At 42.2% G+C, this 72,089-nt stretch overlaps 6 long non-coding RNA genes across 8 annotated transcripts; 4 read left to right on the top strand and 2 right to left on the bottom strand.

The window, feature by feature from the left end:
* Positions 1-31: 31 nt before the first annotated feature.
* LOC140578639 (uncharacterized) lies at positions 32-7,330 on the bottom strand. The gene is made up of 3 exons (XR_011982910.1): positions 7,011-7,330; positions 5,012-5,157; positions 32-1,022 (listed from the first exon to the last, which is right to left on the bottom strand). It is a non-coding gene; the product is annotated as an uncharacterized lncRNA (long non-coding RNA).
* Positions 7,331-8,014: 684 nt separating this feature from the next.
* LOC111835852 (uncharacterized) lies at positions 8,015-10,735 on the top strand. Its single transcript, XR_011982908.1, has 5 exons — positions 8,015-8,822; positions 9,169-9,246; positions 9,478-9,545; positions 9,814-9,848; positions 9,973-10,735. It is a non-coding gene; the product is annotated as an uncharacterized lncRNA (long non-coding RNA).
* Positions 10,736-16,587: 5,852 nt separating this feature from the next.
* Positions 16,588-19,660, top strand: LOC140588225 (uncharacterized). 2 transcript variants are annotated; one of them, XR_011989570.1, is made up of 3 exons: positions 16,635-18,172; positions 18,297-18,367; positions 18,602-19,660. It is a non-coding gene; the product is annotated as an uncharacterized lncRNA (long non-coding RNA). The 2 variants fall into 2 exon arrangements; XR_011989568.1 differs by having other exon boundaries at positions 16,588-18,367.
* A 14,850-nt stretch (positions 19,661-34,510) lies between these two features.
* LOC140588224 (uncharacterized) lies at positions 34,511-37,583 on the top strand. 2 transcript variants are annotated; one of them, XR_011989566.1, is made up of 3 exons: positions 34,558-36,095; positions 36,220-36,290; positions 36,525-37,583. It is a non-coding gene; the product is annotated as an uncharacterized lncRNA (long non-coding RNA). The 2 variants fall into 2 exon arrangements; XR_011989565.1 differs by having other exon boundaries at positions 34,511-36,290.
* Positions 37,584-49,779: 12,196 nt separating this feature from the next.
* On the bottom strand, positions 49,780-57,076 carry LOC140578636 (uncharacterized). The gene is made up of 3 exons (XR_011982906.1): positions 56,758-57,076; positions 54,760-54,905; positions 49,780-50,770 (listed from the first exon to the last, which is right to left on the bottom strand). It is a non-coding gene; the product is annotated as an uncharacterized lncRNA (long non-coding RNA).
* A 685-nt stretch (positions 57,077-57,761) lies between these two features.
* Positions 57,762-60,727, top strand: LOC140578635 (uncharacterized). The gene is made up of 5 exons (XR_011982905.1): positions 57,762-58,569; positions 58,916-58,993; positions 59,225-59,292; positions 59,561-59,595; positions 59,720-60,727. It is a non-coding gene; the product is annotated as an uncharacterized lncRNA (long non-coding RNA).
* Positions 60,728-72,089: the final 11,362 nt, after the last annotated feature.

Here is a 72,089-nt window from a genome sequence, read left to right as displayed (position 1 = left end):
TTATGTCACCTATAGGATTGATGACCCACCCTGAATATCCTGGCCCTGGGCTCATGTTTATAACTGTTTATAAAGGCTGTCAATAGAGTCAATGGGCCAATATCACTTTGGGAATCCAGTCCTTTGCTCAGTGTACCACTTGATGATGAGCATTTTTAACATGCTTGGCTGGGTGTTCATACTGCAGTGATGTGATGGACTGACACACTAGTGGTGCTGTCCTTGGATGGAATTGCCTCCACCCATCTGCTGAACCCGTCCACAATCACTAGCATGTATCGCTTTCCGTATCCTGCTTTTCCCATGTCCACAAAGCCCATCACTAAGTATGTTAACGGTCCTTCAGGGACTGGGATATGTCCTACTGGGACGCACATTGTATTTAATGCTAGCCTCACATTCTGACAGGCTTGCGTCCACCAAGGCTTGCAACTGCGCTGCCCAGAAACCTTGCCTTTTAATTTTCCTTAACAATAAGATATGCACAATGTTGTTGCTGTGCAATGCCTGGAAGTCCTCTATTAAACATTGGATAGTGGTGGCTGGTAACAGCCTTTTAGCTTGCATCCTCAAATAGAACAGTGCCAAATTTGTCAAAAATATGTTTTCAACATTATTGCCAAACTCGCTGTTTTAAGATTTCGCCCTGTCTCTGGCCCTGCGTGGGTGGGGTGGCCCGCCGGGTGGAAGATCCATCATGGAGGGGTTCGGACGGCCCTGGCCGGTGTGGGCAACCTCCTCTCTTGGGCCTCAGACCGGGTGGTCCTTGGCTCTGCTGCGCCGTGGTGGGGCCCTCGTGGGCAGTCCGGGGAACCTTGGGACACTCTGGGCCCTGCTAGGTGAATTGGGGGGTTCGGTTTGGGCTGGGTGGGGGGTCTGCCGCTCCCCGGTCGCCGCGGGTCCGCTCCAGGGTGAGGGAGGGGCTCTTTGTCTATATGGCCCCCCTTAGATCATCCTGCAGTGTCAGGGGGGGCGTGCCGGGTCGCTGCGGTGGGCAGCAGTCCGTCCTGCCGGGGGATGGGCTGGGGGAACATTATTAATTATTATTATTATTATTATTGGTGTTGTTGTTATAATTTTTGTTGTTTGATGTCCTTAAAGTAATGAGTGTTATGTTTCTTATGGTTGTTTGTATTCTGTATTCCCCCACAATTCATTTTCTCCATCCCAACTACATTATTAGTGTTATTTCTGTATACCTTTGTTTTCTTTTTTTTTTTCTCTCCCCCTGTCACCATGGTGATTAATGTCTGTTTTCGTTACGATTGTTGTTTTTGTATCCCCCCCCTTATTTATTTTTTTCCATGGTACTAGAACGGGTGACTTCGGAGCAGCCACACTTTTATAACAATCTATAACAAACTTTTTATAACAAACTTTTATAGCAATCTATAGAGAAATCAGATCAGAGTGTACATTTAAACTTTTTCCTGTATAACTGTTTATAAAGGCTGTCAATAAAGTCAATGGGCTGATACCACTTTGGGAATCCAGCCCTTTGCTCAGTGTACCGCAGACAGTGGTAAGACTTGGAGAAAGCTAAGTACAAAAATTCCTTCAGTTAACCAGTATAAGCCCACACGGGGGGGGGGGGGGGGGTTTAAACTGGTATGTTCACCGGGACTCTGGCCCCAGTGGGTGGCCAGAATTAAGTCCTAGGTTATTAAAAATATTATTGGAAAATGTAGTACCTCTTTAATCCTGTTACATTTCCTTGTGTTTCCTTTTCCATTTAGTCATGTGAAATTGGTGAAATAGAAAAGTAATTACAGTTGTTGATGCCAATTAATATACCCAAAAACAAAATTTTTTACTTTATTTTACATAATGACAGACTTTGCTCCCCAGATTGCAAATGGACATTGCTCCATGCACGTTTCAGGGGTACCCATACCTTCGGTCCGGATTTTCAGAATGAACACGGTTCTGAAATCCATTTGCACATCACTTCAAACCCAGATCCTATACGGATTACGGATCCACAGTGGATCTGAGCCTGAATCTACTCGTATCCAATTAAAATCAATGTAATGTGTTTCAAATCGTAAGCGCTTGGAAGTAGCTCATCTAGCCAAAATGTGGGACAGATACATCTGTAGTGATCCAAAACAAATATTCTGCCTTGTTTTTTTTTTCTTTTTGCTAAACTATAAAGATTATCTTCTATATATTTCGTAAAACTTAAGTATACTAAATGCTTTAGTTGTCCAGTATTTTGACCATGGATTAAACACCATAAATTATTTATTTTATACTATGTCTATTGTTAATTAATGTACATACTGTAGTAATGAATCAACTATCAATACAAAACAAAAATAAGATGTTCTAAACTATCAAAATAAAATAATTACTAAAGAAAGTGAAAACAAAACAAGAACATTTACATAAACATCCGTTTAGGCCTATGGGAATGGAATGGCATGTACACATTGCTTCCTCCAGTTCTGTCACATGCCAGTTGATTGACAATTTGGCCCTGCTAGGAAAAGCAAAGCAATGAAGAAAAGCATTCTTTTTCTTTTACTTGCATATTCAACATTTATTTTCTTATACTTTTACAGATTAATTCTTTTTTATGGCACTCCTATGATTCCATATCCAGGTAGACCCAAAGGTGCAGCGTGCTTAAGATTTAATCACAAAAGGCAAAAATCAAAACCTAAAATTTAGTGGAAAAAAATAGAAGCACTAGAACAATACACTAGAGCGCAAAAACTGGGCATCAACAAGACAACCAGATAACAGGGGGACAAAGCTATGAACAATACAGTCACTCCTCACCGATTTCCGACGAAAAGGTCGCTAAGCGAATTGGTCCATAAGCGAGATAAGCCGCCCCTTACCATTATTTCAGACATACTGAACGAGTAGTGGGTTTGTGTAAACCATATTTAGATATTGTTTTAATGTCTCCATTGCACCATTTCTAACATTTTTAGTATATTTAGAAATGTTTAAGCAATAGTATACTGTATACTGTAATAAATAATGAACTGGTCCCCCTACGTGTTTTCTAAGTTTGAAACACGTGAAAATCTATGAATGAAACTTCAATAAACAAAACACAGAAAAGACAGCAAAGTTACAACAAGCTGGCCGATAAGTGCTAAGGTTAATCATCAGTGGAATTACAAGTAAATGATACACTAACATATACAGTACAGGTATGTATCGTAAATTAGCATCCCTGCAATCCAGTGAATCATCGTTAGCCTCGTTTTGCACATTACAGAAATAAAACAGTGCATAGAAAATAAATATGTCACTGGTAAATATTAACTAAGATATGAAAAAGTAAAAAAAAAGAAAAAAAAACTTGCAGCCATTGTTTTCAAAGATGTTAGAAAAGTAATAGACACAGGAAAACTTTAACCTTGCGCATATCCGTGCTTTTCGCGCCCCTGGAGGTTCCCTATCCCACAATGCGAGCATATAAGCATCAAACTAAAGGTATCGGAATAAAAATTGATCGCATGGGTGCCGTTAGGTCCGATTGCTCGGGTATTGTACTCAGGTATTGCCAATTAATGTTTCTTCCTTCAAAAAAAAAAAAAAAAACTGAAGCCCCAGGTCCAGGTAAACCTGACTTTCCCCTGATCTCTCTCTGACCAGAAGTGGGGAAACGAAGAGTTTGGCTAAATTTTACCTGTGAAAGGGGTTAGAACTGGTGCCAATTGGAATTATAAGCCTTAATTAGCATGGATCTGCACAGGGACACTGGACCTTGCACCGTGTACCTTGTCCAGAGACTTTGGAAAATGGCTGAGTTTTAAGGTATAGGAGTCAACTTTAAGGTATAGGAGTTAACCTTCCTATGGTCTTATGGTCAGCAGTTAAAAATGCTGTTTACCCAGCAAACATGCCCCTTTGGGGCCCGTGTGGGGCCACTGTGGGCTGCCCACATTAAGCAGAGTGGGCCACATTGGGGGCCCACAGTTTGCCCACACTTTGGGCTGGCCTACATATACGTGCCCTGCATTTTTTTTCCTGTTGCGAAAGGTACCTCAGGAGGTATTCAGGAGGAAGATGATGGTGCCACATCCTGCCAAATGACAGAACCATCATCTGCAGACCCTGGGGTACTGTAAGTGTTTGATGCTGGTGCAGTGTAATAATTTATGTTTCTGAGAAAGAGGAGTAAAGTGTTAGTAAAGATCCTTATCTTTTCACATTAATTGTGGCCGGCAATAAAAAGAAGCGCTGTGAAGTGTGTGGACCCAAGATGGACAGAAAAACACAATATACATGCACCCAGTGCAAGAAGTACATTTGCAATACACACACGTTGAAACTCTGCCCCTCATATGTGGTTTAGTCTGGCATGAAAATAGCCATGTTCGATGGGACTAATGTGTTGTTTAGACAGATGTGTAAACTAACCAGAATAGGTTACATTTCTAATGAAATTCAAATAAATAATACATTATAGTTTTGGAAAAACTTGCTTCATTTCTAAATGTGTTCATTATTTTCCAGTTATGCCTGTTTTATGGTGCATTTCCTTATTTTGTTATATTTTAATAATAAAAAAAAGAGTTGCATTTCTATTCATAAATGTGATTTAACAAAGGTAAAGGGAACAAAAGTAACATGTTTTGTTTATATTACTTGCAAACGGGATGAAGTAAACATCTGCTGAGAATTTTAACAAAAAAGTTTTGAATATGTTGAATTAAAAGCCCCAAAATGCAATGGGTCCACCAGACCCAGCAGGACTCCCTGTGTAACCAAAAAACGAGGGCCCTAACAGAGTTAAACTATAGCTTTGGAACAGAACTTAAGATCAAGTTAGAAGTTAAATTAAGTTAAGTCAACTTGCCAGGCTGATCTGTCTTTATGAAATACCATCATGCCTTTAATTTCTAATGAAATCTGAAACACAAAACTTGTATACTGTATTTCCTATTCACAAAATATTCTGTAATTTGGTCTTTATGATTAAATTCAACATTTGATTTTGTACTCCTTCTTATAGGGTCTAATTGCATATGAACATTACATACTGTACCTATGACTGCTCTGCAGACCAGCATCTCCCCAAAGACCATCTTCTGGCCACAACTGCTGGGCCAGTGGGGTGGTTATCATACACACAAGGATGCGTCTTGTGTTGGCAGATGGGTTGGGACCCCCAGTTGTTGCCAGATACTTTACCTAAATTGAGGTAATAATATATTAGTGTATTCACAAGACAGCAGCAATCTATAATGGAAAATGTAATAAACTTGTGATAGAACATGGCATAGAATATATATAGGTGTACTGTACAATAAAGGTATCTAGAGACAAGAAAATGCTAAGAAAAACATAAAAGTACTGTACATATACCGTTTATATTGTCTATTTACAAGATGAATCGTGTCTGAGCACCTACATCAATATTGTTTTATATGATACGAAACACTGTATGTAGATCAGTGTTTTCCCCTACCATTATATTAGGGGGGTCTAAACCCCTCCTCACTTCTGCATACTGTTAGGGCCGCGATATACTTCATGTGAGGCAACAGAGAAACTAGATTAGTGGCAGAGCAGAGTACGATGTGGAGCCTTATGTTAAGTTATTAAGTTATTTACACAACAGCTTGTCATTTTTGTCTCTACACGGTCGCGCACTTAGAATTCTCTTCTGCTCTCTGTATCGCGCATGGCGGAGTTCCGCCCTGATGCGCGCGCACACACAGGTGAATACACTCCCACCAACGGACAGAGGGCACGCGTCGGAAAATATGTCGCGTCAAACACCTGAAAAGCAGACAAAATATACTGCAGTGACAAAAGCTGCACACTTTGTGGATAATTGTCATAAAAAGATGTTCTGGTGTTTAGTTCAGTTGTTATATTGACAGCTGTCATTAAAAGAAACACATGAACACCATGAATCCTGTCGGTGTCTGTCTGCGCCCCCCCCCCCCCCCCCACTGTATGTAGATGTTATACGTATGACCAACACTACACATCAAAAATAAAAAGATAATGTGAAAGAAATTCATAACGATTTACTTGTGAGACTAACTGCTTATGCGGAGATTGATTAGCTTCGTTTAATTTTAGAAAGTGTCTTTCCAATAAATGTACAGGAACATATATACTTAAGATAGCGTAAATCATTACCTCTGCGCATCAATATAGATGTGCATATATAAAGGAACGTTTAATATTACATCTTATACTACGGGACCGTTGAATGCTTGAATCTGATTGGCTGACGAACGTTCTGAGGTGTGCAATTATTTTCAGGGAAACGCACGGCGAACGTAGTTCCAGGCAGCTCTCTTGACCGTATTACAGTTCCATATCACTTCGCATAGTTAACTTTAATAACGGAAATTAGCATACAGTACCTATACAGCACACAGGACTAACAAAAACAACAACATGACAGACGATTTTCCGAAAGTAAATTTTAATATTTACGGTGAATATGAAACTTTCAACAACTGGGCTGCAGCAGTATTAGACAGTCCAGATGAAAAACAACATAAACGGAAGCGGACATCAAAGGCAGCCAGCAACAACAAAAGACATAAAACGGTCAGCGAAGAACAGCTAGACATACTCGAGGGAGAAAAACACGAAGAAAACACCAAAAAAACAACAGCTAATGACGTTTTGGAACTAGCAAAAGAGTCGTTGGATTAGATGCGGAAGAAATAATCCTACTCACAACAGCGATTTAAGTAGAAAAACCGGACGAATCCCTTGAAATATATAATCTGATCGATGTCTTGAGGTGTGGCAACCGTAGTATAAGCGGCTCCGCTTCGCGTCGTGGCCGCATTACCACCTCGGGTGTGCATTATTTTTCTAATAATTCAACGGCCCGTCGTCAATTATTCCTTACTTACCTTATATTTAAGTATAACCTATATTTAGCCGATCAAGCGGATACGTATTGAACTGACAAGAACGGAGCAATTTAACATTCATTGTGGTTTTCAACAACTCAAAATGTGGTTAAACTGAATGCGGTTAAACATGTAAATTAACGTAACATTTATACTCACAGGGAGTGCCTTTAAATGTTGCTATCAAGGGATGAACAATAATTGCTTTAATTAGCTTTCACTGTCGTTGTCGCTTTCTCTCATAACGGTCGAAACACCTGTCTCGAGATCGCGAGCTTCCCGCTGCACTCAAACGCCCGGCGCGTGTCCCCCATCCATCCATAGCACACTTGAAGAATGACTCAGGCGCGCTTTGGGGTTTTGTTCTGTTCTTCTTTACTCTGCAAATATACAGGTATAGCGGCACATTGCCGTGAGCACGTCTCCGTCCCGCTTCTCGCTTCTCAACAATATAAGTCTGCTGCGTTGAAACGGCTGACAGACACTCACTGACAGGACAGACTCCAACTAGCGGCAAAACTGAATAACAACGCCTGCTTGCTGTCTATCTAAACTCACACTGCTGTCGCCTGTATACACAACACTGGAGCACAGATATATGAAAATAAACCAAACATAAAAGTATTTTGTGCCAAAACATCACTATACAAAGAATAACATGAACTTTATCCATGAACATAGGACAATAAAATAAAATATGTAAGGGGGGTGCCTCTTTCCAGGTCCTGTGACAGTCACTATCCTTACACATCCATCCAGCTTCTGTACCCTCGTGTCCTATTCAGGGACGCTGGGGGTTCAGAGCCTATTGCAGAAGCTAAGGCACAGGGCAGGGAATGTGTCTCCAGTGACCACACAAAATAAATGGCAGGGCCAGAACACTCTCTATGACGGGATTGTTGTCTAACCCACAGCCAAAGTGAGGCACACAGCTTTAGATATAATAATAATAACTGTTATTATTATTGATAATAATTAATTAATCATCATCATCAACAACAATAATTATTATTATTGATGTTGCTGTTGATAATAATAAATTATTAATAATAATTTTCATTAATCAGTAATAATAATTAATAATAATTACTTGCCTTGGTGACTGTGTGCAGTTCTAAAAGGGGCTGTCAAACAAAACTGCAGCAGGCCTTGCATGGGCTTACTCACAGGGGGGCCAGGGGCTGGCCCACAGAAAACCCACATGGGGGCCCCAAAGGGCAAAACTGCTGCGGGCCCCACGTGGGCTAACCCGCATGGGCCCCATGTGGGATTAGTGTGGGTTTGCCCTGCCCACACTGACCCACAGTAAACCCACACCTGCCCATGCGGGACCCAAATGGGCATGTTTTCTGGGTAAATGCATAAAAGTGCCACATAGATTTGTGTACTGCATCAAGGCTTTTTAACTTTGTCAGGAACCTCTATTTAAATAAAATTTAAAAAACAATAATAATAAATTAACTAAATTATAAATGCTGTGGTCAAGATATTATCCACTCTGGTGTTAGGGTCGGCACCGACCCGTTTGTAAGTTTAAAATGCATAAAAGCACCACACAAATTTGTGTACTGCATCAAGGCTTTTTACATTTCTAAGGAACCTCTATTTAAACAAAACAAACAAAAAAAAAATCACTAAATTATAAATGCTCTGATCAAGATTACAACAGCTCTGGTACGTGTTTTTAAGTTTAAAATGCATAAAAGCACCACATAAATTTGTGCATTGCACCAGGAACCTCTATTTAAACAAAATAAATAAATAAAAACTTTCACTAGGCAAGGCATGCCCAGACATGAAAGGCAAGATAAGACTAATTCAGTTTATTTAATATACTTGAGGCTTATTTTATCATTATTTTTTTATTGAAAACGAGAGGTATACTGTCAAAAGATAGGTCCAGAAATCCACACCAAAAATATTAAAACCAATCTTTTTATGGATAAGGAAGCCTAACAAAGGAACCAAGAGGTAAGAAACAAATTCATCAGATGATAAATAATTGTTTTGAGGGTATTTTATGGCTGATTTAAGACATGGGTCGGCACACAAGAGATGCGTACAGAAAGCTAACACAGGACAAAAGTACTGTATGTCTAGCCAGTCTCCTGCTATCTGCCAGCAAACTGCTTTTTATGCAAAATGTCTGGTTATGATGCGATGCAGCCATGAATGCAGGAGTGGAGCAGAGACGAGCGCCCCATTTGAAAAGTAACGAAGGAAAACAAAACTTTTGCCAGTAATTTACTATAAATTCTACAGTATAATTTACAGTGCAGGAGACAACTGACACTTTAAATCAAATTTTGTATTTCAGATTCACAGAACCTAGAACTGCCAGATACTGGCACCGTGCACTTTGTCCAGAGACTTCAGGGAAAAGCCGCGTTGGATGGTATAGGAGTCAAATTGCTAGCAACGGAGTTGCTTAACAAAAACATATTTTATTTATAATGTACGAAGCATTAATCAGAATACTAATTCGTATTTCTAATATGTGTCGACAAGACTTTAAAGTAATTTTTAAGTCTCCAAGTAAAAAAGCACAGATGTGACATAAATATAAATTTGAGTGAAAGGAAAGCCAGGAGGCAACTGAAAGCTGATAGAAAATTTTGTATTTCAGATTCAGAGAACATAGAATTGCCAGATGACCAGAGTCATCCTACATATGCAATGGTCATCTTGAAGCAGGTATAATTATACACATTTATATCTGTCTATAAAGAAATCAGATCATTTACATTTAAACATGTACATTTAAACTTTTTCTGTATAACTGTTTATAAAGGCTGTCAATAAAGTCAATGGGCCGATACCACTTTGGGAATCCATCCCTTTGCTCAGTGTACCACTTGATGATGAGCATTGTTAATATGGTTGGCTGGGTGTTAATACTGCAGTGATGTGATGGACTGACACACTAGTGGTGCTGTAGTGATAATCCACTCCTATGTTGCAGGATGCTGAGGAGGCCAGGGTGGTGGTGTGTCAGCAGTGAGTACCAGTATCTGATTTAATAAAACTGATGCTTAGGCAGGAAACTCAAAGAGAGCTGATGCATTATCTGTGTAGTTTCTGAGCATTTAAACCTGTATTTTGTGCATGCTTTGTATTGTAGGATGCATACTTATACCTGGTGGCAGTTGGTTGCACATGGCTGGATCATCGGTGCCTCTGCCATCATCCTCATTGCAGTCGTCCGGCTGGGGTACATGAAGTGCTTCATTGCGTCTATACACTTCCCCTCAGCGCTTGGTCTGACGGGTCCCCACCAGAACTTCACGGTTAAGAGCTGCAGAAGGGTGGAGCTTGATGACCAGTTCAGATATATATTCCCAGTAGCCTTTAGAGATTTCCACTTGTTAACCAGTTGACAACTGCCAGGGGCACTTTTAGAATAATTGCCCTGAACATTGCGAGGATCACTGGCAGTACAATACTGGTTAACTTAGTTCCTTGATCCAATTATTAGTTTCACCTGTTCACTGGTTTCTTGCACCAATTCTTGTGCGTTCTACCTGATTGGTTAATTGTTTCATCTCACTCCTCCTGCTTCGTTACCCGGCTCGGTTTGTGTATTTATGTTCCTGAGTTGGTCATTATGTAACAAGGTTAGAAGCTACTGTGTTGTATTATGAGTTTGCTATGTTCCCTTGCCTCTTCCTACTCTCCATGTTGCCTTAACAATACGCTAGAACAGAGAGAGAACTTGGCAAAAACAAGACAACCAGATAACAGGGGGACAAAGCTACAGAATGAACAATACAGTCACTGCTCATCGATTTCCGTTCCTACAAAAAGGTCGCTAAGCGAATTGGTTCATAAGCGAGGAGCCGCCCCTTACCGTTGTTTCAGGCATACTGAACGAGTAGTGGGTTTGTGTAAACCATCTTTAGATATTATTTTAATGTCATGTTTGCACCATTCATAACATTAGTATATTTATAAATGTTTATACAGTAGTGTACTATTCCTCCTACGTGTTTTCTCTGTATGTGACAGGTGAAAATCTATGAGTGAAATTGCAATAAACAAAACAGAAAAGACTCAGGAGATCTCTAATCTGGTATAGCAAAGTTACAACAAGCTGGTCGATAAGTGCTAAGGTTAATCATCAGCGGAAATACAAGTAAACGATACACTAACATATGCAGGTATGTATCGTAATTTAGCATCCCTGCAATCCAGTGAATCATTGGTAGTCTTGTTTTGCACATTACCAAAATAAAACAGCGCATAGAAAATAAGTCACTTGTAAATATTAACTAAGATATGGAAAAGTAAAAAAAAAACAAAAACTTGCAGCCATTGCTTTTGAAAATGTTACAAAAGTAAAAGACACAGGAAAACTTTAACCTTGCGCATGTCTGTGGTTTACAGTATGTGCCCCTGGAGGTTCCCTGTCCCACAATGTGAGCATAAGCATCAAACTAAAGGTATCGGAATAAAAATTGATTGCATGGGCACCGTTAGTTCTGTTTCGCTTTCCAAAAGTATATCCTATGTCATAATTACAACCATCGGTTTCTGGTATTTGGTGCCCTTGTAAGTAACAGCCGGTTAGATGCCTGCCAATCTAACAGCTTCCGGGTTCCAAGGCTGTACAAGTAGATATCAAACTCACCAGCTTGCTGCATTTGAAGATTTGGTGTGAAGAGACTGCCGGCCTGAAGATACGCTTGCAGAAGCTGATGCCTCTCAGCCAAAGTATTATTCAGGTTTTTGAAGTTATGCAGCTTCTTTGTACACTGCTTGAAAAATGTGTGCTTGCTTGCGAAACGCAAAATCCACAACCAAATGAGTGGACCAAAATGCAGTATGAGCTCTGGATAGTGCAGTAAGAAATGATGCTTCGGTTTCAGTGCTGTATCTGGAAACAGTGAGGCTCTTGACTCAATATACTGTTCAATGAAAACTCTCAGACATGCTACCTGATTAGCATGTGCTTTTGGGGCTGTCACCATATCAACTATCTCTCATCGCTGGAGGCAAAACTGCCAAATCTCATCCTCCAGTGGATTTTTAATATGATCACCAATCATATAAGCAGTGGGAGTAATCAGAGCAAACACCAATTCTGAGCTACATTACATTACCCCCCAATGTTTCACTATCTGCCCGCACTTCACATTATTGTTAACTTATTCGCTTATTGTTGGTAATTTGTTTCCAGTTAAGTCTCGGATTGACTACAAAATGCTGCTATTAACTTATAAAACACTGAACTTGTTGCATATTGTCTGACTAGAGGGTTGATAATATATTTGTCCTTCAACGTAGTGATAAACTACAACACTAATAAAGGTGGATATTCATACATAGCTAGCATTAAATACTGTAGCTAACAGAAACTTTGAGGCTATCATAAGGTGCAAATACATACTCAATTGATTACATTGTGTTGATTACATTGTAATGATTTCATCATGAATATTTGGCATACTTTTTAATAACATCATAATGATTATGTTCTACATTGTATAGTCCTAAATAGTATTCCATATATTTCCTCTCTTTGGGACTCCAGAGTCCCACACACAATCCTGTCCATCTAGCCTAGGAAGGAGGGCGAAAACCCTAAGATCTAGGGAAATTCCACCCCCAGCCCGCCAAGGGCACGGCCCCCCTTCAGGGTTCATGACTGGCATGGCTCACAAACTACCAGCACTCAGAGTCAAACATCTGCAGCACAGGGAGTACATCAGCAAATAGAGGGGAGGATCGCCATGTAATAAACTCCCCAGGATACATTGCATACAGTATCTTGTCTACATAATCCACCAGAACTACATCACCTACACAATCTCAATACATAAACATATATGTCTAATACAAGGATAACTGAAAGGTTAACTGATAGCACTGTAGACCACTATAATAGACACTCTGTTGTGAGCAGGAAAGTCTCAGATGTCATGGGAGGCAAGCATGCTTCAGCATTTCCAGCATCGAGCAATCACGACTGGTACGGCTGAATTTCAGCTGTGGGCAGGAGCATGTCTAAGCCGTCTATGTCGCCATCCATTTCCGTGTTGGTCCAGGAGGTTGCCGCTCCAAACAGTCTTGCCACCACTTTAGACATTGCAGCTATTGTTGCCAGCCGAGACAGTGCTCTCTCCACTAGGGAGTGAACTAGAGGAACTACACCACAAAGGATTAGTAACAGAGCAAGAATGAGCACAGCACCCACACAGAGTGTTTTCATAAGGGCTTGTTTCCAACTACCCCACATAGTATACCACCAGTCAAACATCCCTTCATGTTGCCATCTCATCCTGTATACCCTGCAGCTTCCTCATAGCCTCGGTAAACCACCTATCCGGCATAAACGTGCAGCACTGATCCCCAAACAGCATGCACACTCCCCCTTTTTCCGCCAGAAGCCAATCCAGGGCTATCCTGTTCTGCCATGCCATCAGACTGGTGGCCTGAAGCTGTTCCCCCAGAGATGCCACTGCTTCCCGGGTATAGTTGGTAAACCTCTGCTGATTACAGTACAGATAATTTATCCACTCCACATTTTTATTAACAGTAGGCCAAATGAATATTGATTCGAACCCTACAGCTATCTCATTTCTTGCCTTATATTTGTCTGGAATGCCTCTTGGCTGGCCTATAGCATCTAGGTATACATTGGGATCGTCTTCGTATTTCGCAACAGACCTGTGGGACCTAGAGGGCTGTTTTTCAGAGTATATATCCACCTGGCTAGCTAGCATCACCCTAGTGCAGAGGGCTCCCCAATCATTGGGGAGAGTAGGCCTCAATCCTCCTGCCTGACCACACAGCCACCACGTATCTGCCAGAGGCACACTCTGGTTCTCTAGTGCATCCAGCGGAATACTCGATACTTCTCCATTCTGCACTTGGTTGCCTTTCACATCCCAAACAGTTCCACAGTTTCCCCAGAAGATGGCTACCTCCTCTGTCCCATTATTCTTAAAATACTCATGAGTATAAGACTTTTGAAAAAATTCAATTTCTGCCCTACGATATCTCGCTATCCCCCTTCCCTTGGCCTAAACTGCCCACAATGCTTTTCCATCCTGTATGCATTAATAGCTTAGTGACTCTCCCCACAAAGGCAGGTCCATTATCAGAACTTATTTCAGTTGGTATCCCAAACCTCAGTATCACCTCTCAGAACAGGAATTTCACCACTGTCATCACCCCCTTGTCCTTGGATGGAATTGCCTCCACCCATCTGCTGAACCCGTCCACAATCACTAGCATGTATCGCTTTCCGTATCCTGCTTTTCCCATGTCCACAAAGTCCATCACTAAGTATGTGAACGGTCCTTCAGGGACTGGGATATGTCCTACTGGGACGCACATTGTATTTAATGCTCACCTCACATTCTGACAGGCTTGCGTCCACCAAGGCTTGCAACTGCGCTGCCCAGAAACCTTGCCTTTTAATTTTCCTTAACAATAAGATATGCTCAATGTTGTTGCTGTGCAATGCCTGGAAGTCCTCTATTAAACATTGGACAGTGGTGGCTGGTAACAGCCTTTTAGCTTGCATCCTCAAATAGAACAGTGCCAAATTTGTCAAAAATATGTTTTCAACATTACTGCCAAACGTCGCTGTTTTAAGATTTCGCCTTTCCCGCCAGAGTTAACTGTGCACACGCAGTACGGATCATGCGCTTTCTCCTACAAACCCATAAATATACGCCGCCACGAGTTAATCACTCTAATTAATTTAATTATTTGACAGTATAATGAAGCAAGTATATATAAGAAGGCTACCTAATGGGAAACTTACGTACAGGAACGGTTATAAATCGGATGAACCTTTTATCACTGTGTTTCAAGAGATCACTGTGTTTTGTGTGCAGCTCCAATGGCGATTCTAAATTTTATCCCGTCCGGTAATTTTCGGCTGGTCATGTGCAGCACAGGCTTGGCCATTGCGGCCGCTGGTACCGTGCACCTTGTCCGGAGACTTTGGAGAAGGGCCGAGTTTGAAGGTATAGGAGTCAAATTGTTAGCAACGAAGTTGCTTAAGAAAAACGTATATTTTATTTATAATGTACGAAACATTAATAAGAATACTAATTGTGTGTTGACAAGACTTTAAAGTAATTTTTAAGTCTCCAAGTAAAAAAGCACAGATGTGACATAAATATAAATCTGAGTGAAAGGAAAGCCAGGAGGCAACTGAAACTTTTGTATTTCAGATTCAGAGAACATAGAATTGCCAGATGACCAGAGTCATCCTACATATGCAATGGTCATCTTGGAGCAGGTATAATTATACTCATTTATAGCAATCTATAGAGAAATCAGATCAGAGTGTACATTTAAACTTTTTCTGTATAACTGTTTATAAAGGCTGTCAATAAAGTCAATGGGCCGATACCACTTTGGGAATCCAGCCCTTTGCTCAGTGTACCACATGGTGGTGAGCATTTTTAATATGGTTGGCTGGGTGTTAATACTGCAGTGATGTGATGGACTGAAACACTAATGGTGCTGTAGTGATAATCGACTCCTATGTTGCAGGATGCTGAGGAGGCCAGGGTGGTGGCGTGTCAGCAGTGAGTACCAGTATCTGATCTAATAAAAATGATCTTTAGGCAGGAAACTCAGCAGGACGTCTCAGCAGGCGGAAGTCACTGTACTCACACCCACTGAGTAGCAAAAAAGACTGATGGGCAGCGTTAGCGTTTGATTTGAATGCCACAAAGAACACATGTAAAATGGGAAAGAGCTGTCGTGCGATTGATTGTACAAATAGATTTAACACGAAATAGGAGCTGTCTTTTTAGAGATTGGAAAAAACTAAATAAGTTAGTATAGCACGTGGATCGGTCACGCATGGCCGATACCCGATCCGTCAAATAGATCTGGATCGGCGCCGATACCGATCCGAATATCGGATCGGTGCACCTCTACCAACTACAGAGCAGCAGGTTGCGTAAGAAACTGTGTAAAGTAGTATTGTTACATGGATACTACATACTAGACACCGCCTCCATCTGTCTTCCCACTCCCACCCTACAGGAAAGACACAGCTTCTGGACTGACACCTGTATATGCAGTATTAGTTCATTGTCTGTAGATCTTTTTCCAAAGTTATAGAAGCAGGCTGTTGGTGGGTTACAGCGACCCCCACCCCACAGGAAAGACACAGCTTCTGTACTGACACTTGTATATATTGCAGTTCATTCTCTATAGTTCTTGACATATCTATACAAGTTGCCTGTGTGTATACGGACCTGCCCTGTCTATAGTTCTTTTTCCAAATAAGCAGGTAAATGGATGTTCATCTTTCATATTAAGTGTAAAAAAAAAAAAAGTATCTTCCTTGTCTGGAAAATGTATTGTGTATAGTTCGTTGTCTATAGTTCTCTACAAATCTATACAAATGCCCGTTGCTTTGGATAAAAGCGTCTGCTAAATGCATAAATGTAAATGTATGAGTGGTAACGCTACGTACGGGGCTTATCATGGAGATTGCCAGGGTTTTTTAATTAACGTTGCTGGCCTTTTTTTGTGGTGTTTGTATTTGCATTGTTCTGCATGTAGTAGGAGTGTAATTTTTTATTTCGAATGGAAAAAATACATATATGCGCATTACATTTTGAACATAAAATTAGGCTATGTTAACAAAAATCGCTTCGCTATCATTTTACTCGCGGCTCGGTCGTAAATACATGTCTGACATTTATAAGGAACCAAGAAAATAAAAATCGCTTCTCAAATTTGCGAATTTATACTTCTTTGATTCTCTAAGCCACCTCGGCCCTGATAGACGTTCATTCATTTAAAAGGAGCTCTACCCCGTCTCAAGATGGCGGCTCTGTTGACGCATACGCTCCCATAGACGGCTGTTTTCAACGCGACATCTAGTGTTTATATCTATGCTGGCGACGACAAGACTGTGGGCGGAGCTGAAGACGCAGCCGGCGAATGGCGACGAGGGCGGGAAGTCCGAAGAATCTGCCAGGACCTCCTGCAAACACTTACGGCACGTAACAATTGCAGTCATCCGGCTGGGGTACATGCAGCGCTTCATTGCGTCGCTAGGCTTCCCCTCAGCGCTTGCTCTGACGGGTCCCTACCGGAACCTCTTGGTGAAGAGCTGTAGAAGGGTGGAGCCTGATGAGCAGTTCAGAGGCAAACTGCCAGTAGCCATTGATCGCTTAAGATTTCCACTTAACCAGTTGACAGCTGCCAGGGGCAATTTTAGAATTATAGCACTGAGCATTGCAAGGATCACTGGCAGTTCAATACAGGAAATGGTGGCTAAGAAGATCCTCTCCAGAAGACGCTGACTGGGATGGAGCGGTCACAATTCGGAGACTTCGGAGAATGGCCGAGTTTTAAGGTATAGGAGTCAACTTGTTAGCAACGAAGTTACTGGACATAAACGTACATTTAATTTAAAATGCATGAAACATTAACCAGATAACTAATTCGTAAATTACTGTTTTATCATTTTACAATTCGTAACTGTAGTTTGCAATGCATCATGGGTAAATAAATAAATAAATAAACCTTACGGTATTTTAAAGTATATTTCACAATGACTGATTGCAAATTGACATTGAGTGTAATTCCAAACGGGGATACGTTTTAACTGTAATTATATATACATTTTACAGTAAAATTGTGCTCCGCTTCACGTTTTGAATTTGCGCGGGTTAACCTTCCTATGGTCGGCAGTTAAAAATGCCGTTTAAATGCATGAAAGCGCCATTTCTCACGAACCTCTATTTAAACAAAACAAACAAACAAAAAAATCACTAAATAATAAATGCTCTGATCAAGATTACAACAGCTCTGGTACGTGTTTTTAAGTTTAAAATGCATAAAAGCACCACATAAATTTGTGCATTGCACCAGGAACCTCTATTTAAAGAAAATAAATAAATAAAAACTTTCACTAGGCAAGGCATGCCCAGACATGAAAGGCAAGATAAGACTAATTCAGTTTATTTAATATACTTGAGGCTTATTTTATCATTATTTTTTATTGAAAAGGATAGGTATGCTTTCAAAAGAAAGGTCCAGAAAGCCACACCAAAAATATTAAAACCAATCTTTTCATGGATAAGGAAGCCTAACAAGGGAACCAAGAGGTAAGAAACAAATTTATCGGATGATTAATAATTGTTTTGAGGGTATTTTATGGCTGATTTAAGACACGGGTCGGCAGTACATAAAGCTAACACAGGACGAAAGTACTGTATGTCTAACTAGTCTCCTGCTACCTGCCAGCAAACTGCTTTTTATGCAAAATGTCTGGTTATGACGCGATGCAGCCATGAACGCAGGAGCGGAGCAGAGACGAGCGCCCCATTTGAAAAGTAAGGAAGGAAAACAAAACCTTTTTGTCAGTAATTTACTGTAAATGGTACAGTATATATATTGTTTTTTTACAGTGCAGGAGACAACTGACACTAAATCAAATTTTGTATTTCTGATTCACAGGACCTAGAACTGCCAGATACTGGTAACGATGCACTTTGTCCAGAGACTTCAAAGAAGGGCCAAGTTGGAAGGTATAGGAGTCAAATTGCTAGCAACGAAGTTGCTTAACAAAAACATATGTTTTGTCTATACTGTACGAAACATTAATCAGAATACTAATTCGTATTTCTAATATGTGTCAACAAGACCTTAAAGTAATTTTTAAGTCTCCAAGTAAAAAAAGCACAGATGTGACATAAATATAAATCTGAGTGAAAGGAAAGCCAGGAGGCAACTGAAACTTCACAGCAAATTTTGTATTTCAGATTCGTAGAACGTAGGAGCAATACTTTTCCCTGGTGGGAGTTGGCTATAGGCGGCTGCATCAGTGGCATTGCCATCGTTGTCATTGTTGCAGTCACCCGGCGGGAGTACTTAAATGCGTGTTTACGCTTCCACTCAGCGTGTCTTCTGATGGGTCCCCATCACTGAAGATTTCCACCTCAGAACCAGTCGACAGCTGTGTTTTAGAATTTTACAATGGGTTAGAAGTTACTGTGTTACTGAGTTTGCTATGTTCCCTTGCCTCTTCCTGTTCTCTGTGTTGCCTTGTTGGACCTTGTTTCTTTGTTATTTTATGTGGTCAGTCTTTGTTTTCCCCATTTTGCTTTTTAACCACTCATGGTCCTTTCCTTTGTAAGTTTACCCAGTGTATTGGTGCGTTCCATTTGCCCTGGGAACTCGGATTCCGAGTTGGATTCCGAGTTTCAAAGCCGGAAGTGACGACATGCGCGCTCCCGTTTCTCGGAGATCCGAGAATGATCTCGGATAACGCAGAGGATCCCGAGTTCAGAATCGAAGATGGCTGCGCCCTTTATCAACAGAAGGGAAAGTTGTAGTTTTATCCTGTTTAAGCACTACTTCTCATTTCTGGCTCATTAAATCGGTCGCACACACTATACCGTCCAACTTATCTGTGGACGTGTTGCTACGGAGTTTTATACGTGAAGCACCGCGCGTAATGTGTTATCAAGTGATATGGCTAACAATGGCTACCAATTAACCGGTCTAGAATTGGATTTCATGATTAGTCGGATTATTTGTCGGATTTAAGGTAGTTCGGGCTAATTGTAAGTGAACGAAAATAAAGGCCATTTAAACTGAGGTACCTTAAATCCGACAAGTTGTCCGGCTAAGCAAAAAATCTTGCTTTTTCATATGGGTCGATGGTATTGCTACTTCTTTGGCAAATGGAACGTATCCAACTCGGTTTTTCCGAGTTTTTACCGGATGTGACGTAATCTCGGATTCCGAAAATCGGAATCCGAGGCAAATGGAATGCACGATATTTTAGTTTCCCTAATAAACACCCCTGTGTCTCAGCCGCCAGTGGATCGTTACCTCCTTTTCTCTGCCCGCACCATGCCTCGCCACCGGAACGGCTTATGTCACCTATAGGATTGACCCACCCTGAATGTCCTGGTCCTGGGTTGAACTGCTGCATGTGTGGGTCTTTACATGAAATGAAGCTGGAGGGCAGATATTTTGTGCCAGTATAACTATGCATGTGACAAAATCTTGAAGTACTGTAGTTTAATCTTTGAGTATTTTGGCTCATTACTTCACAGCAAATGGTCAGGCAGACAGTGGTAAGACTTGGAGAAAGCTAAGTACAAAAATCTTCTGTTAACCAGAATAAGCCTACAGGCACGTGGGGGGGCAGAATTGTCTTAGGCTATTAAAAATGTAAGACAATTTAGGACCTCTTTAATCCTGTTACATTTCCTTTTCCATTTAATCATGTAAAACTGGTAAAAGAAGTCTAATTACAGTTGTTGATCTCTGCCCAAGGTGCAGCGTTTATAACCAAAGGCAGAAATCAAAACCTAAAATTTAGTGGGGGGGAAAACAGAAGCATCCGTCCAAAAGACAATACGCTAGAACAGAGAGAGAACTTGGCAAAAACAAGAGAACCAGATAACAGGGGGACAAAGCTATGAACAATACAGTCACTCCTCACCAATTTCCGTTCCTACAAAAAGGTCGCTAAGCGAATTGGTCCATAAGCGAGGAGCCGCCCCTTACCGTTGTTTCAGGCATACTGAACGAGTAGTGGGTTTGTGTAAACCATCTTTAGATATTATTTTAATGTCATGTTTGCACCATTCATAACATTAGTATATTTATAAATGTTTATACAGTAGTGTACTATTCCTCCTACGTGTTTTCTCTGTATGTGACAGGTGAAAATCTATGAGTGAAATTGCAATAAACAAAACAGAAAAGACTCAGGAGATCTCTAATCTGGTATAGCAAAGTTACAACAAGCTGGTCGATAAGTGCTAAGGTTAATCATCAGCGGAAATACAAGTAAACGATACACTAACATATGCAGGTATGTATCGTAATTTAGCATCCCTGCAATCCAGTGAATCATTGGTAGTCTTGTTTTGCACATTACCAAAATAAAACAGCGCATAGAAAATAAGTCACTTGTAAATATTAACTAAGATATGGAAAAGTAAAAAAAAAACAAAAACTTGCAGCCATTGCTTTTGAAAATGTTACAAAAGTAAAAGACACAGGAAAACTTTAACCTTGCGCATGTCTGTGGTTTACAGTATGTGCCCCTGGAGGTTCCCTGTCCCACAATGTGAGCATAAGCATCAAACTAAAGGTATCGGAATAAAAATTGATTGCATGGGCACCGTTAGTTCTGTTTCGCTTTCCAAAAGTATATCCTATGTCATAATTACAACCATCGGTTTCTGGTATTTGGTGCCCTTGTAAGTAACAGCCGGTTAGATGCCTGCCAATCTAACAGCTTCCGGGTTCCAAGGCTGTACAAGTAGATATCAAACTCACCAGCTTGCTGCATTTGAAGATTTGGTGTGAAGAGACTGCCGGCCTGAAGATACGCTTGCAGAAGCTGATGCCTCTCAGCCAAAGTATTATTCAGGTTTTTGAAGTTATGCAGCTTCTTTGTACACTGCTTGAAAAATGTGTGCTTGCTTGCGAAACGCAAAATCCACAACCAAATGAGTGGACCAAAATGCAGTATGAGCTCTGGATAGTGCAGTAAGAAATGATGCTTCGGTTTCAGTGCTGTATCTGGAAACAGTGAGGCTCTTGACTCAATATACTGTTCAATGAAAACTCTCAGACATGCTACCTGATTAGCATGTGTTTTTGGGGCTGTCACCATATCAACTATCTCTCATCGCTGGAGGCAAAACTGCCAAATCTCATCCTCCAGTGGATTTTTAATATGATCACCAATCAAATAAGCAGTGGGAGTAATCAGAGCAAACAAATCCACCAGAACTACATCACCTACACAATCTCAATACATAAACATATATGTCTAATACAAGGATAACTGAAAGGTTAACTGATAGCACTGTAGACCACTATAATAGACACTCTGTTGTGAGCAGGAAAGTCTCAGATGTCATGGGAGGCAAGCATGCTTCAGCATTTCCAGCGTCGAGCAATCACGACTGGTACGGCTGAATTTCAGCTGTGGGCAGGAGCATGTCTAAGCCGTCTATGTCGCCATCCATTTCCGTGTTGGTCCAGGAGGTTGCCGCTCCAAACGGTCTTGCCACCACTTTAGACATTGCAGCTATTGTTGCCAGCCGAGACAGTGCTCTCTCCACTAGGGAGTGAACTAGAGGAACTACACCACAAAGGATTAGTAACAGAGCAAGAATGAGCACAGCACCCACACAGAGTGTTTTCATAAGGGCTTGTTTCCAACTACCCCACATAGTATACCACCAGTCAAACATCCCTTCATGTTGCCATCTCATCCTGTATACCCTGCAGCTTCCTCATAGCCTCGGTAAACCACCTATCCGGCATAAACGTGCAGCACTGATCCCCAAACAGCATGCACACTCCCCCTTTTTCCGCCAGAAGCCAATCCAGGGCTATCCTGTTCTGCCATGCCATCAGACTGGTGGCCTGAAGCTGTTCCCCCAGAGATGCCACTGCTTCCCGGGTATAGTTGGTAAACCTCTGCTGATTACAGTACAGATAATTTATCCACTCCACATTTTTATTAACAGTAGGCCAAATGAATATTGATTCGAACCCTACAGCTATCTCATTTCTTGCCTTATATTTGTCTGGAATGCCTCTTGGCTGGCCTATAGCATCTAGGTATACATTGGGATCGTCTTCGTATTTCGCAACAGACCTGTGGGACCTAGAGGGCTGTTTTTCAGAGTATATATCCACCTGGCTAGCTAGCATCACCCTAGTGCAGAGGGCTCCCCAATCATTGGGGAGAGTAGGCCTCAATCCTCCTGCCTGACCACACAGCCACCACGTATCTGCCAGAGGCACACTCTGGTTCTCTAGTGCATCCAGCGGAATACTCGATACTTCTCCATTCTGCACTTGGTTGCCTTTCACATCCCAAACAGTTCCACAGTTTCCCCAGAAGATGGCTACCTCCTCTGTCCCATTATTCTTAAAATACTCATGAGTATAAGACTTTTGAAAAAATTCAATTTCTGCCCTACGATATCTCGCTATCCCCCTTCCCTTGGCCTAAACTGCCCACAATGCTTTTCCATCCTGTATGCATTAATAGCTTAGTGACTCTCCCCACAAAGGCAGGTCCATTATCAGAACTTATTTCAGTTGGTATCCCAAACCTCAGTATCACCTCTCAGAACAGGAATTTCACCACTGTCATCACCCCCTTGTCCTTGGATGGAATTGCCTCCACCCATCTGCTGAACCCGTCCACAATCACTAGCATGTATCGCTTTCCGTATCCTGCTTTTCCCATGTCCACAAAGTCCATCACTAAGTATGTGAACGGTCCTTCAGGGACTGGGATATGTCCTACTGGGACGCACATTGTATTTAATGCTCACCTCACATTCTGACAGGCTTGCGTCCACCAAGGCTTGCAACTGCGCTGCCCAGAAACCTTGCCTTTTAATTTTCCTTAACAATAAGATATGCTCAATGTTGTTGCTGTGCAATGCCTGGAAGTCCTCTATTAAACATTGGACAGTGGTGGCTGGTAACAGCCTTTTAGCTTGCATCCTCAAATAGAACAGTGCCAAATTTGTCAAAAATATGTTTTCAACATTACTGCCAAACGTCGCTGTTTTAAGATTTCGCCTTTCCCGCCAGAGTTAACTGTGCACACGCAGTACGGATCATGCGCTTTCTCCTACAAACCCATAAATATACGCCGCCACGAGTTAATCACTCTAATTAATTTAATTATTTGACAGTATAATGAAGCAAGTATATATAAGAAGGCTACCTAATGGGAAACTTACGTACAGGAACGGTTATAAATCGGATGAACCTTTTATCACTGTGTTTCAAGAGATCACTGTGTTTTGTGTGCAGCTCCAATGGCGATTCTAAATTTTATCCCGTCCGGTAATTTTCGGCTGGTCATGTGCAGCACAGGCTTGGCCATTGCGGCCGCTGGTACCGTGCACCTTGTCCGGAGACTTTGGAGAAGGGCCGAGTTTGAAGGTATAGGAGTCAAATTGTTAGCAACGAAGTTGCTTAAGAAAAACGTATATTTTATTTATAATGTACGAAACATTAATAAGAATACTAATTGTGTGTTGACAAGACTTTAAAGTAATTTTTAAGTCTCCAAGTAAAAAAGCACAGATGTGACATAAATATAAATCTGAGTGAAAGGAAAGCCAGGAGGCAACTGAAACTTTTGTATTTCAGATTCAGAGAACATAGAATTGCCAGATGACCAGAGTCATCCTACATATGCAATGGTCATCTTGGAGCAGGTATAATTATACTCATTTATAGCAATCTATAGAGAAATCAGATCAGAGTGTACATTTAAACTTTTTCTGTATAACTGTTTATAAAGGCTGTCAATAAAGTCAATGGGCCGATACCACTTTGGGAATCCAGCCCTTTGCTCAGTGTACCACATGGTGGTGAGCATTTTTAATATGGTTGGCTGGGTGTTAATACTGCAGTGATGTGATGGACTGAAACACTAATGGTGCTGTAGTGATAATCGACTCCTATGTTGCAGGATGCTGAGGAGGCCAGGGTGGTGGCGTGTCAGCAGTGAGTACCAGTATCTGATCTAATAAAAATTATCTTTAGGCAGGAAACTCAGCAGGACGTCTCAGCAGGCGGAAGTCACTGTACTCACACCCACTGAGTAGCAAAAAAGACTGATGGGCAGCGTTAGCGTTTGATTTGAATGCCACAAAGAACACATGTAAAATGGGAAAGAGCTGTCGTGCGATTGATTGTACAAATAGATTTAACACGAAATAGGAGCTGTCTTTTTAGAGATTGGAAAAAACTAAATAAGTTAGTATAGCACGTGGATCGGTCACGCATGGCCGATACCCGATCCGTCAAATAGATCTGGATCGGCGCCGATACCGATCCGAATATCGGATCGGTGCACCTCTACCAACTACAGAGCAGCAGGTTGCGTAAGAAACTGTGTAAAGTAGTATTGTTACATGGATACTACATACTAGACACCGCCTCCATCTGTCTTCCCACTCCCACCCTACAGGAAAGACACAGCTTCTGGACTGACACCTGTATATACAGTATTAGTTCATTGTCTGTAGATCTTTTTCCAAAGTTATAGAAGCAGGCTGTTGGTGGGTTACAGCGACCCCCACCCCACAGGAAAGACACAGCTTCTGTACTGACACTTGTATATATTGCAGTTCATTCTCTATAGTTCTTGACATATCTATACAAGTTGCCTGTGTGTATACGGACCTGCCCTGTCTATAGTTCTTTTTCCAAATAAGCAGGTAAATGGATGTTCATCTTTCATATTAAGTGTAAAAAAAAAAAAAAGTATCTTCCTTGTCTGGAAAATGTATTGTGTATAGTTCGTTGTCTATAGTTCTCTACAAATCTATACAAATGCCCGTTGCTTTGGATAAAAGCGTCTGCTAAATGCATAAATGTAAATGTATGAGTGGTAACGCTACGTACGGGGCTTATCATGGAGATTGCCAGGGTTTTTTAATTAACGTTGCTGGCCTTTTTTTGTGGTGTTTGTATTTGCATTGTTCTGCATGTAGTAGGAGTGTAATTTTTTATTTCGAATGGAAAAAATACATATATGCGCATTACATTTTGAACATAAAATTAGGCTATGTTAACAAAAATCGCTTCGCTATCATTTTACTCGCGGCTCGGTCGTAAATACATGTCTGACATTTATAAGGAACCAAGAAAATAAAAATCGCTTCTCAAATTTGCGAATTTATACTTCTTTGATTCTCTAAGCCACCTCGGCCCTGATAGACGTTCATTCATTTAAAAGGAGCTCTACCCCGTCTCAAGATGGCGGCTCTGTTGACGCATACGCTCCCATAGACGGCTGTTTTCAACGCGACATCTACTAGTGTTTATATCTATGCTGGCGACGACAAGACTGTGGGCGGAGCTGAAGACGCAGCCGGCGAATGGCGACGAGGGCGGGAAGTCCGAAGAATCTGCCAGGACCTCCTGCAAACACTTACGGCACGTAACAATTGCAGTCATCCGGCTGGGGTACATGCAGCGCTTCATTGCGTCGCTAGGCTTCCCCTCAGCGCTTGCTCTGACGGGTCCCTACCGGAACCTCTTGGTGAAGAGCTGTAGAAGGGTGGAGCCTGATGAGCAGTTCAGAGGCAAACTGCCAGTAGCCATTGATCGCTTAAGATTTCCACTTAACCAGTTGACAGCTGCCAGGGGCAATTTTAGAATTATAGCACTGGGCATTGCAAGGATCACTGGCAGTTCAATACAGGAAATGGTGGCTAAGAAGATCCTCTCCAGAAGACGCTGACTGGGATGGAGCGGTCACAATTCGGAGACTTCGGAGAATGGCCGAGTTTTAAGGTATAGGAGTCAACTTGTTAGCAACGAAGTTACTGGACATAAACGTACATTTAATTTAAAATGCATGAAACATTAACCAGATAACTAATTCGTAAATTACTGTTTTATCATTTTACAATTCGTAACTGTAGTTTGCAATGCATCATGGGTAAATAAATAAATAAATAAAACTTACGGTATTTTAAAGTATATTTCACAATGACTGATTGCAAATTGACATTGAGTGTAATTCCAAACGGGGATACGTTTTAACTGTAATTATATATACATTTTACAGTAAAATTGTGCTCCGCTTCACGTTTTGAATTTGCGCGGGTTAACCTTCCTATGGTCGGCAGTTAAAAATGCCGTTTAAATGCATGAAAGCGCCATTTCTCACGAACCTCTATTTAAACAAAACAAACAAACAAAAAAATCACTAAATAATAAATGCTCTGATCAAGATTACAACAGCTCTGGTACGTGTTTTTAAGTTTAAAATGCATAAAAGCACCACATAAATTTGTGCATTGCACCAGGAACCTCTATTTAAAGAAAATAAATAAATAAAAACTTTCACTAGGCAAGGCATGCCCAGACATGAAAGGCAAGATAAGACTAATTCAGTTTATTTAATATACTTGAGGCTTATTTTATCATTATTTTTTATTGAAAAGGATAGGTATGCTTTCAAAAGAAAGGTCCAGAAAGCCACACCAAAAATATTAAAACCAATCTTTTCATGGATAAGGAAGCCTAACAAGGGAACCAAGAGGTAAGAAACAAATTTATCGGATGATTAATAATTGTTTTGAGGGTATTTTATGGCTGATTTAAGACACGGGTCGGCAGTACATAAAGCTAACACAGGACGAAAGTACTGTATGTCTAACTAGTCTCCTGCTACCTGCCAGCAAACTGCTTTTTATGCAAAATGTCTGGTTATGACGCGATTCAGCCATGAACGCAGGAGCGGAGCAGAGACGAGCGCCCCATTTGAAAAGTAAGGAAGGAAAACAAAACCTTTTTGTCAGTAATTTACTGTAAATGGTACAGTATATATATTGTTTTTTTACAGTGCAGGAGACAACTGACACTAAATCAAATTTTGTATTTCTGATTCACAGGACCTAGAACTGCCAGATACTGGTAACGATGCACTTTGTCCAGAGACTTCAAAGAAGGGCCAAGTTGGAAGGTATAGGAGTCAAATTGCTAGCAACGAAGTTGCTTAACAAAAACATATATTTTGTCTATACTGTACGAAACATTAATCAGAATACTAATTCGTATTTCTAATATGTGTCAACAAGACCTTAAAGTAATTTTTAAGTCTCCAAGTAAAAAAAGCACAGATGTGACATAAATATAAATCTGAGTGAAAGGAAAGCCAGGAGGCAACTGAAACTTCACAGCAAATTTTGTATTTCAGATTCGTAGAACGTAGGAGCAATACTTTTCCCTGGTGGGAGTTGGCTATAGGCGGCTGCATCAGTGGCATTGCCATCGTTGTCATTGTTGCAGTCACCCGGCGGGAGTACTTAAATGCGTGTTTACGCTTCCACTCAGCGTGTCTTCTGATGGGTCCCCATCACTGAAGATTTCCACCTCAGAACCAGTCGACAGCTGTGTTTTAGAATTTTACAATGGGTTAGAAGTTACTGTGTTACTGAGTTTGCTATGTTCCCTTGCCTCTTCCTGTTCTCTGTGTTGCCTTGTTGGACCTTGTTTCTTTGTTATTTTATGTGGTCAGTCTTTGTTTTCCCCATTTTGCTTTTTAACCACTCATGGTCCTTTCCTTTGTAAGTTTACCCAGTGTATTGGTGCGTTCCATTTGCCCTGAGAACTCGGATTCCGAGTTGGATTCCGAGTTTCAAAGCCGGAAGTGACGACATGCGCGCTCCCGTTTCTCGGAGATCCGAGAATGATCTCGGATAACGCAGAGGATCCCGAGTTCAGAATCGAAGATGGCTGCGCCCTTTATCAACAGAAGGGAAAGTTGTAGTTTTATCCTGTTTAAGCACTACTTCTCATTTCTGGCTCATTAAATCGGTCGCACACACTATACCGTCCAACTTATCTGTGGACGTGTTGCTACGGAGTTTTATACGTGAAGCACCGCGCGTAATGTGTTATCAAGTGATATGGCTAACAATGGCTACCAATTAACCGGTCTAGAATTGGATTTCATGATTAGTCGGATTATTTGTCGGATTTAAGGTAGTTCGGGCTAATTGTAAGTGAACGAAAATAAAGGCCATTTAAACTGAGGTACCTTAAATCCGACAAGTTGTCCGGCTAAGCAAAAAATCTTGCTTTTTCATATGGGTCGATGGTATTGCTACTTCTTTGGCAAATGGAACGTATCCAACTCGGTTTTTCCGAGTTTTTACCGGATGTGACGTAATCTCGGATTCCGAAAATCGGAATCCGAGGCAAATGGAATGCACGATATTTTAGTTTCCCTAATAAACACCCCTGTGTCTCAGCCGCCAGTGGATCGTTACCTCCTTTTCTCTGCCCGCACCATGCCTCGCCACCGGAACGGCTTATGTCACCTATAGGATTGACCCACCCTGAATGTCCTGGTCCTGGGTTGAACTGCTGCATGTGTGGGTCTTTACATGAAATGAAGCTGGAGGGCAGATATTTTGTGCCAGTATAACTATGCATGTGACAAAATCTTGAAGTACTGTAGTTTAATCTTTGAGTATTTTGGCTCATTACTTCACAGCAAATGGTCAGGCAGACAGTGGTAAGACTTGGAGAAAGCTAAGTACAAAAATCTTCTGTTAACCAGAATAAGCCTACAGGCACGTGGGGGGGCAGAATTGTCTTAGGCTATTAAAAATGTAAGACAATTTAGGACCTCTTTAATCCTGTTACATTTCCTTTTCCATTTAATCATGTAAAACTGGTAAAAGAAGTCTAATTACAGTTGTTGATCTCTGCCCAAGGTGCAGCGTTTATAACCAAAGGCAGAAATCAAAACCTAAAATTTAGTGGGGGGGAAAACAGAAGCATCCGTCCAAAAGACAATACGCTAGAACAGAGAGAGAACTTGGCAAAAACAAGAGAACCAGATAACAGGGGGACAAAGCTATGAACAATACAGTCACTCCTCACCAATTTCCGTTCCTACAAAAAGGTCGCTAAGCGAATTGGTCCATAAGCGAGGAGCCGCCCCTTACCGTTGTTTCAGGCATACTGAACGAGTAGTGGGTTTGTGTAAACCATCTTTAGATATTATTTTAATGTCATGTTTGCACCATTCATAACATTAGTATATTTATAAATGTTTATACAGTAGTGTACTATTCCTCCTACGTGTTTTCTCTGTATGTGACAGGTGAAAATCTATGAGTGAAATTGCAATAAACAAAACAGAAAAGACTCAGGAGATCTCTAATCTGGTATAGCAAAGTTACAACAAGCTGGTCGATAAGTGCTAAGGTTAATCATCAGCGGAAATACAAGTAAACGATACACTAACATATGCAGGTATGTATCGTAATTTAGCATCCCTGCAATCCAGTGAATCATTGGTAGTCTTGTTTTGCACATTACCAAAATAAAACAGCGCATAGAAAATAAGTCACTTGTAAATATTAACTAAGATATGGAAAAGTAAAAAAAAAACAAAAACTTGCAGCCATTGCTTTTGAAAATGTTACAAAAGTAAAAGACACAGGAAAACTTTAACCTTGCGCATGTCTGTGGTTTACAGTATGTGCCCCTGGAGGTTCCCTGTCCCACAATGTGAGCATAAGCATCAAACTAAAGGTATCGGAATAAAAATTGATTGCATGGGCACCGTTAGTTCTGTTTCGCTTTCCAAAAGTATATCCTATGTCATAATTACAACCATCGGTTTCTGGTATTTGGTGCCCTTGTAAGTAACAGCCGGTTAGATGCCTGCCAATCTAACAGCTTCCGGGTTCCAAGGCTGTACAAGTAGATATCAAACTCACCAGCTTGCTGCATTTGAAGATTTGGTGTGAAGAGACTGCCGGCCTGAAGATACGCTTGCAGAAGCTGATGCCTCTCAGCCAAAGTATTATTCAGGTTTTTGAAGTTATGCAGCTTCTTTGTACACTGCTTGAAAAATGTGTGCTTGCTTGCGAAACGCAAAATCCACAACCAAATGAGTGGACCAAAATGCAGTATGAGCTCTGGATAGTGCAGTAAGAAATGATGCTTCGGTTTCAGTGCTGTATCTGGAAACAGTGAGGCTCTTGACTCAATATACTGTTCAATGAAAACTCTCAGACATGCTACCTGATTAGCATGTGTTTTTGGGGCTGTCACCATATCAACTATCTCTCATCGCTGGAGGCAAAACTGCCAAATCTCATCCTCCAGTGGATTTTTAATATGATCACCAATCAAATAAGCAGTGGGAGTAATCAGAGCAAACAAATCCACCAGAACTACATCACCTACACAATCTCAATACATAAACATATATGTCTAATACAAGGATAACTGAAAGGTTAACTGATAGCACTGTAGACCACTATAATAGACACTCTGTTGTGAGCAGGAAAGTCTCAGATGTCATGGGAGGCAAGCATGCTTCAGCATTTCCAGCGTCGAGCAATCACGACTGGTACGGCTGAATTTCAGCTGTGGGCAGGAGCATGTCTAAGCCGTCTATGTCGCCATCCATTTCCGTGTTGGTCCAGGAGGTTGCCGCTCCAAACGGTCTTGCCACCACTTTAGACATTGCAGCTATTGTTGCCAGCCGAGACAGTGCTCTCTCCACTAGGGAGTGAACTAGAGGAACTACACCACAAAGGATTAGTAACAGAGCAAGAATGAGCACAGCACCCACACAGAGTGTTTTCATAAGGGCTTGTTTCCAACTACCCCACATAGTATACCACCAGTCAAACATCCCTTCATGTTGCCATCTCATCCTGTATACCCTGCAGCTTCCTCATAGCCTCGGTAAACCACCTATCCGGCATAAACGTGCAGCACTGATCCCCAAACAGCATGCACACTCCCCCTTTTTCCGCCAGAAGCCAATCCAGGGCTATCCTGTTCTGCCATGCCATCAGACTGGTGGCCTGAAGCTGTTCCCCCAGAGATGCCACTGCTTCCCGGGTATAGTTGGTAAACCTCTGCTGATTACAGTACAGATAATTTATCCACTCCACATTTTTATTAACAGTAGGCCAAATGAATATTGATTCGAACCCTACAGCTATCTCATTTCTTGCCTTATATTTGTCTGGAATGCCTCTTGGCTGGCCTATAGCATCTAGGTATACATTGGGATCGTCTTCGTATTTCGCAACAGACCTGTGGGACCTAGAGGGCTGTTTTTCAGAGTATATATCCACCTGGCTAGCTAGCATCACCCTAGTGCAGAGGGCTCCCCAATCATTGGGGAGAGTAGGCCTCAATCCTCCTGCCTGACCACACAGCCACCACGTATCTGCCAGAGACACACTCTGGTTCTCTAGTGCATCCAGTGGAATACTCGATACTTCTCCATTCTGCACTTGGTTGCCTTTCACATCCCAAACAGTTCCACAGTTTCCCCAGAAGATGGCTACCTCCTCTGTCCCATTATTCTTAAAATACTCATGAGTATAAGACTTTTGAAAAAATTCAATTTCTGCCCTACGATATCTCGCTATCCCCCTTCCCTTGGCCTAAACTGCCCACAATGCTTTTCCATCCTGTATGCATTAATAGCTTAGTGACTCTCCCCACAAAGGCAGGTCCATTATCAGAACTTATTTCAGTTGGTATCCCAAACCTCAGTATCACCTCTCAGAACAGGAATTTCACCACTGTCATCACCCCCTTGTCCTTGGATGGAATTGCCTCCACCCATCTGCTGAACCCGTCCACAATCACTAGCATGTATCGCTTTCCGTATCCTGCTTTTCCCATGTCCACAAAGTCCATCACTAAGTATGTGAACGGTCCTTCAGGGACTGGGATATGTCCTACTGGGACGCACATTGTATTTAATGCTCACCTCACATTCTGACAGGCTTGCGTCCACCAAGGCTTGCAACTGCGCTGCCCAGAAACCTTGCCTTTTAATTTTCCTTAACAATAAGATATGCTCAATGTTGTTGCTGTGCAATGCCTGGAAGTCCTCTATTAAACATTGGACAGTGGTGGCTGGTAACAGCCTTTTAGCTTGCATCCTCAAATAGAACAGTGCCAAATTTGTCAAAAATATGTTTTCAACATTACTGCCAAACGTCGCTGTTTTAAGATTTCGCCTTTCCCGCCAGAGTTAACTGTGCACACGCAGTACGGATCATGCGCTTTCTCCTACAAACCCATAAATATACGCCGCCACGAGTTAATCACTCTAATTAATTTAATTATTTGACAGTATAATGAAGCAAGTATATATAAGAAGGCTACCTAATGGGAAACTTACGTACAGGAACGGTTATAAATCGGATGAACCTTTTATCACTGTGTTTCAAGAGATCACTGTGTTTTGTGTGCAGCTCCAATGGCGATTCTAAATTTTATCCCGTCCGGTAATTTTCGGCTGGTCATGTGCAGCACAGGCTTGGCCATTGCGGCCGCTGGTACCGTGCACCTTGTCCGGAGACTTTGGAGAAGGGCCGAGTTTGAAGGTATAGGAGTCAAATTGTTAGCAACGAAGTTGCTTAAGAAAAACGTATATTTTATTTATAATGTACGAAACATTAATAAGAATACTAATTGTGTGTTGACAAGACTTTAAAGTAATTTTTAAGTCTCCAAGTAAAAAAGCACAGATGTGACATAAATATAAATCTGAGTGAAAGGAAAGCCAGGAGGCAACTGAAACTTTTGTATTTCAGATTCAGAGAACATAGAATTGCCAGATGACCAGAGTCATCCTACATATGCAATGGTCATCTTGGAGCAGGTATAATTATACTCATTTATAGCAATCTATAGAGAAATCAGATCAGAGTGTACATTTAAACTTTTTCTGTATAACTGTTTATAAAGGCTGTCAATAAAGTCAATGGGCCGATACCACTTTGGGAATCCAGCCCTTTGCTCAGTGTACCACATGGTGGTGAGCATTTTTAATATGGTTGGCTGGGTGTTAATACTGCAGTGATGTGATGGACTGAAACACTAATGGTGCTGTAGTGATAATCGACTCCTATGTTGCAGGATGCTGAGGAGGCCAGGGTGGTGGCGTGTCAGCAGTGAGTACCAGTATCTGATCTAATAAAAATTATCTTTAGGCAGGAAACTCAGCAGGACGTCTCAGCAGGCGGAAGTCACTGTACTCACACCCACTGAGTAGCAAAAAAGACTGATGGGCAGCGTTAGCGTTTGATTTGAATGCCACAAAGAACACATGTAAAATGGGAAAGAGCTGTCGTGCGATTGATTGTACAAATAGATTTAACACGAAATAGGAGCTGTCTTTTTAGAGATTGGAAAAAACTAAATAAGTTAGTATAGCACGTGGATCGGTCACGCATGGCCGATACCCGATCCGTCAAATAGATCTGGATCGGCGCCGATACCGATCCGAATATCGGATCGGTGCACCTCTACCAACTACAGAGCAGCAGGTTGCGTAAGAAACTGTGTAAAGTAGTATTGTTACATGGATACTACATACTAGACACCGCCTCCATCTGTCTTCCCACTCCCACCCTACAGGAAAGACACAGCTTCTGGACTGACACCTGTATATACAGTATTAGTTCATTGTCTGTAGATCTTTTTCCAAAGTTATAGAAGCAGGCTGTTGGTGGGTTACAGCGACCCCCACCCCACAGGAAAGACACAGCTTCTGTACTGACACTTGTATATATTGCAGTTCATTCTCTATAGTTCTTGACATATCTATACAAGTTGCCTGTGTGTATACGGACCTGCCCTGTCTATAGTTCTTTTTCCAAATAAGCATGTAAATGGATGTTCATCTTTCATATTAAGTGTAAAAAAAAAAAAAAGTATCTTCCTTGTCTGGAAAATGTATTGTGTATAGTTCGTTGTCTATAGTTCTCTACAAATCTATACAAATGCCCGTTGCTTTGGATAAAAGCGTCTGCTAAATGCATAAATGTAAATGTATGAGTGGTAACGCTACGTACGGGGCTTATCATGGAGATTGCCAGGGTTTTTTAATTAACGTTGCTGGCCTTTTTTTGTGGTGTTTGTATTTGCATTGTTCTGCATGTAGTAGGAGTGTAATTTTTTATTTCGAATGGAAAAAATACATATATGCGCATTACATTTTGAACATAAAATTAGGCTATGTTAACAAAAATCGCTTCGCTATCATTTTACTCGCGGCTCGGTCGTAAATACATGTCTGACATTTATAAGGAACCAAGAAAATAAAAATCGCTTCTCAAATTTGCGAATTTATACTTCTTTGATTCTCTAAGCCACCTCGGCCCTGATAGACGTTCATTCATTTAAAAGGAGCTCTACCCCGTCTCAAGATGGCGGCTCTGTTGACGCATACGCTCCCATAGACGGCTGTTTTCAACGCGACATCTAGTGTTTATATCTATGCTGGCGACGACAAGACTGTGGGCGGAGCTGAAGACGCAGCCGGCGAATGGCGACGAGGGCGGGAAGTCCGAAGAATCTGCCAGGACCTCCTGCAAACACTTACGGCACGTAACAATTGCAGTCATCCGGCTGGGGTACATGCAGCGCTTCATTGCGTCGCTAGGCTTCCCCTCAGCGCTTGCTCTGACGGGTCCCTACCGGAACCTCTTGGTGAAGAGCTGTAGAAGGGTGGAGCCTGATGAGCAGTTCAGAGGCAAACTGCCAGTAGCCATTGATCGCTTAAGATTTCCACTTAACCAGTTGACAGCTGCCAGGGGCAATTTTAGAATTATAGCACTGAGCATTGCAAGGATCACTGGCAGTTCAATACAGGAAATGGTGGCTAAGAAGATCCTCTCCAGAAGACGCTGACTGGGATGGAGCGGTCACAATTCGGAGACTTCGGAGAATGGCCGAGTTTTAAGGTATAGGAGTCAACTTGTTAGCAACGAAGTTACTGGACATAAACGTACATTTAATTTAAAATGCATGAAACATTAACCAGATAACTAATTCGTAAATTACTGTTTTATCATTTTACAATTCGTAACTGTAGTTTGCAATGCATCATGGGTAAATAAATAAATAAATAAACCTTACGGTATTTTAAAGTATATTTCACAATGACTGATTGCAAATTGACATTGAGTGTAATTCCAAACGGGGATACGTTTTAACTGTAATTATATATACATTTTACAGTAAAATTGTGCTCCGCTTCACGTTTTGAATTTGCGCGGGTTAACCTTCCTATGGTCGGCAGTTAAAAATGCCGTTTAAATGCATGAAAGCGCCATTTCTCACGAACCTCTATTTAAACAAAACAAACAAACAAAAAAATCACTAAATAATAAATGCTCTGATCAAGATTACAACAGCTCTGGTACGTGTTTTTAAGTTTAAAATGCATAAAAGCACCACATAAATTTGTGCATTGCACCAGGAACCTCTATTTAAAGAAAATAAATAAATAAAAACTTTCACTAGGCAAGGCATGCCCAGACATGAAAGGCAAGATAAGACTAATTCAGTTTATTTAATATACTTGAGGCTTATTTTATCATTATTTTTTATTGAAAAGGATAGGTATGCTTTCAAAAGAAAGGTCCAGAAAGCCACACCAAAAATATTAAAACCAATCTTTTCATGGATAAGGAAGCCTAACAAGGGAACCAAGAGGTAAGAAACAAATTTATCGGATGATTAATAATTGTTTTGAGGGTATTTTATGGCTGATTTAAGACACGGGTCGGCAGTACATAAAGCTAACACAGGACGAAAGTACTGTATGTCTAACTAGTCTCCTGCTACCTGCCAGCAAACTGCTTTTTATGCAAAATGTCTGGTTATGACGCGATGCAGCCATGAACGCAGGAGCGGAGCAGAGACGAGCGCCCCATTTGAAAAGTAAGGAAGGAAAACAAAACCTTTTTGTCAGTAATTTACTGTAAATGGTACAGTATATATATTGTTTTTTTACAGTGCAGGAGACAACTGACACTAAATCAAATTTTGTATTTCTGATTCACAGGACCTAGAACTGCCAGATACTGGTAACGATGCACTTTGTCCAGAGACTTCAAAGAAGGGCCAAGTTGGAAGGTATAGGAGTCAAATTGCTAGCAACGAAGTTGCTTAACAAAAACATATGTTTTGTCTATACTGTACGAAACATTAATCAGAATACTAATTCGTATTTCTAATATGTGTCAACAAGACCTTAAAGTAATTTTTAAGTCTCCAAGTAAAAAAAGCACAGATGTGACATAAATATAAATCTGAGTGAAAGGAAAGCCAGGAGGCAACTGAAACTTCACAGCAAATTTTGTATTTCAGATTCGTAGAACGTAGGAGCAATACTTTTCCCTGGTGGGAGTTGGCTATAGGCGGCTGCATCAGTGGCATTGCCATCGTTGTCATTGTTGCAGTCACCCGGCGGGAGTACTTAAATGCGTGTTTACGCTTCCACTCAGCGTGTCTTCTGATGGGTCCCCATCACTGAAGATTTCCACCTCAGAACCAGTCGACAGCTGTGTTTTAGAATTTTACAATGGGTTAGAAGTTACTGTGTTACTGAGTTTGCTATGTTCCCTTGCCTCTTCCTGTTCTCTGTGTTGCCTTGTTGGACCTTGTTTCTTTGTTATTTTATGTGGTCAGTCTTTGTTTTCCCCATTTTGCTTTTTAACCACTCATGGTCCTTTCCTTTGTAAGTTTACCCAGTGTATTGGTGCGTTCCATTTGCCCTGGGAACTCGGATTCCGAGTTGGATTCCGAGTTTCAAAGCCGGAAGTGACGACATGCGCGCTCCCGTTTCTCGGAGATCCGAGAATGATCTCGGATAACGCAGAGGATCCCGAGTTCAGAATCGAAGATGGCTGCGCCCTTTATCAACAGAAGGGAAAGTTGTAGTTTTATCCTGTTTAAGCACTACTTCTCATTTCTGGCTCATTAAATCGGTCGCACACACTATACCGTCCAACTTATCTGTGGACGTGTTGCTACGGAGTTTTATACGTGAAGCACCGCGCGTAATGTGTTATCAAGTGATATGGCTAACAATGGCTACCAATTAACCGGTCTAGAATTGGATTTCATGATTAGTCGGATTATTTGTCGGATTTAAGGTAGTTCGGGCTAATTGTAAGTGAACGAAAATAAAGGCCATTTAAACTGAGGTACCTTAAATCCGACAAGTTGTCCGGCTAAGCAAAAAATCTTGCTTTTTCATATGGGTCGATGGTATTGCTACTTCTTTGGCAAATGGAACGTATCCAACTCGGTTTTTCCGAGTTTTTACCGGATGTGACGTAATCTCGGATTCCGAAAATCGGAATCCGAGGCAAATGGAATGCACGATATTTTAGTTTCCCTAATAAACACCCCTGTGTCTCAGCCGCCAGTGGATCGTTACCTCCTTTTCTCTGCCCGCACCATGCCTCGCCACCGGAACGGCTTATGTCACCTATAGGATTGACCCACCCTGAATGTCCTGGTCCTGGGTTGAACTGCTGCATGTGTGGGTCTTTACATGAAATGAAGCTGGAGGGCAGATATTTTGTGCCAGTATAACTATGCATGTGACAAAATCTTGAAGTACTGTAGTTTAATCTTTGAGTATTTTGGCTCATTACTTCACAGCAAATGGTCAGGCAGACAGTGGTAAGACTTGGAGAAAGCTAAGTACAAAAATCTTCTGTTAACCAGAATAAGCCTACAGGCACGTGGGGGGGCAGAATTGTCTTAGGCTATTAAAAATGTAAGACAATTTAGGACCTCTTTAATCCTGTTACATTTCCTTTTCCATTTAATCATGTAAAACTGGTAAAAGAAGTCTAATTACAGTTGTTGATCTCTGCCCAAGGTGCAGCGTTTATAACCAAAGGCAGAAATCAAAACCTAAAATTTAGTGGGGGGGAAAACAGAAGCATCCGTCCAAAAGACAATACGCTAGAACAGAGAGAGAACTTGGCAAAAACAAGAGAACCAGATAACAGGGGGACAAAGCTATGAACAATACAGTCACTCCTCACCAATTTCCGTTCCTACAAAAAGGTCGCTAAGCGAATTGGTCCATAAGCGAGGAGCCGCCCCTTACCGTTGTTTCAGGCATACTGAACGAGTAGTGGGTTTGTGTAAACCATCTTTAGATATTATTTTAATGTCATGTTTGCACCATTCATAACATTAGTATATTTATAAATGTTTATACAGTAGTGTACTATTCCTCCTACGTGTTTTCTCTGTATGTGACAGGTGAAAATCTATGAGTGAAATTGCAATAAACAAAACAGAAAAGACTCAGGAGATCTCTAATCTGGTATAGCAAAGTTACAACAAGCTGGTCGATAAGTGCTAAGGTTAATCATCAGCGGAAATACAAGTAAACGATACACTAACATATGCAGGTATGTATCGTAATTTAGCATCCCTGCAATCCAGTGAATCATTGGTAGTCTTGTTTTGCACATTACCAAAATAAAACAGCGCATAGAAAATAAGTCACTTGTAAATATTAACTAAGATATGGAAAAGTAAAAAAAAAACAAAAACTTGCAGCCATTGCTTTTGAAAATGTTACAAAAGTAAAAGACACAGGAAAACTTTAACCTTGCGCATGTCTGTGGTTTACAGTATGTGCCCCTGGAGGTTCCCTGTCCCACAATGTGAGCATAAGCATCAAACTAAAGGTATCGGAATAAAAATTGATTGCATGGGCACCGTTAGTTCTGTTTCGCTTTCCAAAAGTATATCCTATGTCATAATTACAACCATCGGTTTCTGGTATTTGGTGCCCTTGTAAGTAACAGCCGGTTAGATGCCTGCCAATCTAACAGCTTCCGGGTTCCAAGGCTGTACAAGTAGATATCAAACTCACCAGCTTGCTGCATTTGAAGATTTGGTGTGAAGAGACTGCCGGCCTGAAGATACGCTTGCAGAAGCTGATGCCTCTCAGCCAAAGTATTATTCAGGTTTTTGAAGTTATGCAGCTTCTTTGTACACTGCTTGAAAAATGTGTGCTTGCTTGCGAAACGCAAAATCCACAACCAAATGAGTGGACCAAAATGCAGTATGAGCTCTGGATAGTGCAGTAAGAAATGATGCTTCGGTTTCAGTGCTGTATCTGGAAACAGTGAGGCTCTTGACTCAATATACTGTTCAATGAAAACTCTCAGACATGCTACCTGATTAGCATGTGTTTTTGGGGCTGTCACCATATCAACTATCTCTCATCGCTGGAGGCAAAACTGCCAAATCTCATCCTCCAGTGGATTTTTAATATGATCACCAATCAAATAAGCAGTGGGAGTAATCAGAGCAAACAAATCCACCAGAACTACATCACCTACACAATCTCAATACATAAACATATATGTCTAATACAAGGATAACTGAAAGGTTAACTGATAGCACTGTAGACCACTATAATAGACACTCTGTTGTGAGCAGGAAAGTCTCAGATGTCATGGGAGGCAAGCATGCTTCAGCATTTCCAGCGTCGAGCAATCACGACTGGTACGGCTGAATTTCAGCTGTGGGCAGGAGCATGTCTAAGCCGTCTATGTCGCCATCCATTTCCGTGTTGGTCCAGGAGGTTGCCGCTCCAAACGGTCTTGCCACCACTTTAGACATTGCAGCTATTGTTGCCAGCCGAGACAGTGCTCTCTCCACTAGGGAGTGAACTAGAGGAACTACACCACAAAGGATTAGTAACAGAGCAAGAATGAGCACAGCACCCACACAGAGTGTTTTCATAAGGGCTTGTTTCCAACTACCCCACATAGTATACCACCAGTCAAACATCCCTTCATGTTGCCATCTCATCCTGTATACCCTGCAGCTTCCTCATAGCCTCGGTAAACCACCTATCCGGCATAAACGTGCAGCACTGATCCCCAAACAGCATGCACACTCCCCCTTTTTCCGCCAGAAGCCAATCCAGGGCTATCCTGTTCTGCCATGCCATCAGACTGGTGGCCTGAAGCTGTTCCCCCAGAGATGCCACTGCTTCCCGGGTATAGTTGGTAAACCTCTGCTGATTACAGTACAGATAATTTATCCACTCCACATTTTTATTAACAGTAGGCCAAATGAATATTGATTCGAACCCTACAGCTATCTCATTTCTTGCCTTATATTTGTCTGGAATGCCTCTTGGCTGGCCTATAGCATCTAGGTATACATTGGGATCGTCTTCGTATTTCGCAACAGACCTGTGGGACCTAGAGGGCTGTTTTTCAGAGTATATATCCACCTGGCTAGCTAGCATCACCCTAGTGCAGAGGGCTCCCCAATCATTGGGGAGAGTAGGCCTCAATCCTCCTGCCTGACCACACAGCCACCACGTATCTGCCAGAGGCACACTCTGGTTCTCTAGTGCATCCAGCGGAATACTCGATACTTCTCCATTCTGCACTTGGTTGCCTTTCACATCCCAAACAGTTCCACAGTTTCCCCAGAAGATGGCTACCTCCTCTGTCCCATTATTCTTAAAATACTCATGAGTATAAGACTTTTGAAAAAATTCAATTTCTGCCCTACGATATCTCGCTATCCCCCTTCCCTTGGCCTAAACTGCCCACAATGCTTTTCCATCCTGTATGCATTAATAGCTTAGTGACTCTCCCCACAAAGGCAGGTCCATTATCAGAACTTATTTCAGTTGGTATCCCAAACCTCAGTATCACCTCTCAGAACAGGAATTTCACCACTGTCATCACCCCCTTGTCCTTGGATGGAATTGCCTCCACCCATCTGCTGAACCCGTCCACAATCACTAGCATGTATCGCTTTCCGTATCCTGCTTTTCCCATGTCCACAAAGTCCATCACTAAGTATGTGAACGGTCCTTCAGGGACTGGGATATGTCCTACTGGGACGCACATTGTATTTAATGCTCACCTCACATTCTGACAGGCTTGCGTCCACCAAGGCTTGCAACTGCGCTGCCCAGAAACCTTGCCTTTTAATTTTCCTTAACAATAAGATATGCTCAATGTTGTTGCTGTGCAATGCCTGGAAGTCCTCTATTAAACATTGGATAGTGGTGGCTGGCAACAGCCTGGTAACAGCCCAGAAGGGTGGAGCCTGATGACCAGTTCAGATGCAAATTGCCAGTAGATCGCTCAAGATTTCCACTTCTTAACCAGTTGACAGCTGCCAGGGACAATTTTAGAATAATAGCCCTGAACATTGCGAGGATCACTGGCAGTACAATACTGGAAATGGTGGCTACTAAGATCCTCTCCAGAAGACGTTGACTTGGATGGAGCGGTCACAATGGAACAGAACGTCCGTTGACAGGAAGCACCCCGTCTGGTGGCATGAGTCTTGTAACCAGCTGAGATAAAGTACCTTTTGTCAGCTAATTTTTAAGTCTCCAAGTAAAAAAGCACAGATGTGACATAAATATAAATCTGAGTGAAAGGAAAGCCAGGAGGCAACTGAAACTTCACAGCAAATTTTGTATTTCAAATTCAGAGAACGTAGAACGCAGAAGCAATACTTTTCCCTGGTGGGAGTTGGCTATAGGCGGCTGCATCACTGGCATTGCCATCGTTGTCATTGTTGCAGTCACCCGGCGGGAGTACATGGAGTACTTAAATGCTTGTCTACGCTTCCACTCAGCGTGTCTTCTGACGGGTCCCCTTCGCTCAAGATATCCACCTCAGAACCAGTCGACAACTGCCAGGGGCAATTTTAGAATAGCCCCTAACAGTGTGAGGATGACTGGCAGGACAATTCTGGAAGTAGTGGCTATCAGGGTCCTCTTCAGAAGACGTTGAGTGAGATGGAGCCAGACGCGTAATTTCCATGGGGGTTAGGGGGGGTCATGTCACCTGGAGGTCCACATAAAAAATGGCATTAAATTTGAAGGTAATGCAATAGAAAACTGAAAAGAATATGTTGTTCACGAACATTGAATATGAATATGTAATAAACACCCCTGTGTCTCAGCCGCCAGTGGATCGTTACCTCCGTTTCTCTGCCCGCACCATGCCTCGCCACCGGAACGGCTTATGTCACCTATAGGATTGATGACCCACCCTGAATGTCCTGGCCCTGGGCTGATGTTTATAACTGTTTATAAAGGCTGTCAATAGAGTCAATGGGCCAATATCACTTTGGGAATCCAGTCCTTTGCTCAGTGTACCACTTGATGATGAGCATTTTTAACATGGTTGGCTGGGTGTTCATACTGCAGTGATGTGATGGACTGACACACTAGTGGTGCTGTCCTTGAATGGAATTGCCTCCACCCATCTGCTGAACCCGTCCACAATCACTAGCATGTATCGCTTTCCGTATCCTGCTTTTCCCATGTCCACAAAGTCCATCACTAAGTATGTTAACGGTCCTTCAGGGACTGGGATATGTCCTACTGGGACGCACATTGTATTTAATGCTAGCCTCACATTCTGACAGGCTTGCGTCCACCAAGGCTTGCAACTGCGCTGCCCAGAAACCTTGCCTTTTAATTTTCCTTAACAATAAGATATGCTCAATGTTGTTGCTGTGCAATGCCTGGAAGTCCTCTATTAAACATTGGATAGTGGTGGCTGGCAACAGCCTGGTAACAGCCCAGAAGGGTGGAGCCTGATGACCAGTTCAGATGCAAATTGCCAGTAGATCGCTCAAGATTTCCACTTCTTAACCAGTTGACAGCTGCCAGGGGCAATTTTAGAATAATAGCCCTGAACATTGCGAGGATCACTGGCAGTACAATACTGGAAATGGTGGCTACTAAGATCCTCTCCAGAAGACGTTGACTTGGATGGAGCGGTCACAATGGAACAGAACGTCCGTTGACAGGAAGCACCCCGTCTGGTGGCATGAGTCTTGTAACCAGCTGAGATAAAGTACCTTTTGTCAGCTAATTTTTAAGTCTCCAAGTAAAAAAGCACAGATGTGACATAAATATAAATCTGAGTGAAAGGAAAGCCAGGAGGCAACTGAAACTTCACAGCAAATTTTGTATTTCAGATTCAGAGAACGTAGAACGCAGAAGCAATACTTTTCCCTGGTGGGAGTTGGCTATAGGCGGCTGCATCAGTGGCATTGCCATCATTGTCATTGTTGCAGTCACCCGGCGGGAGTACATGGAGTACTTAAATGCTTGTCTACGCTTCCACTCAGCGTGTCTTCTGACGGGTCCCCTTCGCTCAAGATATCCACCTCAGAACCAGTCGACAGCTGCCAGGGGCAATTTTAGAATAGCCCCTAACAGTGTGAGGATGACTGGCAGGACAATTCTGGAAGTAGTGGCTATCAGGGTCCTCTTCAGAAGACGTTGAGTGAGATGGAGCCAGACGCGTAATTTCCATGGGGGTTAGGGGGGGTCATGTCACCTGGAGGTCCACATAAAAAATGGCATTAAATTTGAAGGTAATGCAATAGAAAACTGAAAAGAATATGTTGTTCACGAACATTGAATAGGAATATGTAATAAACACCCCTGTGTCTCAGCCGCCAGTGGATCGTTACCTCCGTTTCTCTGCCCGCACCATGCCTCGCCACCGGAACGGCTTATGTCACCTATAGGATTGATGACCCACCCTGAATGTCCTGGCCCTGGGCTCATGTTTATAACTGTTTATAAAGGCTGTCAATAGAGTCAATGGGCCAATATCACTTTGGGAATCCAGTCCTTTGCTCAGTGTACCACTTGATGATGAGCATTTTTAACATGGTTGGCTGGGTGTTCATACTGCAGTGATGTGATGGACTGACACACTAGTGGTGCTGTCCTTGGATGGAATTGCCTCCACCCATCTGCTGAACCCATCCACAATCACTAGCATGTATCGCTTTCCGTATCCTGCTTTTCCCATGTCCACAAAGTCCATCACTAAGTATGTTAACGGTCCTTCAGGGACTGGGATATGTCCTACTGGGACGCACATTGTATTTAATGCTAGCCTCACATTCTGACAGGCTTGCGTCCACCAAGGCTTGCAACTGCGCTGCCCAGAAACCTTGCCTTTTAATTTTCCTTAACAATAAGATATGCTCAATGTTGTTGCTGTGCAATGCCTGGAAGTCCTCTATTAAACATTGGATAGTGGTGGCTGGCAACAGCCTGGTAACAGCCCAGAAGGGTGGAGCCTGATGACCAGTTCAGATGCAAATTGCCAGTAGATCGCTCAAGATTTCCACTTCTTAACCAGTTGACAGCTGCCAGGGGCAATTTTAGAATAATAGCCCTGAACATTGCGAGGATCACTGGCAGTACAATACTGGAAATGGTGGCTACTAAGATCCTCTCCAGAAGACGTTGACTTGGATGGAGCGGTCACAATGGAACAGAATGTCCGTTGACAGGAAGCACCCCGTCTGGTGGCATGAGTCTTGTAACCAGCTGAGATAAAGTACCTTTTGTCAGCTAATTTTTAAGTCTCCAAGTAAAAAAGCACAGATGTGACATAAATATAAATCTGAGTGAAAGGAAAGCCAGGAGGCAACTGAAACTTCACAGCAAATTTTGTATTTCAGATTCAGAGAACGTAGAACGCAGAAGCAATACTTTTCCCTGGTGGGAGTTGGCTATAGGCGGCTGCATCAGTGGCATTGCCATCATTGTCATTGTTGCAGTCACCCGGCGGGAGTACATGGAGTACTTAAATGCTTGTCTACGCTTCCACTCAGCGTGTCTTCTGACGGGTCCCCTTCGCTCAAGATATCCACCTCAGAACCAGTCGACAGCTGCCAGGGGCAATTTTAGAATAGCCCCTAACAGTGTGAGGATGACTGGCAGGACAATTCTGGAAGTAGTGGCTATCAGGGTCCTCTTCAGAAGACGTTGAGTGAGATGGAGCCAGACGCGTAATTTCCATGGGGGTTAGGGGGGGTCATGTCACCTGGAGGTCCACATAAAAAATGGCATTAAATTTGAAGGTAATGCAATTGAAAACTGAAAAGAATATGTTGTTCACGAACATTGAATATGAATATGTAATAAACACCCCTGTGTCTCAGCCGCCAGTGGATCGTTACCTCCGTTTCTCTGCCCGCACCATGCCTCGCCACCGGAACGGCTTATGTCACCTATAGGATTGATGACCCACCCTGAATGTCCTGGCCCTGGGCTCATGTTTATAACTGTTTATAAAGGCTGTCAATAGAGTCAATGGGCCAATATCACTTTGGGAATCCAGTCCTTTGCTCAGTGTACCACTTGATGATGAGCATTTTTAACATGGTTGGCTGGGTGTTCATACTGCAGTGATGTGATGGACTGACACACTAGTGGTGCTGTCCTTGGATGGAATTGCCTCCACCCATCTGCTGAACCCATCCACAATCACTAGCATGTATCGCTTTCCGTATCCTGCTTTTCCCATGTCCACAAAGTCCATCACTAAGTATGTTAACGGTCCTTTAGGGACTGGGATATGTCCTACTGGGACGCACATTGTATTTAATGCTAGCCTCACATTCTGACAGGCTTGCGTCCACCAAGGCTTGCAACTGCGCTGCCCAGAAACCTTGCCTTTTAATTTTCCTTAACAATAAGATATGCTCAATGTTGTTGCTGTGCAATGCCTGGAAGTCCTCTATTAAACATTGGATAGTGGTGGCTGGCAACAGCCTGGTAACAGCCCAGAAGGGTGGAGCCTGATGACCAGTTCAGATGCAAATTGCCAGTAGATCGCTCAAGATTTCCACTTCTTAACCAGTTGACAGCTGCCAGGGGCAATTTTAGAATAATAGCCCTGAACATTGCGAGGATCACTGGCAGTACAATACTGGAAATGGTGGCTACTAAGATCCTCTCCAGAAGACGTTGACTTGGATGGAGCGGTCACAATGGAACAGAATGTCCGTTGACAGGAAGCACCCCGTCTGGTGGCATGAGTCTTGTAACCAGCTGAGATAAAGTACCTTTTGTCAGCTAATTTTTAAGTCTCCAAGTAAAAAAGCACAGATGTGACATAAATATAAATCTGAGTGAAAGGAAAGCCAGGAGGCAACTGAAACTTCACAGCAAATTTTGTATTTCAGATTCAGAGAACGTAGAACGCAGAAGCAATACTTTTCCCTGGTGGGAGTTGGCTATAGGCGGCTGCATCACTGGCATTGCCATCGTTGTCATTGTTGCAGTCACCCGGCGGGAGTACATGGAGTACTTAAATGCTTGTCTACGCTTCCACTCAGCGTGTCTTCTGACGGGTCCCCTTCGCTCAAGATATCCACCTCAGAACCAGTCGACAACTGCCAGGGGCAATTTTAGAATAGCCCCTAACAGTGTGAGGATGACTGGCAGGACAATTCTGGAAGTAGTGGCTATCAGGGTCCTCTTCAGAAGACGTTGAGTGAGATGGAGCCAGACGCGTAATTTCCATGGGGGTTAGGGGGGGTCATGTCACCTGGAGGTCCACATAAAAAATGGCATTAAATTTGAAGGTAATGCAATAGAAAACTGAAAAGAATATGTTGTTCACGAACATTGAATATGAATATGTAATAAACACCCCTGTGTCTCAGCCGCCAGTGGATCGTTACCTCCGTTTCTCTGCCCGCACCATGCCTCGCCACCGGAACGGCTTATGTCACCTATAGGATTGATGACCCACCCTGAATGTCCTGGCCCTGGGCTGATGTTTATAACTGTTTATAAAGGCTGTCAATAGAGTCAATGGGCCAATATCACTTTGGGAATCCAGTCCTTTGCTCAGTGTACCACTTGATGATGAGCATTTTTAACATGGTTGGCTGGGTGTTCATACTGCAGTGATGTGATGGACTGACACACTAGTGGTGCTGTCCTTGAATGGAATTGCCTCCACCCATCTGCTGAACCCGTCCACAATCACTAGCATGTATCGCTTTCCGTATCCTGCTTTTCCCATGTCCACAAAGTCCATCACTAAGTATGTTAACGGTCCTTCAGGGACTGGGATATGTCCTACTGGGACGCACATTGTATTTAATGCTAGCCTCACATTCTGACAGGCTTGCGTCCACCAAGGCTTGCAACTGCGCTGCCCAGAAACCTTGCCTTTTAATTTTCCTTAACAATAAGATATGCTCAATGTTGTTGCTGTGCAATGCCTGGAAGTCCTCTATTAAACATTGGATAGTGGTGGCTGGCAACAGCCTGGTAACAGCCCAGAAGGGTGGAGCCTGATGACCAGTTCAGATGCAAATTGCCAGTAGATCGCTCAAGATTTCCACTTCTTAACCAGTTGACAGCTGCCAGGGGCAATTTTAGAATAATAGCCCTGAACATTGCGAGGATCACTGGCAGTACAATACTGGAAATGGTGGCTACTAAGATCCTCTCCAGAAGACGTTGACTTGGATGGAGCGGTCACAATGGAACAGAACGTCCGTTGACAGGAAGCACCCCGTCTGGTGGCATGAGTCTTGTAACCAGCTGAGATAAAGTACCTTTTGTCAGCTAATTTTTAAGTCTCCAAGTAAAAAAGCACAGATGTGACATAAATATAAATCTGAGTGAAAGGAAAGCCAGGAGGCAACTGAAACTTCACAGCAAATTTTGTATTTCAGATTCAGAGAACGTAGAACGCAGAAGCAATACTTTTCCCTGGTGGGAGTTGGCTATAGGCGGCTGCATCAGTGGCATTGCCATCATTGTCATTGTTGCAGTCACCCGGCGGGAGTACATGGAGTACTTAAATGCTTGTCTACGCTTCCACTCAGCGTGTCTTCTGACGGGTCCCCTTCGCTCAAGATATCCACCTCAGAACCAGTCGACAGCTGCCAGGGGCAATTTTAGAATAGCCCCTAACAGTGTGAGGATGACTGGCAGGACAATTCTGGAAGTAGTGGCTATCAGGGTCCTCTTCAGAAGACGTTGAGTGAGATGGAGCCAGACGCGTAATTTCCATGGGGGTTAGGGGGGGTCATGTCACCTGGAGGTCCACATAAAAAATGGCATTAAATTTGAAGGTAATGCAATAGAAAACTGAAAAGAATATGTTGTTCACGAACATTGAATAGGAATATGTAATAAACACCCCTGTGTCTCAGCCGCCAGTGGATCGTTACCTCCGTTTCTCTGCCCGCACCATGCCTCGCCACCGGAACGGCTTATGTCACCTATAGGATTGATGACCCACCCTGAATGTCCTGGCCCTGGGCTCATGTTTATAACTGTTTATAAAGGCTGTCAATAGAGTCAATGGGCCAATATCACTTTGGGAATCCAGTCCTTTGCTCAGTGTACCACTTGATGATGAGCATTTTTAACATGGTTGGCTGGGTGTTCATACTGCAGTGATGTGATGGACTGACACACTAGTGGTGCTGTCCTTGGATGGAATTGCCTCCACCCATCTGCTGAACCCATCCACAATCACTAGCATGTATCGCTTTCCGTATCCTGCTTTTCCCATGTCCACAAAGTCCATCACTAAGTATGTTAACGGTCCTTCAGGGACTGGGATATGTCCTACTGGGACGCACATTGTATTTAATGCTAGCCTCACATTCTGACAGGCTTGCGTCCACCAAGGCTTGCAACTGCGCTGCCCAGAAACCTTGCCTTTTAATTTTCCTTAACAATAAGATATGCTCAATGTTGTTGCTGTGCAATGCCTGGAAGTCCTCTATTAAACATTGGATAGTGGTGGCTGGCAACAGCCTGGTAACAGCCCAGAAGGGTGGAGCCTGATGACCAGTTCAGATGCAAATTGCCAGTAGATCGCTCAAGATTTCCACTTCTTAACCAGTTGACAGCTGCCAGGGGCAATTTTAGAATAATAGCCCTGAACATTGCGAGGATCACTGGCAGTACAATACTGGAAATGGTGGCTACTAAGATCCTCTCCAGAAGACGTTGACTTGGATGGAGCGGTCACAATGGAACAGAATGTCCGTTGACAGGAAGCACCCCGTCTGGTGGCATGAGTCTTGTAACCAGCTGAGATAAAGTACCTTTTGTCAGCTAATTTTTAAGTCTCCAAGTAAAAAAGCACAGATGTGACATAAATATAAATCTGAGTGAAAGGAAAGCCAGGAGGCAACTGAAACTTCACAGCAAATTTTGTATTTCAGATTCAGAGAACGTAGAACGCAGAAGCAATACTTTTCCCTGGTGGGAGTTGGCTATAGGCGGCTGCATCAGTGGCATTGCCATCATTGTCATTGTTGCAGTCACCCGGCGGGAGTACATGGAGTACTTAAATGCTTGTCTACGCTTCCACTCAGCGTGTCTTCTGACGGGTCCCCTTCGCTCAAGATATCCACCTCAGAACCAGTCGACAGCTGCCAGGGGCAATTTTAGAATAGCCCCTAACAGTGTGAGGATGACTGGCAGGACAATTCTGGAAGTAGTGGCTATCAGGGTCCTCTTCAGAAGACGTTGAGTGAGATGGAGCCAGACGCGTAATTTCCATGGGGGTTAGGGGGGGTCATGTCACCTGGAGGTCCACATAAAAAATGGCATTAAATTTGAAGGTAATGCAATTGAAAACTGAAAAGAATATGTTGTTCACGAACATTGAATATGAATATGTAATAAACACCCCTGTGTCTCAGCCGCCAGTGGATCGTTACCTCCGTTTCTCTGCCCGCACCATGCCTCGCCACCGGAACGGCTTATGTCACCTATAGGATTGATGACCCACCCTGAATATCCTGGCCCTGGGCTCATGTTTATAACTGTTTATAAAGGCTGTCAATAGAGTCAATGGGCCAATATCACTTTGGGAATCCAGTCCTTTGCTCAGTGTACCACTTGATGATGAGCATTTTTAACATGCTTGGCTGGGTGTTCATACTGCAGTGATGTGATGGACTGACACACTAGTGGTGCTGTCCTTGGATGGAATTGCCTCCACCCATCTGCTGAACCCGTCCACAATCACTAGCATGTATCGCTTTCCGTATCCTGCTTTTCCCATGTCCACAAAGCCCATCACTAAGTATGTTAACGGTCCTTCAGGGACTGGGATATGTCCTACTGGGACGCACATTGTATTTAATGCTAGCCTCACATTCTGACAGGCTTGCGTCCACCAAGGCTTGCAACTGCGCTGCCCAGAAACCTTGCCTTTTAATTTTCCTTAACAATAAGATATGCACAATGTTGTTGCTGTGCAATGCCTGGAAGTCCTCTATTAAACATTGGATAGTGGTGGCTGGTAACAGCCTTTTAGCTTGCATCCTCAAATAGAACAGTGCCAAATTTGTCAAAAATATGTTTTCAACATTATTGCCAAACTCGCTGTTTTAAGATTTCGCCCTGTCTCTGGCCCTGCGTGGGTGGGGTGGCCCGCCGGGTGGAAGATCCATCATGGAGGGGTTCGGACGGCCCTGGCCGGTGTGGGCAACCTCCTCTCTTGGGCCTCAGACCGGGTGGTCCTTGGCTCTGCTGCGCCGTGGTGGGGCCCTCGTGGGCAGTCCGGGGAACCTTGGGACACTCTGGGCCCTGCTAGGTGAATTGGGGGGTTCGGTTTGGGCTGGGTGGGGGGTCTGCCGCTCCCCGGTCGCCGCGGGTCCGCTCCAGGGTGAGGGAGGGGCTCTTTGTCTATATGGCCCCCCTTAGATCATCCTGCAGTGTCAGGGGGGGCGTGCCGGGTCGCTGCGGTGGGCAGCAGTCCGTCCTGCCGGGGGATGGGCTGGGGGAACATTATTAATTATTATTATTATTATTATTGGTGTTGTTGTTATAATTTTTGTTGTTTGATGTCCTTAAAGTAATGAGTGTTATGTTTCTTATGGTTGTTTGTATTCTGTATTCCCCCACAATTCATTTTCTCCATCCCAACTACATTATTAGTGTTATTTCTGTATACCTTTGTTTTCTTTTTTTTTTTCTCTCCCCCTGTCACCATGGTGATTAATGTCTGTTTTCGTTACGATTGTTGTTTTTGTATCCCCCCCCTTATTTATTTTTTTCCATGGTACTAGAACGGGTGACTTCGGAGCAGCCACACTTTTATAACAATCTATAACAAACTTTTTATAACAAACTTTTATAGCAATCTATAGAGAAATCAGATCAGAGTGTACATTTAAACTTTTTCCTGTATAACTGTTTATAAAGGCTGTCAATAAAGTCAATGGGCTGATACCACTTTGGGAATCCAGCCCTTTGCTCAGTGTACCGCAGACAGTGGTAAGACTTGGAGAAAGCTAAGTACAAAAATTCCTTCAGTTAACCAGTATAAGCCCACACGGGGGGGGGGGGGGGGGTTTAAACTGGTATGTTCACCGGGACTCTGGCCCCAGTGGGTGGCCAGAATTAAGTCCTAGGTTATTAAAAATATTATTGGAAAATGTAGTACCTCTTTAATCCTGTTACATTTCCTTGTGTTTCCTTTTCCATTTAGTCATGTGAAATTGGTGAAATAGAAAAGTAATTACAGTTGTTGATGCCAATTAATATACCCAAAAACAAAATTTTTTACTTTATTTTACATAATGACAGACTTTGCTCCCCAGATTGCAAATGGACATTGCTCCATGCACGTTTCAGGGGTACCCATACCTTCGGTCCGGATTTTCAGAATGAACACGGTTCTGAAATCCATTTGCACATCACTTCAAACCCAGATCCTATACGGATTACGGATCCACAGTGGATCTGAGCCTGAATCTACTCGTATCCAATTAAAATCAATGTAATGTGTTTCAAATCGTAAGCGCTTGGAAGTAGCTCATCTAGCCAAAATGTGGGACAGATACATCTGTAGTGATCCAAAACAAATATTCTGCCTTGTTTTTTTTTTCTTTTTGCTAAACTATAAAGATTATCTTCTATATATTTCGTAAAACTTAAGTATACTAAATGCTTTAGTTGTCCAGTATTTTGACCATGGATTAAACACCATAAATTATTTATTTTATACTATGTCTATTGTTAATTAATGTACATACTGTAGTAATGAATCAACTATCAATACAAAACAAAAATAAGATGTTCTAAACTATCAAAATAAAATAATTACTAAAGAAAGTGAAAACAAAACAAGAACATTTACATAAACATCCGTTTAGGCCTATGGGAATGGAATGGCATGTACACATTGCTTCCTCCAGTTCTGTCACATGCCAGTTGATTGACAATTTGGCCCTGCTAGGAAAAGCAAAGCAATGAAGAAAAGCATTCTTTTTCTTTTACTTGCATATTCAACATTTATTTTCTTATACTTTTACAGATTAATTCTTTTTTATGGCACTCCTATGATTCCATATCCAGGTAGACCCAAAGGTGCAGCGTGCTTAAGATTTAATCACAAAAGGCAAAAATCAAAACCTAAAATTTAGTGGAAAAAAATAGAAGCACTAGAACAATACACTAGAGCGCAAAAACTGGGCATCAACAAGACAACCAGATAACAGGGGGACAAAGCTATGAACAATACAGTCACTCCTCACCGATTTCCGACGAAAAGGTCGCTAAGCGAATTGGTCCATAAGCGAGATAAGCCGCCCCTTACCATTATTTCAGACATACTGAACGAGTAGTGGGTTTGTGTAAACCATATTTAGATATTGTTTTAATGTCTCCATTGCACCATTTCTAACATTTTTAGTATATTTAGAAATGTTTAAGCAATAGTATACTGTATACTGTAATAAATAATGAACTGGTCCCCCTACGTGTTTTCTAAGTTTGAAACACGTGAAAATCTATGAATGAAACTTCAATAAACAAAACACAGAAAAGACAGCAAAGTTACAACAAGCTGGCCGATAAGTGCTAAGGTTAATCATCAGTGGAATTACAAGTAAATGATACACTAACATATACAGTACAGGTATGTATCGTAAATTAGCATCCCTGCAATCCAGTGAATCATCGTTAGCCTCGTTTTGCACATTACAGAAATAAAACAGTGCATAGAAAATAAATATGTCACTGGTAAATATTAACTAAGATATGAAAAAGTAAAAAAAAAGAAAAAAAAACTTGCAGCCATTGTTTTCAAAGATGTTAGAAAAGTAATAGACACAGGAAAACTTTAACCTTGCGCATATCCGTGCTTTTCGCGCCCCTGGAGGTTCCCTATCCCACAATGCGAGCATATAAGCATCAAACTAAAGGTATCGGAATAAAAATTGATCGCATGGGTGCCGTTAGGTCCGATTGCTCGGGTATTGTACTCAGGTATTGCCAATTAATGTTTCTTCCTTCAAAAAAAAAAAAAAAAACTGAAGCCCCAGGTCCAGGTAAACCTGACTTTCCCCTGATCTCTCTCTGACCAGAAGTGGGGAAACGAAGAGTTTGGCTAAATTTTACCTGTGAAAGGGGTTAGAACTGGTGCCAATTGGAATTATAAGCCTTAATTAGCATGGATCTGCACAGGGACACTGGACCTTGCACCGTGTACCTTGTCCAGAGACTTTGGAAAATGGCTGAGTTTTAAGGTATAGGAGTCAACTTTAAGGTATAGGAGTTAACCTTCCTATGGTCTTATGGTCAGCAGTTAAAAATGCTGTTTACCCAGCAAACATGCCCCTTTGGGGCCCGTGTGGGGCCACTGTGGGCTGCCCACATTAAGCAGAGTGGGCCACATTGGGGGCCCACAGTTTGCCCACACTTTGGGCTGGCCTACATATACGTGCCCTGCATTTTTTTTCCTGTTGCGAAAGGTACCTCAGGAGGTATTCAGGAGGAAGATGATGGTGCCACATCCTGCCAAATGACAGAACCATCATCTGCAGACCCTGGGGTACTGTAAGTGTTTGATGCTGGTGCAGTGTAATAATTTATGTTTCTGAGAAAGAGGAGTAAAGTGTTAGTAAAGATCCTTATCTTTTCACATTAATTGTGGCCGGCAATAAAAAGAAGCGCTGTGAAGTGTGTGGACCCAAGATGGACAGAAAAACACAATATACATGCACCCAGTGCAAGAAGTACATTTGCAATACACACACGTTGAAACTCTGCCCCTCATATGTGGTTTAGTCTGGCATGAAAATAGCCATGTTCGATGGGACTAATGTGTTGTTTAGACAGATGTGTAAACTAACCAGAATAGGTTACATTTCTAATGAAATTCAAATAAATAATACATTATAGTTTTGGAAAAACTTGCTTCATTTCTAAATGTGTTCATTATTTTCCAGTTATGCCTGTTTTATGGTGCATTTCCTTATTTTGTTATATTTTAATAATAAAAAAAAGAGTTGCATTTCTATTCATAAATGTGATTTAACAAAGGTAAAGGGAACAAAAGTAACATGTTTTGTTTATATTACTTGCAAACGGGATGAAGTAAACATCTGCTGAGAATTTTAACAAAAAAGTTTTGAATATGTTGAATTAAAAGCCCCAAAATGCAATGGGTCCACCAGACCCAGCAGGACTCCCTGTGTAACCAAAAAACGAGGGCCCTAACAGAGTTAAACTATAGCTTTGGAACAGAACTTAAGATCAAGTTAGAAGTTAAATTAAGTTAAGTCAACTTGCCAGGCTGATCTGTCTTTATGAAATACCATCATGCCTTTAATTTCTAATGAAATCTGAAACACAAAACTTGTATACTGTATTTCCTATTCACAAAATATTCTGTAATTTGGTCTTTATGATTAAATTCAACATTTGATTTTGTACTCCTTCTTATAGGGTCTAATTGCATATGAACATTACATACTGTACCTATGACTGCTCTGCAGACCAGCATCTCCCCAAAGACCATCTTCTGGCCACAACTGCTGGGCCAGTGGGGTGGTTATCATACACACAAGGATGCGTCTTGTGTTGGCAGATGGGTTGGGACCCCCAGTTGTTGCCAGATACTTTACCTAAATTGAGGTAATAATATATTAGTGTATTCACAAGACAGCAGCAATCTATAATGGAAAATGTAATAAACTTGTGATAGAACATGGCATAGAATATATATAGGTGTACTGTACAATAAAGGTATCTAGAGACAAGAAAATGCTAAGAAAAACATAAAAGTACTGTACATATACCGTTTATATTGTCTATTTACAAGATGAATCGTGTCTGAGCACCTACATCAATATTGTTTTATATGATACGAAACACTGTATGTAGATCAGTGTTTTCCCCTACCATTATATTAGGGGGGTCTAAACCCCTCCTCACTTCTGCATACTGTTAGGGCCGCGATATACTTCATGTGAGGCAACAGAGAAACTAGATTAGTGGCAGAGCAGAGTACGATGTGGAGCCTTATGTTAAGTTATTAAGTTATTTACACAACAGCTTGTCATTTTTGTCTCTACACGGTCGCGCACTTAGAATTCTCTTCTGCTCTCTGTATCGCGCATGGCGGAGTTCCGCCCTGATGCGCGCGCACACACAGGTGAATACACTCCCACCAACGGACAGAGGGCACGCGTCGGAAAATATGTCGCGTCAAACACCTGAAAAGCAGACAAAATATACTGCAGTGACAAAAGCTGCACACTTTGTGGATAATTGTCATAAAAAGATGTTCTGGTGTTTAGTTCAGTTGTTATATTGACAGCTGTCATTAAAAGAAACACATGAACACCATGAATCCTGTCGGTGTCTGTCTGCGCCCCCCCCCCCCCCCCACTGTATGTAGATGTTATACGTATGACCAACACTACACATCAAAAATAAAAAGATAATGTGAAAGAAATTCATAACGATTTACTTGTGAGACTAACTGCTTATGCGGAGATTGATTAGCTTCGTTTAATTTTAGAAAGTGTCTTTCCAATAAATGTACAGGAACATATATACTTAAGATAGCGTAAATCATTACCTCTGCGCATCAATATAGATGTGCATATATAAAGGAACGTTTAATATTACATCTTATACTACGGGACCGTTGAATGCTTGAATCTGATTGGCTGACGAACGTTCTGAGGTGTGCAATTATTTTCAGGGAAACGCACGGCGAACGTAGTTCCAGGCAGCTCTCTTGACCGTATTACAGTTCCATATCACTTCGCATAGTTAACTTTAATAACGGAAATTAGCATACAGTACCTATACAGCACACAGGACTAACAAAAACAACAACATGACAGACGATTTTCCGAAAGTAAATTTTAATATTTACGGTGAATATGAAACTTTCAACAACTGGGCTGCAGCAGTATTAGACAGTCCAGATGAAAAACAACATAAACGGAAGCGGACATCAAAGGCAGCCAGCAACAACAAAAGACATAAAACGGTCAGCGAAGAACAGCTAGACATACTCGAGGGAGAAAAACACGAAGAAAACACCAAAAAAACAACAGCTAATGACGTTTTGGAACTAGCAAAAGAGTCGTTGGATTAGATGCGGAAGAAATAATCCTACTCACAATAGCGATTTAAGTAGAAAAACCGGACGAATCCCTTGAAATATATAATCTGATCGATGTCTTGAGGTGTGGCAACCGTAGTATAAGCGGCTCCGCTTCGCGTCGTGGCCGCATTACCACCTCGGGTGTGCATTATTTTTCTAATAATTCAACGGCCCGTCGTCAATTATTCCTTACTTACCTTATATTTAAGTATAACCTATATTTAGCCGATCAAGCGGATACGTATTGAACTGACAAGAACGGAGCAATTTAACATTCATTGTGGTTTTCAACAACTCAAAATGTGGTTAAACTGAATGCGGTTAAACATGTAAATTAACGTAACATTTATACTCACAGGGAGTGCCTTTAAATGTTGCTATCAAGGGATGAACAATAATTGCTTTAATTAGCTTTCACTGTCGTTGTCGCTTTCTCTCATAACGGTCGAAACACCTGTCTCGAGATCGCGAGCTTCCCGCTGCACTCAAACGCCCGGCGCGTGTCCCCCATCCATCCATAGCACACTTGAAGAATGACTCAGGCGCGCTTTGGGGTTTTGTTCTGTTCTTCTTTACTCTGCAAATATACAGGTATAGCGGCACATTGCCGTGAGCACGTCTCCGTCCCGCTTCTCGCTTCTCAACAATATAAGTCTGCTGCGTTGAAACGGCTGACAGACACTCACTGACAGGACAGACTCCAACTAGCGGCAAAACTGAATAACAACGCCTGCTTGCTGTCTATCTAAACTCACACTGCTGTCGCCTGTATACACAACACTGGAGCACAGATATATGAAAATAAACCAAACATAAAAGTATTTTGTGCCAAAACATCACTATACAAAGAATAACATGAACTTTATCCATGAACATAGGACAATAAAATAAAATATGTAAGGGGGGTGCCTCTTTCCAGGTCCTGTGACAGTCACTATCCTTACACATCCATCCAGCTTCTGTACCCTCGTGTCCTATTCAGGGACGCTGGGGGTTCAGAGCCTATTGCAGAAGCTAAGGCACAGGGCAGGGAATGTGTCTCCAGTGACCACACAAAATAAATGGCAGGGCCAGAACACTCTCTATGACGGGATTGTTGTCTAACCCACAGCCAAAGTGAGGCACACAGCTTTAGATATAATAATAATAACTGTTATTATTATTGATAATAATTAATTAATCATCATCATCAACAACAATAATTATTATTATTGATGTTGCTGTTGATAATAATAAATTATTAATAATAATTTTCATTAATCAGTAATAATAATTAATAATAATTACTTGCCTTGGTGACTGTGTGCAGTTCTAAAAGGGGCTGTCAAACAAAACTGCAGCAGGCCTTGCATGGGCTTACTCACAGGGGGGCCAGGGGCTGGCCCACAGAAAACCCACATGGGGGCCCCAAAGGGCAAAACTGCTGCGGGCCCCACGTGGGCTAACCCGCATGGGCCCCATGTGGGATTAGTGTGGGTTTGCCCTGCCCACACTGACCCACAGTAAACCCACACCTGCCCATGCGGGACCCAAATGGGCATGTTTTCTGGGTAAATGCATAAAAGTGCCACATAGATTTGTGTACTGCATCAAGGCTTTTTAACTTTGTCAGGAACCTCTATTTAAATAAAATTTAAAAAACAATAATAATAAATTAACTAAATTATAAATGCTGTGGTCAAGATATTATCCACTCTGGTGTTAGGGTCGGCACCGACCCGTTTGTAAGTTTAAAATGCATAAAAGCACCACACAAATTTGTGTACTGCATCAAGGCTTTTTACATTTCTAAGGAACCTCTATTTAAACAAAACAAACAAAAAAAAAATCACTAAATTATAAATGCTCTGATCAAGATTACAACAGCTCTGGTACGTGTTTTTAAGTTTAAAATGCATAAAAGCACCACATAAATTTGTGCATTGCACCAGGAACCTCTATTTAAACAAAATAAATAAATAAAAACTTTCACTAGGCAAGGCATGCCCAGACATGAAAGGCAAGATAAGACTAATTCAGTTTATTTAATATACTTGAGGCTTATTTTATCATTATTTTTTTATTGAAAACGAGAGGTATACTGTCAAAAGATAGGTCCAGAAATCCACACCAAAAATATTAAAACCAATCTTTTTATGGATAAGGAAGCCTAACAAAGGAACCAAGAGGTAAGAAACAAATTCATCAGATGATAAATAATTGTTTTGAGGGTATTTTATGGCTGATTTAAGACATGGGTCGGCACACAAGAGATGCGTACAGAAAGCTAACACAGGACAAAAGTACTGTATGTCTAGCCAGTCTCCTGCTATCTGCCAGCAAACTGCTTTTTATGCAAAATGTCTGGTTATGATGCGATGCAGCCATGAATGCAGGAGTGGAGCAGAGACGAGCGCCCCATTTGAAAAGTAACGAAGGAAAACAAAACTTTTGCCAGTAATTTACTATAAATTCTACAGTATAATTTACAGTGCAGGAGACAACTGACACTTTAAATCAAATTTTGTATTTCAGATTCACAGAACCTAGAACTGCCAGATACTGGCACCGTGCACTTTGTCCAGAGACTTCAGGGAAAAGCCGCGTTGGATGGTATAGGAGTCAAATTGCTAGCAACGGAGTTGCTTAACAAAAACATATTTTATTTATAATGTACGAAGCATTAATCAGAATACTAATTCGTATTTCTAATATGTGTCGACAAGACTTTAAAGTAATTTTTAAGTCTCCAAGTAAAAAAGCACAGATGTGACATAAATATAAATTTGAGTGAAAGGAAAGCCAGGAGGCAACTGAAAGCTGATAGAAAATTTTGTATTTCAGATTCAGAGAACATAGAATTGCCAGATGACCAGAGTCATCCTACATATGCAATGGTCATCTTGAAGCAGGTATAATTATACACATTTATATCTGTCTATAAAGAAATCAGATCATTTACATTTAAACATGTACATTTAAACTTTTTCTGTATAACTGTTTATAAAGGCTGTCAATAAAGTCAATGGGCCGATACCACTTTGGGAATCCATCCCTTTGCTCAGTGTACCACTTGATGATGAGCATTGTTAATATGGTTGGCTGGGTGTTAATACTGCAGTGATGTGATGGACTGACACACTAGTGGTGCTGTAGTGATAATCCACTCCTATGTTGCAGGATGCTGAGGAGGCCAGGGTGGTGGTGTGTCAGCAGTGAGTACCAGTATCTGATTTAATAAAACTGATGCTTAGGCAGGAAACTCAAAGAGAGCTGATGCATTATCTGTGTAGTTTCTGAGCATTTAAACCTGTATTTTGTGCATGCTTTGTATTGTAGGATGCATACTTATACCTGGTGGCAGTTGGTTGCACATGGCTGGATCATCGGTGCCTCTGCCATCATCCTCATTGCAGTCGTCCGGCTGGGGTACATGAAGTGCTTCATTGCGTCTATACACTTCCCCTCAGCGCTTGGTCTGACGGGTCCCCACCAGAACTTCACGGTTAAGAGCTGCAGAAGGGTGGAGCTTGATGACCAGTTCAGATATATATTCCCAGTAGCCTTTAGAGATTTCCACTTGTTAACCAGTTGACAACTGCCAGGGGCACTTTTAGAATAATTGCCCTGAACATTGCGAGGATCACTGGCAGTACAATACTGGTTAACTTAGTTCCTTGATCCAATTATTAGTTTCACCTGTTCACTGGTTTCTTGCACCAATTCTTGTGCGTTCTACCTGATTGGTTAATTGTTTCATCTCACTCCTCCTGCTTCGTTACCCGGCTCGGTTTGTGTATTTATGTTCCTGAGTTGGTCATTATGTAACAAGGTTAGAAGCTACTGTGTTGTATTATGAGTTTGCTATGTTCCCTTGCCTCTTCCTACTCTCCATGTTGCCTTAACAATACGCTAGAACAGAGAGAGAACTTGGCAAAAACAAGACAACCAGATAACAGGGGGACAAAGCTACAGAATGAACAATACAGTCACTGCTCATCGATTTCCGTTCCTACAAAAAGGTCGCTAAGCGAATTGGTTCATAAGCGAGGAGCCGCCCCTTACCGTTGTTTCAGGCATACTGAACGAGTAGTGGGTTCGTGTAAACCATCTTTATTTTAATGTCATGTTTGCACCATTCATAACATTAGTATATTTATAAATGTTTATACAGTAGTGTACTATTCCTCCTACGTGTTTTCTCTGTATGTGACAGGTGAAAATCTATGAGTGAAATTGCAATAAACAAAACAGAAAAGACTCAGGAGATCTCTAATCTGGTATAGCAAAGTTACAACAAGCTGGTCGATAAGTGCTAAGGTTAATCATCAGCGGAAATACAAGTAAACGATACACTAACATATGCAGGTATGTATCGTAATTTAGCATCCCTGCAATCCAGTGAATCATTGGTAGTCTTGTTTTGCACATTACCAAAATAAAACAGCGCATAGAAAATAAGTCACTTGTAAATATTAACTAAGATATGGAAAAGTAAAAAAAAAACAAAAACTTGCAGCCATTGCTTTTGAAAATGTTACAAAAGTAAAAGACACAGGAAAACTTTAACCTTGCGCATGTCTGTGGTTTACAGTATGTGCCCCTGGAGGTTCCCTGTCCCACAATGTGAGCATAAGCATCAAACTAAAGGTATCGGAATAAAAATTGATTGCATGGGCACCGTTAGTTCTGTTTCGCTTTCCAAAAGTATATCCTATGTCATAATTACAACCATCGGTTTCTGGTATTTGGTGCCCTTGTAAGTAACAGCCGGTTAGATGCCTGCCAATCTAACAGCTTCCGGGTTCCAAGGCTGTACAAGTAGATATCAAACTCACCAGCTTGCTGCATTTGAAGATTTGGTGTGAAGAGACTGCCGGCCTGAAGATACGCTTGCAGAAGCTGATGCCTCTCAGCCAAAGTATTATTCAGGTTTTTGAAGTTATGCAGCTTCTTTGTACACTGCTTGAAAAATGTGTGCTTGCTTGCGAAACGCAAAATCCACAACCAAATGAGTGGACCAAAATGCAGTATGAGCTCTGGATAGTGCAGTAAGAAATGATGCTTCGGTTTCAGTGCTGTATCTGGAAACAGTGAGGCTCTTGACTCAATATACTGTTCAATGAAAACTCTCAGACATGCTACCTGATTAGCATGTGCTTTTGGGGCTGTCACCATATCAACTATCTCTCATCGCTGGAGGCAAAACTGCCAAATCTCATCCTCCAGTGGATTTTTAATATGATCACCAATCATATAAGCAGTGGGAGTAATCAGAGCAAACACCAATTCTGAGCTACATTACATTACCCCCCAATGTTTCACTATCTGCCCGCACTTCACATTATTGTTAACTTATTCGCTTATTGTTGGTAATTTGTTTCCAGTTAAGTCTCGGATTGACTACAAAATGCTGCTATTAACTTATAAAACACTGAACTTGTTGCATATTGTCTGACTAGAGGGTTGATAATATATTTGTCCTTCAACGTAGTGATAAACTACAACACTAATAAAGGTGGATATTCATACATAGCTAGCATTAAATACTGTAGCTAACAGAAACTTTGAGGCTATCATAAGGTGCAAATACATACTCAATTGATTACATTGTGTTGATTACATTGTAATGATTTCATCATGAATATTTGGCATACTTTTTAATAACATCATAATGATTATGTTCTACATTGTATAGTCCTAAATAGTATTCCATATATTTCCTCTCTTTGGGACTCCAGAGTCCCACACACAATCCTGTCCATCTAGCCTAGGAAGGAGGGCGAAAACCCTAAGATCTAGGGAAATTCCACCCCCAGCCCGCCAAGGGCACGGCCCCCCTTCAGGGTTCATGACTGGCATGGCTCACAAACTACCAGCACTCAGAGTCAAACATCTGCAGCACAGGGAGTACATCAGCAAATAGAGGGGAGGATCGCCATGTAATAAACTCCCCAGGATACATTGCATACAGTATCTTGTCTACATAATCCACCAGAACTACATCACCTACACAATCTCAATACATAAACATATATGTCTAATACAAGGATAACTGAAAGGTTAACTGATAGCACTGTAGACCACTATAATAGACACTCTGTTGTGAGCAGGAAAGTCTCAGATGTCATGGGAGGCAAGCATGCTTCAGCATTTCCAGCATCGAGCAATCACGACTGGTACGGCTGAATTTCAGCTGTGGGCAGGAGCATGTCTAAGCCGTCTATGTCGCCATCCATTTCCGTGTTGGTCCAGGAGGTTGCCGCTCCAAACAGTCTTGCCACCACTTTAGACATTGCAGCTATTGTTGCCAGCCGAGACAGTGCTCTCTCCACTAGGGAGTGAACTAGAGGAACTACACCACAAAGGATTAGTAACAGAGCAAGAATGAGCACAGCACCCACACAGAGTGTTTTCATAAGGGCTTGTTTCCAACTACCCCACATAGTATACCACCAGTCAAACATCCCTTCATGTTGCCATCTCATCCTGTATACCCTGCAGCTTCCTCATAGCCTCGGTAAACCACCTATCCGGCATAAACGTGCAGCACTGATCCCCAAACAGCATGCACACTCCCCCTTTTTCCGCCAGAAGCCAATCCAGGGCTATCCTGTTCTGCCATGCCATCAGACTGGTGGCCTGAAGCTGTTCCCCCAGAGATGCCACTGCTTCCCGGGTATAGTTGGTAAACCTCTGCTGATTACAGTACAGATAATTTATCCACTCCACATTTTTATTAACAGTAGGCCAAATGAATATTGATTCGAACCCTACAGCTATCTCATTTCTTGCCTTATATTTGTCTGGAATGCCTCTTGGCTGGCCTATAGCATCTAGGTATACATTGGGATCGTCTTCGTATTTCGCAACAGACTTGTGGGACCTAGAGGGCTGTTTTTCAGAGTATATATCCACCTGGCTAGCTAGCATCACCCTAGTGCAGAGGGCTCCCCAATCATTGGGGAGAGTAGGCCTCAATCCTCCTGCCTGACCACACAGCCACCACGTATCTGCCAGAGGCACACTCTGGTTCTCTAGTGCATCCAGCGGAATACTCGATACTTCTCCATTCTGCACTTGGTTGCCTTTCACATCCCAAACAGTTCCACAGTTTCCCCAGAAGATGGCTACCTCCTCTGTCCCATTATTCTTAAAATACTCATGAGTATAAGACTTTTGAAAAAATTCAATTTCTGCCCTACGATATCTCGCTATCCCCCTTCCCTTGGCCTAAACTGCCCACAATGCTTTTCCATCCTGTATGCATTAATAGCTTAGTGACTCTCCCCACAAAGGCAGGTCCATTATCAGAACTTATTTCAGTTGGTATCCCAAACCTCAGTATCACCTCTCAGAACAGGAATTTCACCACTGTCATCACCCCCTTGTCCTTGGATGGAATTGCCTCCACCCATCTGCTGAACCCGTCCACAATCACTAGCATGTATCGCTTTCCGTATCCTGCTTTTCCCATGTCCACAAAGTCCATCACTAAGTATGTGAACGGTCCTTCAGGGACTGGGATATGTCCTACTGGGACGCACATTGTATTTAATGCTCACCTCACATTCTGACAGGCTTGCGTCCACCAAGGCTTGCAACTGCGCTGCCCAGAAACCTTGCCTTTTAATTTTCCTTAACAATAAGATATGCTCAATGTTGTTGCTGTGCAATGCCTGGAAGTCCTCTATTAAACATTGGACAGTGGTGGCTGGTAACAGCCTTTTAGCTTGCATCCTCAAATAGAACAGTGCCAAATTTGTCAAAAATATGTTTTCAACATTACTGCCAAACGTCGCTGTTTTAAGATTTCGCCTTTCCCGCCAGAGTTAACTGTGCACACGCAGTACGGATCATGCGCTTTCTCCTACAAACCCATAAATATACGCCGCCACGAGTTAATCACTCTAATTAATTTAATTATTTGACAGTATAATGAAGCAAGTATATATAAGAAGGCTACCTAATGGGAAACTTACGTACAGGAACGGTTATAAATCGGATGAACCTTTTATCACTGTGTTTCAAGAGATCACTGTGTTTTGTGTGCAGCTCCAATGGCGATTCTAAATTTTATCCCGTCCGGTAATTTTCGGCTGGTCATGTGCAGCACAGGCTTGGCCATTGCGGCCGCTGGTACCGTGCACCTTGTCCGGAGACTTTGGAGAAGGGCCGAGTTTGAAGGTATAGGAGTCAAATTGTTAGCAACAAAGTTGCTTAAGAAAAACGTATATTTTATTTATAATGTACGGAACATTAATAAGAATACTAATTGTGTGTTGACAAGACTTTAAAGTAATTTTTAAGTCTCCAAGTAAAAAAGCACAGATGTGACATAAATATAAATCTGAGTGAAAGGAAAGCCAGGAGGCAACTGAAATTTCACAGCAAATTTTGTATTTCAGATTCAGAGAACGTAGAACGCAGAAGCAATACTTTTCCCTGGTGGGAGTTGGCTATAGGCGGCTGCATCAGTGGCATTGCCATCATTGTCATTGTTGCAGTCACCCGGCGGGAGTACATGGAGTACTTAAATGCTTGTCTACGCTTCCACTCAGCGTGTCTTCTGACGGGTCCCCTTCGCTCAAGATATCCACCTCAGAACCAGTCGACAGCTGCCAGGGGCAATTTTAGAATAGCCCCTAACAGTGTGAGGATGACTGGCAGGACAATTCTGGAAGTAGTGGCTATCAGGGTCCTCTTCAGAAGACGTTGAGTGAGATGGAGCCAGACGCGTAATTTCCATGGGGGTTAGGGGGGGTCATGTCACCTGGAGGTCCACATAAAAAATGGCATTAAATTTGAAGGTAATGCAATTGAAAACTGAAAAGAATATGTTGTTCACGAACATTGAATATGAATATGTAATAAACACCCCTGTGTCTCAGCCGCCAGTGGATCGTTACCTCCGTTTCTCTGCCCGCACCATGCCTCGCCACCGGAACGGCTTATGTCACCTATAGGATTGATGACCCACCCTGAATGTCCTGGCCCTGGGCTCATGTTTATAACTGTTTATAAAGGCTGTCAATAGAGTCAATGGGCCAATATCACTTTGGGAATCCAGTCCTTTGCTCAGTGTACCACTTGATGATGAGCATTTTTAACATGGTTGGCTGGGTGTTCATACTGCAGTGATGTGATGGACTGACACACTAGTGGTGCTGTCCTTGGATGGAATTGCCTCCACCCATCTGCTGAACCCGTCCACAATCACTAGCATGTATCGCTTTCCGTATCCTGCTTTTCCCATGTCCACAAAGTCCATCACTAAGTATGTTAACGGTCCTTCAGGGACTGGGATATGTCCTACTGGGACGCACATTGTATTTAATGCTAGCCTCACATTCTGACAGGCTTGCGTCCACCAAGGCTTGCAACTGCGCTGCCCAGAAACCTTGCCTTTTAATTTTCCTTAACAATAAGATATGCTCAATGTTGTTGCTGTGCAATGCCTGGAAGTCCTCTATTAAACATTGGATAGTGGTGGCTGGCAACAGCCTGGTAACTGCCCAGAAGGGTGGAGCCTGATGACCTGTTCAGATGCAAATTGCCAGTAGATCGCTCAAGATTTCCACTTCTTAACCAGTTGACAGCTGCCAGGGGCAATTTTAGAATAATAGCCCTGAACATTGCGAGGATCACTGGCAGTACAATACTGGAAATGGTGGCTACTAAGATCCTCTCCAGAAGACGTTGACTTGGATGGAGCGGTCACAATGGAACAGAACGTCCGTTGACAGGAAGCACCCCGTCTGGTGGCATGAGTCTTGTAACCAGCTGAGATAAAGTACCTTTTGTCAGCTAATTTTTAAGTCTCCAAGTAAAAAAGCACAGATGTGACATAAATATAAATCTGAGTGAAAGGAAAGCCAGGAGGCAACTGAAACTTCACAGCAAATTTTGTATTTCAGATTCAGAGAACGTAGAACGCAGAAGCAATACTTTTCCCTGGTGGGAGTTGGCTATAGGCGGCTGCATCAGTGGCATTGCCATCGTTGTCATTGTTGCAGTCACCCGGCGGGAGTACTTAAATGCGTGTTTACGCTTCCACTCAGCGTGTCTTCTGATGGGTCCCCATCACTGAAGATTTCCACCTCAGAACCAGTCGACAGCTGTGTTTTAGAATTTTACAATGGGTTAGAAGTTACTGTGTTACTGAGTTTGCTATGTTCCCTTGCCTCTTCCTGTTCTCTGTGTTGCCTTGTTGGACCTTGTTTCTTTGTTATTTTATGTGGTCAGTCTTTGTTTTCCCCATTTTGCTTTTTAACCACTCATGGTCCTTTCCTTTGTAAGTTTACCCAGTGTATTTTAGTTTCCCTAATAAACACCCCTGTGTCTCAGCCGCCAGTGGATCGTTACCTCCTTTTCTCTGCCCGCACCATGCCTCGCCACCGGAACGGCTTATGTCACCTATAGGATTGACCCACCCTGAATGTCCTGGTCCTGGGTTGAACTGCTGCATGTGTGGGTCTTTACATGAAATGAAGCTGGAGGGCAGATATTTTGTGCCAGTATAACTATGCATGTGACAAAATCTTGAAGTACTGTAGTTTAATCTTTGAGTATTTTGGCTCATTACTTCACAGCAAATGGTCAGGCAGACAGTGGTAAGACTTGGAGAAAGCTAAGTACAAAAATCTTCTGTTAACCAGAATAAGCCTACAGGCACGTGGGGGGGCAGAATTGTCTTAGGCTATTAAAAATGTAAGACAATTTAGGACCTCTTTAATCCTGTTACATTTCCTTTTCCATTTAATCATGTAAAACTGGTAAAAGAAGTCTAATTACAGTTGTTGATCTCTGCCCAAGGTGCAGCGTTTATAACCAAAGGCAGAAATCAAAACCTAAAATTTAGTGGGGGGGAAAACAGAAGCATCCGTCCAAAAGACAATACGCTAGAACAGAGAGAGAACTTGGCAAAAACAAGAGAACCAGATAACGGGGACAAAGCTATGAACAATACAGTCACTCCTCACCAATTTCCGTTCCTACAAAAAGGTCGCTAAGCGAATTGGTCCATAAGCGAGGAGCCGCCCCTTACCGTTGTTTCAGGCATACTGAACGAGTAGTGGGTTTGTGTAAACCATCTTTAGATATTATTTTAATGTCATGTTTGCACCATTCATAACATTAGTATATTTATAAATGTTTATACAGTAGTGTACTATTCCTCCTACGTGTTTTCTCTGTATGTGACAGGTGAAAATCTATGAGTGAAATTGCAATAAACAAAACAGAAAAGACTCAGGAGATCTCTAATCTGGTATAGCAAAGTTACAACAAGCTGGTCGATAAGTGCTAAGGTTAATCATCAGCGGAAATACAAGTAAACGATACACTAACATGCAGGTATGTATCGTAATTTAGCATCCCTGCAATCCAGTGAATCATTGGTAGTCTTGTTTTGCACATTACCAAAATAAAACAGCGCATAGAAAATAAGTCACTTGTAAATATTAACTAAGATATGGAAAAGTAAAAAATAAACAAAAACTTGCAGCCATTGCTTTTGAAAATGTTACAAAAGTAAAAGACACAGGAAAACTTTAACCTTGCGCATGTCTGTGGTTTACAGTATGTGCCCCTGGAGGTTCCCTGTCCCACAATGTGAGCATAAGCATCAAACTAAAGGTATCGGAATAAAAATTGATTGCATGGGCACCGTTAGTTCTGTTTCGCTTTCCAAAAGTATATCCTATGTCATAATTACAACCATCGGTTTCTGGTATTTGGTGCCCTTGTAAGTAACAGCCGGTTAGATGCCTGCCAATCTAACAGCTTCCGGGTTCCAAGGCTGTACAAGTAGATATCAAACTCACCAGCTTGCTGCATTTGAAGATTTGGTGTGAAGAGACTGCCGGCCTGAAGATACGCTTGCAGAAGCTGATGCCTCTCAGCCAAAGTATTATTCAGGTTTTTGAAGTTATGCAGCTTCTTTGTACACTGCTTGAAAAATGTGTGCTTGCTTGCGAAACGCAAAATCCACAACCAAATGAGTGGACCAAAATGCAGTATGAGCTCTGGATAGTGCAGTAAGAAATGATGCTTCGGTTTCAGTGCTGTATCTGGAAACAGTGAGGCTCTTGACTCAATATACTGTTCAATGAAAACTCTCAGACATGCTACCTGATTAGCATGTGTTTTTGGGGCTGTCACCATATCAACTATCTCTCATCGCTGGAGGCAAAACTGCCAAATCTCATCCTCCAGTGGATTTTTAATATGATCACCAATCAAATAAGCAGTGGGAGTAATCAGGGCAAACAAATCCACCAGAACTACATCACCTACACAATCTCAATACATAAACATATATGTCTAATACAAGGATAACTGAAAGGTTAACTGATAGCACTGTAGACCACTATAATAGACACTCTGTTGTGAGCAGGAAAGTCTCAGATGTCATGGGAGGCAAGCATGCTTCAGCATTTCCAGCGTCGAGCAATCACGACTGGTACGGCTGAATTTCAGCTGTGGGCAGGAGCATGTCTAAGCCGTCTACAGTATGTCGCCATCCATTTCCGTGTTGGTCCAGGAGGTTGCCGCTCCAAACGGTCTTGCCACCACTTTAGACATTGCAGCTATTGTTGCCAGCCGAGACAGTGCTCTCTCCACTAGGGAGTGAACTAGAGGAACTACACAACAAAGGATTAGTAACAGAGCAAGAATGAGCACAGCACCCACACAGAGTGTTTTCATAAGGGCTTGTTTCCAACTACCCCACATAGTATACCACCAGTCAAACATCCCTTCATGTTGCCATCTCATCCTGTATACCCTGCAGCTTCCTCATAGCCTCGGTAAACCACCTATCCGGCATAAACGTGCAGCACTGATCCCCAAACAGCATGCACACTCCCCCTTTTTCCGCCAGAAGCCAATCCAGGGCTATCCTGTTCTGCCATGCCATCAGACTGGTGGCCTGAAGCTGTTCCCCCAGAGATGCCACTGCTTCCCGGGTATAGTTGGTAAACCTCTGCTGATTACAGTACAGATAATTTATCCACTCCACATTTTTATTAACAGTAGGCCAAATGAATATTGATTCGAACCCTACAGCTATCTCATTTCTTGCCTTATATTTGTCTGGAATGCCTCTTGGCTGGCCTATAGCATCTAGGTATACATTGGGATCGTCTTCGTATTTCGCAACAGACCTGTGGGACCTAGAGGGCTGTTTTTCAGAGTATATATCCACCTGGCTAGCTAGCATCACCCTAGTGCAGAGGGCTCCCCAATCATTGGGGAGAGTAGGCCTCAATCCTCCTGCCTGACCACACAGCCACCACGTATCTGCCAGAGGCACACTCTGGTTCTCTAGTGCATCCAGCGGAATACTCAATACTTCTCCATTCTGCACTTGGTTGCCTTTCACATCCCAAACAGTTCCACAGTTTCCCCAGAAGATGGCTACCTCCTCTGTCCCATTATTCTTAAAATACTCATGAGTATAAGACTTTTGAAAAAATTCAATTTCTGCCCTACGATATCTCGCTATCCCCCTTCCCTTGGCCTAAACTGCCCACAATGCTTTTCCATCCTGTATGCATTAATAGCTTAGTGACTCTCCCCACAAAGGCAGGTCCATTATCAGAACTTATTTCAGTTGGTATCCCAAACCTCAGTATCACCTCTCAGAACAGGAATTTCACCACTGTCATCACCCCCTTGTCCTTGGATGGAATTGCCTCCACCCATCTGCTGAACCCGTCCACAATCACTAGCATGTATCGCTTTCCGTATCCTGCTTTTCCCATGTCCACAAAGTCCATCACTAAGTATGTGAACGGTCCTTCAGGGACTGGGATATGTCCTACTGGAACGCACATTGTATTTAATGCTCACCTCACATTCTGACAGGCTTGCGTCCACCAAGGCTTGCAACTGCGCTGCCCAGAAACCTTGCCTTTTAATTTTCCTTAACAATAAGATATGCTCAATGTTGTTGCTGTGCAATGCCTGGAAGTCCTCTATTAAACATTGGACAGTGGTGGCTGGTAACAGCCTTTTAGCTTGCATCCTCAAATAGAACAGTGCCAAATTTGTCAAAAATATGTTTTCAACATTACTGCCAAACGTCGCTGTTTTAAGATTTCGCCTTTCCCGCCAGAGTTAACTGTGCACACGCAGTACGGATCATGCGCTTTCTCCTACAAACCCATAAATATACGCCGCCACGAGTTAATCACTCTAATTAATTTAATTATTTGACAGTATAATGAAGCAAGTATATATAAGAAGGCTACCTAATGGGAAACTTACGTACAGGAACGGTTATAAATCGGATGAACCTTTTATCACTGTGTTTCAAGAGATCACTGTGTTTTGTGTGCAGCTCCAATGGCGATTCTAAATTTTATCCCGTCCGGTAATTTTCGGCTGGTCATGTGCAGCACAGGCTTGGCCATTGCGGCCGCTGGTACCGTGCACCTTGTCCGGAGACTTTGGAGAAGGGCCGAGTTTGAAGGTATAGGAGTCAAATTGTTAGCAACGAAGTTGCTTAAGAAAAACGTATATTTTATTTATAATGTACGGAACATTAATAAGAATACTAATTGTGTGTTGACAAGACTTTAAAGTAATTTTTAAGTCTCCAAGTAAAAAAGCACAGATGTGACATAAATATAAATCTGAGTGAAAGGAAAGCCAGGAGGCAACTGAAACTTCACAGCAAATTTTGTATTTCAGATTCAGAGAACGTAGAACGCAGAAGCAATACTTTTCCCTGGTGGGAGTTGGCTATAGGCGGCTGCATCAGTGGCATTGCCATCATTGTCATTGTTGCAGTCACCCGGCGGGAGTACATGGAGTACTTAAATGCTTGTCTACGCTTCCACTCAGCGTGTCTTCTGACGGGTCCCCTTCGCTCAAGATATCCACCTCAGAACCAGTCGACAGCTGCCAGGGGCAATTTTAGAATAGCCCCTAACAGTGTGAGGATGACTGGCAGGACAATTCTGGAAGTAGTGGCTATCAGGGTCCTCTTCAGAAGACGTTGAGTGAGATGGAGCCAGACGCGTAATTTCCATGGGGGTTAGGGGGGGTCATGTCACCTGGAGGTCCACATAAAAAATGGCATTAAATTTGAAGGTAATGCAATTGAAAACTGAAAAGAATATGTTGTTCACGAACATTGAATATGAATATGTAATAAACACCCCTGTGTCTCAGCCGCCAGTGGATCGTTACCTCCGTTTCTCTGCCCGCACCATGCCTCGCCACCGGAACGGCTTATGTCACCTATAGGATTGATGACCCACCCTGAATGTCCTGGCCCTGGGCTCATGTTTATAACTGTTTATAAAGGCTGTCAATAGAGTCAATGGGCCAATATCACTTTGGGAATCCAGTCCTTTGCTCAGTGTACCACTTGATGATGAGCATTTTTAACATGGTTGGCTGGGTGTTCATACTGCAGTGATGTGATGGACTGACACACTAGTGGTGCTGTCCTTGGATGGAATTGCCTCCACCCATCTGCTGAACCCGTCCACAATCACTAGCATGTATCGCTTTCCGTATCCTGCTTTTCCCATGTCCACAAAGTCCATCACTAAGTATGTTAACGGTCCTTCAGGGACTGGGATATGTCCTACTGGGACGCACATTGTATTTAATGCTAGCCTCACATTCTGACAGGCTTGCGTCCACCAAGGCTTGCAACTGCGCTGCCCAGAAACCTTGCCTTTTAATTTTCCTT

Source organism: Paramormyrops kingsleyae, chromosome 1 (assembly GCF_048594095.1).
Source record: "Paramormyrops kingsleyae isolate MSU_618 chromosome 1, PKINGS_0.4, whole genome shotgun sequence".
NCBI lineage: Eukaryota > Metazoa > Chordata > Actinopteri > Osteoglossiformes > Mormyridae > Paramormyrops > Paramormyrops kingsleyae.
This window is presented reverse-complemented; position numbering and strand designations above follow the sequence as displayed.